General features: G+C 43.5%; 4 protein-coding genes across 4 annotated transcripts; 1 reads left to right on the plus strand and 3 right to left on the minus strand.

Annotated features, from left to right (window-relative positions):
• The first annotated feature begins 286 nt into the window (after window positions 1-286).
• On the plus strand, window positions 287-3,488 carry LOC102716187 (protein mago nashi homolog 2). The gene is made up of 3 exons (XM_006664962.2): window positions 287-629; window positions 746-922; window positions 3,098-3,488. Exons 1-3 carry the CDS (start codon window positions 396-398, stop codon window positions 3,161-3,163), a joined length of 477 nt encoding a protein of 158 aa, XP_006665025.1. The 5' UTR covers window positions 287-395; the 3' UTR covers window positions 3,164-3,488.
• An 18,029-nt stretch (window positions 3,489-21,517) lies between these two features.
• LOC121056029 (cysteine desulfurase 1, chloroplastic) lies at window positions 21,518-29,369 on the minus strand. The gene is made up of 10 exons (XM_040529728.1): window positions 29,001-29,369; window positions 27,569-27,702; window positions 27,052-27,211; window positions 26,547-26,733; window positions 23,602-23,747; window positions 23,433-23,505; window positions 23,206-23,269; window positions 22,698-22,797; window positions 22,395-22,553; window positions 21,518-22,049 (listed from the first exon to the last, which is right to left on the minus strand). Exons 1-10 carry the CDS (start codon window positions 29,214-29,216, stop codon window positions 21,879-21,881), a joined length of 1,410 nt encoding a protein of 469 aa, XP_040385662.1. The 5' UTR covers window positions 29,217-29,369; the 3' UTR covers window positions 21,518-21,878.
• Window positions 29,370-37,040: 7,671 nt separating this feature from the next.
• Window positions 37,041-42,632, minus strand: LOC102715813 (E3 ubiquitin-protein ligase RGLG2-like). Its single transcript, XM_015842784.2, has 12 exons — window positions 42,423-42,632; window positions 41,763-42,302; window positions 40,504-40,588; window positions 40,273-40,413; window positions 40,066-40,179; window positions 39,883-39,980; window positions 39,689-39,768; window positions 38,941-39,046; window positions 38,727-38,854; window positions 38,422-38,626; window positions 37,406-37,462; window positions 37,041-37,316 (listed from the first exon to the last, which is right to left on the minus strand). The coding sequence occupies exons 1-12, from the start codon at window positions 42,435-42,437 to the stop codon at window positions 37,236-37,238; spliced, it is 1,650 nt and encodes a 549-aa protein (XP_015698270.2). The 5' UTR covers window positions 42,438-42,632; the 3' UTR covers window positions 37,041-37,235.
• Window positions 42,633-49,519: 6,887 nt separating this feature from the next.
• On the minus strand, window positions 49,520-60,400 carry LOC102720657 (coilin). The gene is made up of 13 exons (XM_006663889.3): window positions 60,066-60,400; window positions 59,762-59,826; window positions 59,406-59,675; window positions 58,952-59,134; window positions 56,957-57,026; window positions 56,112-56,183; window positions 55,439-55,640; window positions 54,041-54,078; window positions 52,927-53,232; window positions 51,065-51,136; window positions 50,737-50,889; window positions 50,313-50,514; window positions 49,520-50,230 (listed from the first exon to the last, which is right to left on the minus strand). Exons 1-13 carry the CDS (start codon window positions 60,267-60,269, stop codon window positions 50,013-50,015), a joined length of 2,055 nt encoding a protein of 684 aa, XP_006663952.3. The 5' UTR covers window positions 60,270-60,400; the 3' UTR covers window positions 49,520-50,012.
• Between the last annotated feature and the right edge of the window lie 10,703 nt (window positions 60,401-71,103).

The following is a 71,103-nucleotide window of genomic DNA, read 5'->3' on the forward strand; positions in this document are numbered from 1 at the left end:
CTAACCAAACAAAAAATTAGATCATCCCATCCATCTAACCAAACATAAAACTGGATTACCATATCCCTAAAAATATAAATGGCCATATCCCATCACCAACCAAACGCACCCTAAATCGTAGAGACAGAGCCCTGCCAAACGGGCCCACGGTCCACACAAGGTGAGGGACGCAAAATTGACCTTTTCCGCGACCCAATCTGTACGTACTCGATTTATTCATCTATAGCTGTCCAGCCGGCCCATTTGGGCCCAATTCGAGGAACGAAACGAAGAGAAGGGAGAAAAGCCCACCCATCTGCATCCTACTAGCTGTGCGGCGACGACGAGGCAACCACAAACAGAGGCGGCGCTGCAACCTCGCGACCACCAGGCGGCGGCGGAGTCGGAGGCGACCGATGGCGACGGGCGGCGCCGGCGAGGACGGCGCCAGCGGCGAGTTCTACCTGCGGTACTACGTGGGGCACAAGGGCAAGTTCGGCCACGAGTTCCTCGAGTTCGAGTTCCGCCCCGACGGCAAGCTCCGCTACGCCAACAACTCCAACTACAAGAACGACACCATGATCCGCAAGGAGGTCTTCGTCTCCCCCTCCGTCCTCCGCGAGGCCAGGAGGATCATCCAGGAGTCCGAGGTTTTCCCCTCTTCTTCTTCGTCTCCTCCCTCCCCATCTGTATCTAGGGTTAGGGTTTATCTCCAGCACAGGGGGATCGAATGGATGATTCCCTTTTGGTTTCCTTCTCGTCGTAGATCATGAAGGAGGACGACAACAACTGGCCGGAGCCCGACCGCGTGGGCAGGCAGGAGCTCGAGATCGTCATGGGCAACGAGCACATCTCCTTCACCACCTCCAAGATCGGCTCCCTCGTCGACGTCCAGACCAGCAAGGACCCGGAGGGCCTCCGCATCTTCTACTACCTCGTCCAGGTATACCCCACTTCCACCCCTGCCTCTGGTTATTGCACTCATTGATCCATTGCTTGCTTCGTTGCTGTGCTCTGCGTGACTTGGATTGGTTCATGCATATGAATGTTAAAATAGGTGACGCGCCTGATGAATATCACCTCCGTTTCATGCCAGTGGCATGTAATGCGGATCATATATTTGTATACCAGCGATTGGGATTGGGATTGGGATTTGAGTTTTTACTGGCTCCATGTTATAATACTACTCACAACTACTATGTTCTTTATGTTAGAACTAAGCTTAATTGGGAGGATTGGGTGCACTCTTATTGTATAGTGTTAACCTCTTATCTCATCCAAGTGATATTCTTTCAGTTAAGTTATGATCTATAGGGGAATAACCATAGCAACTCTATCTGTTGTGGTGCTGATTTGACCTGCTGAAATCATGTGCGATGCAACAAATATCTATTTGATAATGAAATTAGGATGGTTGATAGTAACACAAACATTTTAATTATTTATGTTATCAAACTAATCAATCTGAGCAAGTGAAAAGGCAGATCTTACCTGCCATTTTATCTTTTTGAAAGTTGAATGTTCATAAGGTCACTGATGCTAAATTTCTTCTGGGGCATTAATGAAAAGGATGACCATGTTCATAAAAACCTTCTGACATCAATCACTGAAGCTTAACACTTGAAGTAACTAGCCTATATGTGTGTGTCTTCAGGAGTGAAAACAATGTGTACCAGATCTTATCCACATTTAGTTGTTGTCTGAACACACCAAAAATATGGGCAGAAAATCAGATGTCAACTGAAAACACATAATGGTAGTCTGATATCTATCATCATCCTTTTTCCTTCGGTCATTACTCTGCTTTTTGGTGAGCAAAATCTGTAGGGAAGAGAAGAACGAAATAATTTAAGTGGGCACAAGAAAAAGAAAACAAGAGAACTATTCCCCCAAATATCAGTTTGTTTCTGGGCAGCCATGCAACTCAGATTTTTTTGGTAGCTTCAGAGAAGATTTTTGTTGTGAATGCAAAATCCATTAGTCTCCATTAATATCAGTCAAATGATATCAATCCATGCTCCTATTATACCATATATAGCATTCTGGTTCATCCTTTATATTCTTGTGGTTAACTTTTGTGAGAACTAAACAACACAATTTGTCAAAGCATACTGGTGGAATGATCTGATAATTGCAAAACAGTCTTAGTGGTTTTTAAGAAAAGCTGTAGGTAATGTTTTCAAGTCATCTGACTAATCTAGATTAGTTATGGTTAGTTGTCCTAGTCAGTACTAAGGCGACTTGATTCTAACCACAATTAATCGGAAAGTTGCCTGATTAGTTGTGATTAGTCCTTATTAGTCATCCTAATCGGTATTGAGGCAACTAGACTAGACTTTCCGATTTGAAACATTAATGCTGTATTTAAGAAGCCATTTATCTGTAGTATTCGTTCTGTCTGAATTAATCAACATTGATACAGTTCAAGTGTTACTCTCAAATATAGCTACATCAGATCATGCAACTAGATGTTGGAAAAGCAGGAAAACGGTGTTCAGTTTAAGACCAACAGAAAACACCTTCTTCAATGGAGCTAATTTTTTGGTATCACTAGCCTTACATATGATTTGGATGCCAGCACCACATTACTCTATTGTTGTAAACCAATAGAATTGTCGATGCACTGGAAAGCTGTGGAAATCTTGTGGATGCTCTGGTGGTTAAGCCAGATTCCATTGACTTGTGTGATCAGCAGGATCCCAATGCTCATGACACCTGCATATATCCTTAGCATGTTCTGTTACTTATTTTAGTAAACAGTTTTGTTTGATAGGGTTGTTACATCTGAAGTTTTAGCAAGAGGTGTAAAATTCATTTTTTCCTGACTTTACTAATATTTTCTGCAACAATTACTCACATGATTTACCTCTTAACTGAAAAATGACCAAAATCGCACGATTACTTCCTGAAATCTTCTGTCCGGTTTGCTAGACATCTTATAATTTGCAGTTGAGTTCATTAGTAGACAATTATAAGGTCATACTATAAACTGTATGTCACAGTTAAGGAACTGCAAGTTGTGTACATTCTAAATTTGAAATGGTTGTGCAAAAGCGTGTTGTGAATTGGATCTGCTAATGCTGCTATGCCTAACGACTTCTATCATTTCTGTGTGCAGGATCTGAAGTGTTTTGTGTTTTCACTCATCAATCTCCACTTTAAGATCAAGCCTATTCAATCTTGAGCTCCTTCCTGCCTCTTTTGTTACGTTCAGTGTTAGAGAATTCTGTACTATTATGTATGATCCAGTGAGTTAAACATGATGAAGGTGGGTGTTTGTGGAACACTGAGCGTGGAATCTTAAGACTTCGATGCCAGGGATTGTTGGATTGCGCAAGCTTTGGGTGCTCGTTCAAGGAGTGATATTAATGCTTGTATTTCTTTTTCTATTCCCAGGAGGCTTTCCCCAGAAGTAGCATTATTATTTACATCCTTTCGGTTGTTTAAGCTGAGCTTACGGACCACTGCTGTCAGTATCTGTTACTGCTAATAGTAACTGTTCTGCTATACGTACGATTCAATTGTACGACCTACGTATAACTGAAACACTGCAACCATTGAGTAAGCAAAGGGGATCAAGTGAGTTGTATTGTAGCTGTTAGATGGTTGAGTTGTACGTGGGTTGGATGATTAGGTCATATGCATAGTAATTTTCTAGTAGTAATTTTTGGTCCATAAGGTTTAACGGTGCTTATTTTAATCTGGCCTAACTGCATTGTTGGGAACTCGAGGTCTTGCGGCCACGAGGTTGGCTGTATTCAAGATAGAAACTGCACTAGTCCGTCCGTCTCAAAAATGTTGATAGTTATAGGGTTTACAATCCCGTTAGAACTGTACTTGCCGGTGTGGATCTATATATCTTTCTAACATAAAACTAGCCTATAATGTCATGCATCTGCGCAACTCTAACTTTCCAATATGTAAATTGTAGAACATGGTATATGTCTATTATGTAAATCGTAGAACATGGTATCTTATTACATAAATTGTAGAACATGATATATGTCACACCCGGAGTTTCGTCCTAAGCCTAAATCGTAAAAAGAAATCCGTAAATAACAATTGGCTTAATTAACTCAGAAAAAATCCCTCTAAAAGGAATTAATTCACTTAAACCGAGGCTCGCAAATCGACTAACAGGATTTAAATTTAAATTGCAGAAGTATAAAATTTGGCCAAACAAATTAATTTAAAACTCGGCAAAAGTGGGGTTTTCCTTTTTTCCTCCTTTTTCCTCTCTTTTTCCCTTCCTTCTCAAATTGGGCCGAAGTCCAATTTTCCTCCCTCTCTCTTTTTCCTTTTTCTTTTTCTTTTTCTTTTCCTTCCCGGGCCGGCCCAGCCGAGCCGGCCCATCCTCCTCCTCGGCCGGCCCAGCCGACCGGCCTCCCTCCGCCCGCCAGCGCGCGCCCCCGCCTGGGCCGCGGCCTCGGCCCAGCTCGCGCGACGCCCGCGGCGCGAGTCCGCGCCGCCTCCCTCCTCCCTCCCGCGCCACCGACAGGTGGGGCCCACCTGTCAGTGACTGCTTCGCCCGCTCGCCCGCGCCGCGCCGCGTCCGAGCCGGACTCCGCGCCGTCGCCGCAACCGCCGCCGCCGCATCCGCCGCCGCCGAGACCGCATCGTCGCCGACTCGGTCTCCAACCTCCGCCCGCCCTAGCCGGTCGCCGCCACCCTATAAATCCCGAGTCGCCACGTGCCGTCGCTCGTTTTCCATCGTCGCTCGAGTCGCCGCCGCGCTGCCGCATTCGCCGCCGCCGCGCAATCTCGCCACCAGTCGCCGGTCGCCGCCGCTTTGTTGCGTCACCACCTCCATCCCGCTGTCGCCGACCGGTTGCCACCCTCGTCGTCGCCAGTGAGCGTCCCCGCGCCGCGCTTTCCTCCGCCGGTCGTCGCCGTCGCGCTCGGTCGCCTCGCCGCCGCCGAGCGATCTCCGCCGCCACCGCCGATCTCCCGCACCCGCCCGCGTCGCCACCTTCGCCTCGGCCTCGCCGACCCGTCCGCGCCCTCGCCGCCGCCGGTGAGCCTCCGCACCCACCTCCCCTCTTTCTCCCCTTTCCGGCCGACCGCCGTCGAGTCGCGTGCCGTCGCCGGACGAGGCCGAAGCCCACCGCTCCCATCGGCCACCGTGGTCGTCGTCGCCTCCGCGTCGCCGACGTCTGGCAGCCGTCTCTTGCGCCCCCGCGCGTGCCGCGCCGTCGCCGCTCGCCAGTCGCCGTCGCCGCTGTTCTGCCGGGTTGCGCCCGTGCGTCGCCGCCCCGGCCGTCGTCGCCGTCGCGCCGTCGTCGTTCGCCGGTCGTCGCCGTCGCGCCGTCGCCGTCGCGTCGCCGTCGCCGTGCGCCGCCGCCGCCGCGTCGCCCGCCGCTCCCGCCGGTCGCCGCCGTCCGCCCGAGCCGCGCTCCTCTCTGTCCTCTCTCGCTGACGAGTGGGGCCCACCCGTCAGTCACCCCGCGCCCTCCATCCTCTCTCCTCCCGGGCCCAGCTGTCAGCGCCTCTTTCCCTCTCTCTCTCACCGACAGGTGGTCCCCACCTGTCAGCCGTCAGCCTCCTCTCTCCTCGCTGACGTCAGCAGCCCCATTAATTGCGCAATAATTGATTTAGGACTTTTCTGTTTAGTTAAAAAACCCAGAAAACTTCTAAAATTCATAAGTAATTCATCTAGTCTCTGTTTAGGTCCATTCAAATTTCATTAAATTCATAAAATTATCAAGAATCCATTAAAAATAGTTTCTTTTGCTGTTTCAGTAGAGTTTGTGCCTGTTTTATTTATTTTTGTGCTTTGTCGCTTAGATTCGGACCCCGCCGAAGAGCCGGTTTACTTCGAGATCGTCGCCGAAGTTCCCCAAGGGCCAGAGCAAGGCAAGTGACACTCATCCTTGAACATATTGAACCCATTATTGCAAATTCCCCGTTTTTTGATTTCAAATATGCATTGCTTTAATTAAAGTACTGCATGGTGTTGAGAGTCGCACCTGTCACACCCGGAGTTTCGTCCTAAGCCTAAATCGTAAAAAAAAAATCCGTAAATAACAATTGGCTTAATTGACTCAGGAAAAATCCCTCTAAAAGGAATTAACTCAATTAAATCGTGGCTCGCAAATCGACTAACAGGATTTAAATTCAAATTGCAGAAGTATAAAATTCGACCAAACAAATTAATTTAAAACTCGGCAAAAGTGGGGTTTTCCTTTTTCTCTCCTTTTTCCTTTCTTTTTCCCTTCCTTCTCAAATTGGGCCGAAGTCCAATTTTCCTCCCTCTCTTTTTCCTTTTTCTTTTTCTTTTTCTTTTCCTTCCCGGGCCGGCCCAGCCGAGCCGGCCCGTCTTCCCGCTCGGCCGGCCCAGCCGAGCCGGCCTCCTTCCGCCCGCCGCGCGCGCCCCCGCCTGGGCCGCGGCTTCGGCCCAGCTCGCCGCGTCGCCCGCGCCGCGAGTCCGCGCCGCCTCCCTCCTCTCTCCCGCGCCACTGACAGGTGGGGCCCACCTGTCAGTGACTGCTTCGCCGCTCGCCCGCGCCGCGTCCGAGCCGAACTCCGCGCCGCCGCCGCAACCGCCGCCGCCGCATCCGCCGCCGCCGAGACCGCGTCGTCGCCGACTCGGTCTCCAACCTCCGCCCGCCCTAGCCGGTCGCCGCCACCCTATAAATCCCCTCCGCCGCCGCGCCGTCGCTCGCTTTCCATCGTCGCTCGAGTCGCCGCCGCGCTGCCGCCGTTCGCCGCCACCGCGCAATCTCGTCGCCCGTCGCCGGTCGTCGCCGCTCTGTTGCGTCACCACCTCCGTCCCTCTGTCGCCGACTTGTTGCCGCCCTCGCCGTCACCAGGGAGCCTCCTCGGCGCCGCGCGTTCCCTCGTCGCCCGGCCGCCGCCGCGTCTCGCCCGTCGCTGCCGCCGATCGATCTCCACCACCACCACCGATCTCCCGCACCCGCCCGCGTCGCCACCTTCGCCTCGGTCTCGCCGACCCGTCCGCACCCTCGCCGCCGCCGGTGAGCCTCCGCACCCACCTCCCCTCTTTCTCCCCCTTTCCGGCCGACCGCCGCCGAGTCGCGTGCCGTCGCCGGACGAGGCCGAAGCCCGCCGCTCCCGTCGGTCACCGTGGTCGTCGTCGCCTCCGCGTCGCCGACGTCTGGCCGCCGTCTCTTGCGCCCACGTGTGCCGCGCTGCCGCCGCTCGCCAGTCGCCGTCGCCGCTGTTCTGCCGGGTTGCGCCCGTGCGTCGCCGCCCCGGTCGTCGTCGCCGTCGCGCCGTCGCCGCTCGCCGGTCGTCGCCGTCGCGCCGTCGCCGTCGCGTCGCCGTCGCCGTGCGCCGCCGCCGCCGCGTCGCCCGCCGCTCCCGCCGGTCGCCGCCGTCCGCCGAGCCGCGTGTTCGGTCCCCAGCTCTCTGTTCCCTCTCGCTGACGAGTGGGTCCCACCCGTCAGTCGCTCCTCGCGCCCGCCTCCTCTCTCCTCCCGTGGGTCCCGCATGTCAGTCTCTGTTTCCCTCTCTCTCTCACCGACAGGTGGTCCCCACCTGTCAGCCGTCAGTACCCTCTCTCCTCGCTGACGTCAGCAGCCCCATTAATTGCGCAATAATTGATTTAGGACTTTTCTGTTTAGTTAAAAAACCCAGAAAACTTCTAAAATTCATAAGTAATTCATCTAGTCTCCGTTTAGGTCCATTCAAATTTCATTAAATTCATAAAAATATCAAGAATCCATTAAAAATAGTTTCTTTTGCTGTTTCAGTAGAGTTTGTGCCTGTTTTATTTATTTTTGTGCTTTGTCGCTTAGATTCGGACCCCGCCGAAGAGCCGGTTTACTTCGAGATCGTCGCCGAAGTCCCCCAAGGGCCAGAGCAAGGCAAGTGACACTCATCCTTGAACATATGGAACCCATTATTGCAAATTCCCCGCTTTATTATTTCAAATATGCATTGTTTTAATTAAAGTACTTACTTTATGCTATTTTCGGGTAAACCTTATTATTATGCCGTTGTTTATCCAACTTTGTTCATTGCTGGACCAGGGGTAACTTGATTAGAGTCAGGCCTAGGTTAATGCTTAGCCATGCTTAGAACAAATAGCTCATGGGATCACATATAATTATGCTTAATTCTGGATAGCCGAGATAATGATTCACTACCCGGTTCGGGTTAATGTCAACTAAAATATTGATAATGGTGGGCTGTGGGTGCATGGTTTTGAGAGTCGCACCCATGGCGATTAAGGACCGGTTCACGGGAAACCCTGGAAGTAAATAAGTGCTAACCACATGCCGAAATAGGTAAGGTGGGATTTGAAGCATGACTTCGAACTATTTGACGTACCCAGGCAAGGGTAGGCGTGATGGAGTATAGACGGGCAATCGTGGTGTAACGAAAGCTTCTCCTGCTTCCGGATCTACTGAGGCACAAGAGGGGACTGCCCGACTTGGTGTAAAGGAGGGGGTGAAACCTGAAGTGTGGTACGATTAAATAGGGAGGGTTGTGTAACGGGTCCTATCACAGTCTCCTTTCCGGTATGCCGTGGTGGTATGTCGGCGCACGTTCAAGTGTAGTGGAGTCGTGTCTTGTGGGTACAGTAGTACACCTCTGATCAGAGTATAAACTATTCGAATAGCCGTGCCCACGGTTACGGGCGAACTCCCAGCTTCACTGTGATTAGTGAACCCTAATAACTTGAGTAAAATCTGGTATCACTTGGGACTACTGCAACGTGGTGTAACGTTGAGTAGTGGTTGGGCCTGTCGCAACGTGGTGTAACGTTGGACAGTGTTGTGGTATTTTACAACTGTTTACCTATTTATGCTTCACTGTATTTAATTACCTTTATTCTTTAAGCTCTGTTATTTATTTAAATTGCTGCTTTATCGCAACTAACCCGAGCCTGTCCTTGTTAATCCCTATGCATCATTTGTTTTCCCCTTGTCCGTGTTACTTGTTGAGTACGGTGGTTTGTACTCAGCCTTGCTTAACTTTCCCAACCCAGAGCTAGAAGCAGAGTCCGATGGAGGTGCCTCTCAGGAGTGAGCTGTTCCGCCGTCGAAGTGTTGCCTGTGGACTGGAGCCGTACCCGCTGGAGCTAGTCTACCCCTTTGTTTTTCTTTCCGCTGCATTTCCGCTAGAATAAGTGTAATTTTCAGTTGTTTCTAAGAACGATGGTTATGTAATCAACATTGTCTTTTTGTGTACCCTGGCTGGTCCTGGACAGGGATTTAATACACAATTAAGTTCAGAAATTCGTGTGAGGAATTTCTGGGCGTGACAAGTTGGTATCAGAGCCTCCTTTGACCGTAGGATCAGCCCAATGGAAACCCTAAGAGCCCTCTGCTTTTCATGTTTGTGCATAGTTTGCGAAAGTGGGAGTGTTTTGAAAATGGGTTAGTGCTTTTCAAAAGCGTGAGTGATTTAAAAAGACAAAACCCCTTTTGTTGAAAAGCGTGAGTAAATCGATTTACGGGTAAAACTTTATTTACTTTCTTTCTTTTATGATTTATTTATCTTGAAATAAAATTTTGCATCTATTGATTCCAAATCCTTGTGTTCTTTAGATGGCTGACCACCCTTTGTACCATCGTGGAAACGGGATGACCGGATTCGTGGCAGAGTTGGCAAGAGTCTCGTTCACCGCAGGATACCCCTATGAGCCGGAGTACACCACGATCCATCCTCTTGAAGGCGAGTTTCCCCACCGAGTAAGATTGGAGCTACATGGAATCCCCGGTTTTCTCCCTAACTTGGAAGCAGAAGGAGCTGGAGGATCACATGAGCATGCCTGCCAGGAAGCTGCCTACAGTCTGATGACAACGCTCAGGGCCAGGCATGACCTGACGTTTCGGCATTCGGCTTACCGGTATCACCCTGGTCGTGGACCCAATTCCATGGTCAGTAGGTTTCGGTCTGCCCGAAGTGAGCAAGACCCTACCTTCGGTAGGATGTGCACGGTGCTGCAGGGTCTCGACCAGATGCATCACGACCTCCACGAAGCGTCCAAGGCTCTGAACGACGCCAAGCTCACCCAGATCGTTCGTCTGCAAGATGAGGTCGACCACTTGAAGAAGGAGAACGCCAGGCTCAAAGGACTCCCAGAGCCCGGAGGTGCAAGGTGTCGCACGACGGCAAGGAAGCGAACCCGTGGACCGCCGAGAGTTCAGTCCTACCCCAGTGCCCCGGATGGATCAGGACCCCTGATGCAGATAGTGCCAACCTCTCCGACCCCAGTGCCCGAGGAAGGTGTCTTCCCGTTCAACGCAGCAAGGAACCGCAACAGGGTCGTCGCGGTCTCTAGCAGCAGTGAGTCCGCTTCTGGTGAAGACGAAGATGGTCTCCCTAGCAACTCAAGAAGCCGCTCTGAAGACGAGGAAGAAGATCCGTCCCCTGTCGTCGATCGTCGCTCTCCTTCCGTGCCCTAGACGCCGCCCTTAGCTTCGTTTTAGTCGTTGTGTGCTAGTTTTGGTGTGTTTGTTTTGCTTCGCTTGGGGCTAGTGGTGAACCATAGCAGTAGTGGGGTTATGGTTGTACCGCCAGGAGTTGTGTGGTTTTTAAGTGTGTTTCTTAAGCAAGACAATTACAGTTCACTAATTAAATAAAGCCCCTGTTTGCTTAGTCGTTCCTTTTTCTTCTTTCTCTCTCTGTTCCTCCCGCCCCGCAGATGGTGAACACCCGCCATGGCAACCGCGACACCGACCAGTCCAGCACCGGAGGACCACCCCCGCCGCCCCCGCCGCCCCCACCAGAGAACCCGTCGCTTGCCCAGGTTCTTGCTAACCAGACGCAGATGCTCTCTTGGATGATGCAGCAGATGCAACAGCAACAGCAGCAGCACCAACAACTGCTACAGCAGCTTCTAAATCAAAGTCAGAATAACCAGCAACAGCAGGGACCACCCCCACTGCAGTCCAAGTTACCGGAGTTCCTCCGTGTTCGTCCCCCAACTTTCTCAAGCACCACCAACCCCATGGAGGCAAGTGATTGGCTCCATGCTATCGAGAAGAAGCTCAACTTATTGCAGTGCACTGACCAAGAGAAGGTTTCCTTCGCCGCACATCAACTGATGGGTCCCGCCTCTGCTTGGTGGGATAATTTCCTGGCTACCCGCACTGCTACCACAGAAGTGACTTGGGCGGAGTTCTGTCTTAACTTCCGCAAGGCCCATATTCCCGACGGGATAGTCACCTAGAGGAAGCGTGAGTTCCGCGCTTTGCAGCAAGGTACCAAGACGGTGACTGAGTACCTTCATGAGTTCAATCGCCTAGCGCGATACGCTCCTGAGGATGTCCGCACCGACGCCAAAAGGCAAGAAAAGTTCCTCGGAGGCTTGGATGATGAACTGAAGAAGCAGTTGCTTTCGGGCGACTATGCTGATTTTGAGAAACTAGTGGACAAGGCCATCCGCCAAGAGGACCAGCACCTCCAGATGGACAAGAAGAGGAAGGCTTCGCAGTTCAGGTCTAACCAGCCGCCTCCTCAGAAGCCCCGATTCCACACCGGCCCCTATCCTCAGAATCAACAACACGGGCAATCAACCTTCATTGTCCGCCAACATCGTCCTTACAATCCCAACAACTTCTCCAGTGGTTCGTCCCAGCGTGCTCCTACTCAGCGTACTCTTCCTGCACCAGCTCCCCGGCAACAAAATGCTCCTCCACCGACAGCTCAACCTCCTCCAGCCAGGAAGGATGCAGGTGCAAAGCCTGGGGTGTGCTACAACTGTGGCGACCCAGGTCACTTTGCGGACAAGTGCCCGAAGCCGAAGCGCAGTGGGCAAAGGTTTGTGCAAGCTCGCGTGAATCACGTCACCGCCGAAGAAGCACAGGCTGCGCCAGAAGTAATACTGGGTACGTTTCCTGTCAACTCCGTACCTGCTACAGTACTTTTTGATTCTGGTGCTACACACTCTTTTATTTCAAGGAAGTTTGTGGGAATGCTTGGGTTAAAAAGGGAAAAGTTAAGAGACCCGATGCGGGTTAATACTCCAGGGCATAGTATGTTTTCGGACCTTTATAGCCCTGTTGTGCCCATAGAAATCCAAGGGACACCCTTTCTAGCCAATCTCATCCTTCTCGAATCTAAAGACCTAGATGTCATTTTGGGAATGGACTGGCTTACCAAGCATCAAGGAGTGATTGATTGTGCCAAGCGTACAATCACCTTGACCAGTGAAGAGGGTAAAGTGGTGACTTATCAGTCGCTGGAGTCAGTGTCAACCAGGACTTGTTTAAATCAGATGGAAGCCGAAGAACAACCCTCGGAAAAAGACAAAGACCCAAAGAAGTTGGAAGACATACCAGTGGTTTGTGAGTATCCAGAGGTGTTTCCAGATGATCTCACAACGATGCCGCCAGAAAGAGAGATCGAGTTCCGTATCGACTTGGTACCCGGAACCGCTCCGATCTATAAGAGACCCTATAGAATGGCCGCCAATGAGATGGCAGAAGTGAAGAAGCAAGTGGATGAACAGCTTCAGAAAGGTTACATCCGACCGAGTACCTCGCCTTGGGGTGCCCCGGTTATTTTTGTTGAGAAGAAGGACAAAACTAAGAGAATGTGTGTGGACTATCGTGCTTTGAACGATGTCACTATCAAGAATAAGTATCCTCTGCCAAGGATTGATGACCTATTTGATCAGTTGAAGGGAGCCAGAGTTTTCTCCAAGATCGATTTGAGATCAGGGTATCACCAGCTGAGAATTCGGGAAGAAGATATCCCTAAGACGGCATTCACTACTCGCTATGGCTTGTATGAGTGTACGGTAATGTCGTTTGGACTTACTAATGCCCCGGCATTCTTCATGAATCTCATGAATAAGGTGTTCATGGAATACCTGGATAAGTTTGTGGTTGTCTTCATCGACGACATTCTTATCTACTCCAAGTCAGAAGAAGAGCACGAGCAACATTTGCGGATTGTGCTAGAAAAGCTAAGGGAACACCAGTTGTATGCCAAGTTCAGCAAGTGTGATTTTTGGCTGCATGAAGTGAAGTTCCTTGGCCATGTGATCAATGCCCAAGGTGTAGCCGTAGACCCCAGTAATGTGGAGTCAGTGATCAAGTGGACCCCGCCTAAGACGGTTTCCCAAATCAGGAGTTTCTTAGGACTTGCGGGCTATTACCGCCGGTTCATTGAGAATTTCTCAAAGATAGCCAAGCCAATGACACAGTTGTTGAAAAAGGAAGAGAAGTTCAAGTGGTCAAATGAGTGCGATAGGAGTTTTGAAGAGCTCAAGCAAAGGTTGGTTTCGGCTCCCGTGTTGGTTTTGCCGGATCAAACGAAGGACTTCCAGGTTTACTGTGACGCATCCAGATCAGGACTGGGATGTGTGCTAATGCAAGAAGGAAAGGTGGTTGCTTACGCCTCTCGTCAGTTGAGACCACATGAGGGTAACTACCCGACTCACGACTTGGAATTAGCAGCTGTAGTGCATGCCCTAAAGATTTGGCGACACTACTTGATCGGTAACAAGTGTGAAGTGTATACGGATCATAAGAGTTTGAAGTATATCTTTACACAACCGGATTTGAAACTCCGTCAGCGAAGATGGTTGGAATTGATCAAGGATTATGATCTAAGTATCCACTACCATCCAGGCAAAGCGAATGTGGTTGCAGATGCCTTGAGCCGGAAGAATTACTGCAACGCTGCGATGTCAACAGAAGTTTGTGAGCAGTTGCAACAGGAGTTTGAACGACTAAATTTGGGTTTAGTCGAAGAAGGTTTTGTGGCAGCCCTAGAAGTGCAGCCCACTTTGGTGGATCAAGTACGCCAATCCCAAGCAAATGACCCGGAGATAGCCGAACTAAAGAAAAATATGCGAGTTGGTAAGGCTCGAGATTTTTCAGAAGATGAACATGGAACAATCTGGATGGGAAACAGGTTGTGCGTACCAGATAACAAGGAGTTGAAGGAGTTGATACTCCAAGAAGCTCATCAAACCCAGTACTCTATTCACCCTGGGAGTACTAAGATGTATCAGGACCTCAAAGAAAAGTTTTGGTGGGTTAGTATGAAGAGAGAGATTGCAGAATACGTCGCCTTGTGCGATGTTTGTCAACGAGTCAAAGCAGAACACCAAAGGCCAGCAGGACTATTGCAACCTCTCCAGATTCCAGAATGGAAATGGGAAGAAATCGGGATGGATTTCATCACTGGTTTACCAAGAACTGCCGCTGGTCATGACTCGATTTGGGTAATTGTTGATCGATTGACAAAGGTTGCTCATTTCATACCAGTTCACACTACCTACTCAGGGAAAAGGTTAGCCGAGATTTACTTGGCTAGGATCATGTGTTTACATGGAGTACCGAAGAAGATCGTTTCTGACCGTGGGAGTCAGTTTACTTCAAAGTTTTGGCAGAAGCTACAGGAAGAATTGGGAACCCGACTGAACTTTAGTACAGCTTATCATCCCCAGACAGATGGTCAGACAGAGAGGGTAAACCAGATTCTTGAAGATATGCTCAGAGCTTGCGCTCTCGACTTTGGTGGAACGTGGGATAAGAATCTACCGTATGCAGAGTTCTCATATAACAACAGTTATCAAGCCAGTCTGCAGATGGCACCTTTTGAAGCATTGTATGGGCGAAAGTGTCGTACACCCCTCTTCTGGGATCAAACAGGAGAACGTCAAGTTTTTGGGACTGAAGTTTTAAGCCAAGCGGAAGAAAAGGTCAGAATAATCCGTGAAAGGTTGAAAACGGCCCAAACCAGACAGAAGAGTTATGCGGATAATCGTCGAAGGGACTTAGCCTTCGAAGCAGGAGACTATGTGTACCTCCGCGTCACACCTTTGCGAGGAGTGCACCGGTTTCAGACCAAAGGAAAATTGGCACCACGTTTCGTGGGACCATACCGGATAGTGGAACGCAGGGGAGAGGTTGCGTATCAGTTGGAACTCCCCGCTAACATGGCCGGAATCCATGACGTGTTCCATGTGTCGCAGCTCAAGAAGTGTCTCCGTGTGCCTGAGGAACAGGCCAACTCCGAGCACATCGATCTGCAGGAAGATCTAACTTATGTGGAGAAGCCAGCACGGATTCTAGAAACTAGTGAAAGGAAGACTCGGAACCGTGTGATCAGATTCTGCAGAGTTCAGTGGAGTCACCACTCAGAAGAAGAAGCAACATGGGAAAGAGAAGATGAGCTCAAGGCCGCCCATCCGCACCTCTTCGCCAGTGCCTCCGAATCTCGGGGTCGAGATTCCGTTTAAGGGGGGGTAGGTTTGTCACACCCGGAGTTTCGTCCTAAGCCTAAATCGTAAAAAAAAAATCCGTAAATAACAATTGGCTTAATTGACTCAGGAAAAATCCCTCTAAAAGGAATTAACTCAATTAAATCGTGGCTCGCAAATCGACTAACAGGATTTAAATTCAAATTGCAGAAGTATAAAATTCGGCCAAACAAATTAATTTAAAACTCGGCAAAAGTGGGGTTTTCCTTTTTCTCTCCTTTTTCCTTTCTTTTTCCCTTCCTTCTCAAATTGGGCCGAAGTCCAATTTTCCTCCCTCTCTTTTTCCTTTTTCTTTTTCTTTTTCTTTTCCTTCCCGGGCCGGCCCAGCCGAGCCGGCCCGTCTTCCCGCTCGGCCGGCCCAGCCGAGCCGGCCTCCTTCCGCCCGCCGCGCGCGCCCCCGCCTGGGCCGCGGCTTCGGCCCAGCTCGCCGCGTCGCCCGCGCCGCGAGTCCGCGCCGCCTCCCTCCTCTCTCCCGCGCCACTGACAGGTGGGGCCCACCTGTCAGTGACTGCTTCGCCGCTCGCCCGCGCCGCGTCCGAGCCGAACTCCGCGCCGCCGCCGCAACCGCCGCCGCCGCATCCGCCGCCGCCGAGACCGCGTCGTCGCCGACTCGGTCTCCAACCTCCGCCCGCCCTAGCCGGTCGCCGCCACCCTATAAATCCCCTCCGCCGCCGCGCCGTCGCTCGCTTTCCATCGTCGCTCGAGTCGCCGCCGCGCTGCCGCCGTTCGCCGCCACCGCGCAATCTCGTCGCCCGTCGCCGGTCGTCGCCGCTCTGTTGCGTCACCACCTCCGTCCCTCTGTCGCCGACTTATTGCCGCCCTCGCCGTCACCAGGGAGCCTCCTCGGCGCCGCGCGTTCCCTCGTCGCCCGGCCGCCGCCGCGTCTCGCCCGTCGCTGCCGCCGATCGATCTCCACCACCACCACCGATCTCCCGCACCCGCCCGCGTCGCCACCTTCGCCTCGGTCTCGCCGACCCGTCCGCACCCTCGCCGCCGCCGGTGAGCCTCCGCACCCACCTCCCCTCTTTCTCCCCCTTTCCGGCCGACCGCCGCCGAGTCGCGTGCCGTCGCCGGACGAGGCCGAAGCCCGCCGCTCCCGTCGGTCACCGTGGTCGTCGTCGCCTCCGCGTCGCCGACGTCTGGCCGCCGTCTCTTGCGCCCACGTGTGCCGCGCTGCCGCCGCTCGCCAGTCGCCGTCACCGCTGTTCTGCCGGGTTGCGCCCGTGCGTCGCCGCCCCGGTCGTCGTCGCCGTCGCGCCGTCGCCGCTCGCCGGTCGTCGCCGTCGCGCCGTCGCCGTGCGCCGCCGCCGCCGCGTCGCCCGCCGCTCCCGCCGGTCGCCGCCGTCCGCCGAGCCGCGCGTTCGGTCCCCAGCTCTCTGTTCCCTCTCGCTGACGAGTGGGTCCCACCCGTCAGTCGCTCCTCGTGCCCGCCTCCTCTCTCCTCCCGTGGGTCCCGCGTGTCAGTCTCTGTTTCCCTCTCTCTCTCACCGACAGGTGGTCCCCACCTGTCAGCCGTCAGTACCCTCTCTCCTCGCTGACGTCAGCAGCCCCATTAATTGCGCAATAATTGATTTAGGACTTTTCTGTTTAGTTAAAAAACCCAGAAAACTTCTAAAATTCATAAGTAATTCATCTAGTCTCCGTTTAGGTCCATTCAAATTTCATTAAATTCATAAAAATATCAAGAATCCATTAAAAATAGTTTCTTTTGCTGTTTCAGTAGAGTTTGTGCCTGTTTTATTTATTTTTGTGCTTTGTCGCTTAGATTCGGACCCCGCCGAAGAGCCGGTTTACTTCGAGATCGTCGCCGAAGTCCCCCAAGGGCCAGAGCAAGGCAAGTGACACTCATCCTTGAACATATGGAACCCATTATTGCAAATTCCCCGCTTTATTATTTCAAATATGCATTGTTTTAATTAAAGTACTTACTTTATGCTATTTTCGGGTAAACCTTATTATTATGCCGTTGTTTATCCAACTTTGTTCATTGCTGGACCAGGGGTAACTTGATTAGAGTCAGGCCTAGGTTAATGCTTAGCCATGCTTAGAACAAATAGCTCATGGGATCACATATAATTATGCTTAATTCTGGATAGCCGAGATAATGATTCACTACCCGGTTCGGGTTAATGTCAACTAAAATATTGATAATGGTGGGCTGTGGGTGCATGGTTTTGAGAGTCGCACCCATGGCGATTAAGGACCGGTTCACGGGAAACCCTGGAAGTAAATAAGTGCTAACCACATGCCGAAATGGGTAAGGTGGGATTTGGAGCATGACTTCGAACTATTTGACGTACCCAGGCAAGGGTAGGCGTGATGGAGTATAGACGGGCAATCGTGGTGTAACGAAAGCTTCTCCTGCTTCCGGATCTACCAAGGCACAAGAGGGGACTGCCCGACTTGGTGTAAAGGAGGGGGTGAAACCTGAAGTGTGGTACGATTAAATAGGGAGGGTTGTGTAACGGGTCCTATCCCGGTCTGCTTTCCGGTATGCCGTGGTGGTATGTCGGCGCACGTTCAAGTGTAGTGGAGTCGTGTCTTGTGGGTACAGTAGTACACCTCTGATCAGAGTATAAACTATTCGAATAGCCGTGCCCACGGTTACGGGCGAACTCCCAGCTTCACTGTGATTAGTGAACCCTAATAACTTGAGTAAAATCTGGTATCACTTGGGACTACTGCAACGTGGTGTAACGTTGAGTAGTGGTTGGGCCTGTCGCAACGTGGTGTAACGTTGGACAGTGTTGTGGTATTTTACAACTGTTTACCTATTTATGCTTCACTGTATTTAATTACCTTTATTCTTTAAGCTCTGTTATTTATTTAAATTGCTGCTTTATCGCAACTAACCCGAGCCTGTCCTTGTTAATCCCTATGCATCATTTGTTTTCCCCTTGTCCGTGTTACTTGTTGAGTACGGTGGTTTGTACTCAGCCTTGCTTAACTTTCCCAACCCAGAGCTAGAAGCAGAGTCCGATGGAGGTGCCTCTCAGGAGTGAGCTGTTCCGCCGTCGAAGTGTTGCCTGTGGACTGGAGCCGTACCCGCTGGAGCTAGTCTACCCCTTTGTTTTTCTTTCCGCTGTATTTCCGCTAGAATAAGTGTAATTTTCAGTTGTTTCTAAGAACGATGGTTATGTAATCAACATTGTCTTTTTGTGTACCCTGGCTGGTCCTGGACAGGGATTTAATACACAATTAAGTTCAGAAATTCGTGTGAGGAATTTCTGGGCGTGACAGCACCCATGGCGATTAAGGACCGGTTTACGGGAAACCCTGGAAGTCGTTAAGTGCTAACCACATGCCGAAATGGGTAAGGTGGGATTTGGAGCATGACTTCGAACTATTTGACGTACCCAGGCAAGGGTAGGCGTGATGGAGTATGGACGGGCAATCGTGGTGTAACGAAAGCTTCTCCTGCTTCCGGATCTACCGAGGCACAAGAGGGGACTGCCCGACTTGGTGTAAAGGAGGGGGTGAAACCTGAAGTGTAGTACGATTAAATAGGGAGGGTTGTGTAACGGGTCCTATCACAGTCTCCTTTCCGGTATGCCGTGGTGGCATGTCGGCGCACGTTCAAGTGTAGTGGAGTCGTGTCTTGTGGGTACAGTAGTACACCTCTGATCAGAGTATAAACTATTCGAATAGCCGTGCCCACGGTTACGGGCGAACTCCCAGCTTCACTGTGATTAGTGAACCCTAATAACTGGAGTAAAATCTGTTATCACTTGGGACTACTGCAACGTGGTGTAACGTTGAGTAGTGGTTGGGCCTGTTGCAACGTGGTGTAACGTTGGACAGTGTCGTGGTATTTTACATCTGTTTACCTATTTATGCTTTACTGTATTTAAATTACCTTTATTCTTTCAGTCTCTGTTATTTATTTAAACTGCTGCTTTGTCGCAACTAACCCTAGCCTGTCCTTGTTAATCCCTATGCATCATTTGTTTCCCCCTTGTCCGTGTTACTTGTTGAGTATGGTGGTTTGTACTCAGCCTTGCTTAACTTTCCCAACCCAGAGCTAGAAGCAGAGTCCGATGGAGGTGCCTCTCAGGAGTGAGCTGTTCCGCCGTCGAAGTGTTGCCTGTGGACTGGAGCCGTACCCGCTGGAGCTAGTCTACCCCTTTGTTTTTTTTTCCGCTGCATTTCCGCTAGAATAAGTGTAATTTTCAGTTGTTTCTAAGAACGATGGTTATGTAATCAACATTGTCTTTTTGTGTACCCTGGCTGGTCCTGGACAGGGATTTAATACACAATTAAGTTCAGAAATTCGTGTGAGGAATTTCTGGGCGTGACAATATATGTCTAAAACGTAGAACATGGTATATGGTACATAGGAGGGAAAGTCTCTCTCGTAAGCTTTTTGTTGCTTGTGATGTACTACCTCCGTTCTTAAATGTTGACTTTTTTTATGCACGTTTGACCATTCGTCTTATTTAAAATATATATATAATTATTTTTATTTTTATTTCATTTTATTTATTGTCATGTATACTTTTATGTATATATAGCTTTACATATTTTTTAAAAAAATGAATAAGATGAATGGTTAAATATGTATAAAAAATCAATTGCGTCAAACATAAAGGACGGAAGGAGCATGTGTTATTGTGCTGCTAACAATAAATGACTTAAAATTTATCACAAGCTATACACAAGTATAGTTGTTGTCCCGAAGACTCGAACTGTCTTCGTGGCCGCATGAACCTGTTCTTTTTCACTTATCACAACTGTCTCGAACTTGTATTCGTGGTTGTATGAACCTCTCGTTTTTCCCATATTTTTCATTAGTGTGCACAGTTTAGTCTACACACATATATTTTGTTGTTTTTAAGGAATTAATTTTGTTTTTTTAAATCCACGTAGAAAACATTAAGACTATTGAAAAATGTTATGTTACGAAACTATCTTTAAAAAAAATCATGCGACCATGACCCTGTCAAAGGAATATGCATATTATTTTAGTATTTTTTCTCAAACATATTAACAACATATTGCTAGATCTTCTCTCTAAGGTTTAGGGTTTGATCTTCTCTCTAAGGTTGTATAACCGCTGCATTTCCGTTATCATAAAACGCCCGAAGATCACATTGTTGTCGTAGTATGCTATATGAACTCATTTTTATATAAACATACCACTGTGTAAATATATATTTTGAATGTTTTCAAGCTCTCTATAAAACTTTACTAAATGATAAGATTTATTTGCAAAATGGTTTTTTTTACTAAAGGAGCAAATCATAAAATTATATGCGCACACACCGTAGAGTAAGTCATGCTCACATAAGTATACATATTGTGTAAATATATATTTCAAATGTTTTGAAGCTCCCTTTAAATATTTACTAAAGGATAATGATTTTTAATAAAATAGTTTTTACTTAAGGGGTAAATCACAAAATGATTTTTTTTAACCATATGATCTTATAGTTAAGATTAATTCACCCTCTTTTCGTCTATAGTGTATTCAACAACTAAAACTATCAAATGATGTGGCACATTGTATTTGCATTTTGGGGAGGAACTTTCACTTGCCAAACTCAAATTTTGATTTATGGAACTTCTTAAAATAAAAATCCCATGAATACTATGATGTTTGTGGAACGTAATGACATAATTGAGTTTTCAAAAAATAATTAATATTCGTCTTAAACTACAAAGTACAAAATAATAGAAAAGATATAAAAAAGAAAAGGGATTATCGGCGAAAGTACCATGGGCGCCTCCAATACTAAGTGCTTGGAAGGTGCTTAAAAGCATTGTTAGCTCAGCACTATACTTAAAAACATATTTAAGCACATCTGTTTAGCACTACATTCGAGGTGGCCTAATACTACTGCATAAATTCCATGTCATGTTGTTAGCCTCCAACTTCATATATTGGGCCTACAAACTACGTACCGTGCATCCACTTTATATGAACGGATCCAAATCCAACCATGTGCACAGCCGGCCAGATCTTTGACATCGGAATACTGCATCCATCGGAAGTTTTTTTATTAAATAAAACTTTTTAGTAAGTAATTTTATTATAAAACCAATGGACAAAATTTTTCCAAAACTAAACTTTTTGATCACGTTACTGTTGTCATCTTGCCACGCAGCCTGGTCAGCATGATATGATGTGACAGTCTAAAATGACGTGTCAAGCTGTTTTCCCATGTCAATATTAGTGGCGTGGCCAAAAGGTTTATACGGTAAAAAAAATTTTCCCAAAGGTTTAGTAATAAAATTATTTATTAAAAAGGTTTAAAAAATAAAAAAATTTTCCATCCAGCGATATGAATGCGGGATCATTCATAATTTACCGGTAAGTTAATTCAAGCAGGAAACAGTGAAAGCATCAAGTATTCCAAGCGTTTATTATAACCTGCAATCAAGAGGATGTACATATAATTGTTTTAAACCAAGAGTACATGCCGGTACACATAGTTCACAAAATAAACCTTCAGGACATGAGTCATGACTCATGAGCATTCGTAAGAGCTTGCTGCATTCAAGGATAAACATGCAAGTAATCTCTGTTGTACCAATTCAGCTTCTGCAAAAATTCAGGGATGGGGAAAAATAGAAGATAAAAAAAAGACTTGATTTACAAGAAAGGCCAAAGGAAAGAAAAGTAGCGAGTTTAATACATGTGTATGACCGCTCGGTTAGACAGACAAGCCAAAACTAGTATAAAGGGCGGGATGGAAATCAAACAGTGGTTCTAGTGCTCAGAAGTAAGGAAATCAATTGTATCTTTCAGCGCATGGACAAATACATCCACCTCCTCTTTGGTATTGTAGAAGTGAAGACTAGCGCGAGCACTTGCATTGATACCAAGAGTTCGATGCAAAATCTGTGCACAATGATGGCCTGACCGAATTGCTACGCCATGCTGAAACAAAATAGTTATCAATATTACATTGCAATTGCTAGAAACATAAATTGCAGAAGGCACAATAACAAATAATTTTATCCAACAAGCTGTTAGCAATGTTCAGTGAAGGTAATTGAAAATATAACCCTTAAAGCAGATGAAACAATTACGTTTTTTTAACAAGAAAATATTTATGCTTTGGATACTGGAAATCAATTTCTGCTTATAACATGATGTAAAATTTCTAAATATGTTCTCAGACTGCAGTAGAAACTAGGCAAAACATAGCTGAATAAACTAATACTTCTACCAATAAATGAATAAAACATGCATCTAAGACTTGTGATTGAAGAAACAGCATACCTGGAGATCAAGAATTTCTGCAATATCTGTCGGATGAACGTTCTCAACATTAAAAGAACATAGTGGGGCACGGTGATCAGTTTGGCATGGAGCTGGACCATAGATCCGAACATTTGGAACAGAAATAAGGCTCTCATAAAGATATGTCGCCAGCTCTTTCTGGATGGAAAAAAACATAGCACTAGTGAGAATGCTAAAACAACCCAAACCTTTCTAAGGAGATGAATAAGCACGATATGATGAACAGTAAACCAATATTTGAAAATGATTATATGAGGTAAAACAAAGACAACTTATTCTGACCTCATACTCATGGATCTTCTGCATGCCAATTTGTGATAAATAATCAATTGCTGCTCCCAATCCTATAGCTTCTCCAATTGCAGGTGTTCCAGCCTCAAATCTTTTCAGTACTATAATTAGAATCTCTATAGAAAAAATGACAAAAAATGGTACAAACAATTGCTAGCAATTATATTTCAGTCCCATGACATTCTAAAAGGGATTCTTTCCAATTTTACTGACATAATATGGATCAGAGACAAACTTGGAAGAAATGTTGATACTTGACAAGTTAATTACTGATGACAATTATTCAAGATGGAAAGTTAATTACTGATGACAATTCAAGACGATCACATGATTTTGCTGTATTATGTAGTACTACATTTATCACTTTAGGTATTGTATTTCCTCATCAGCTTTCCTCCAAATGATATGATATAATTGATGAAAGATCTAGAGTAATAGCGTAGATTGTGCTGATGACAGATCTAGAATGATCTAAGAAAGCAGTTATAATATGATTCACCTAGAAGGAGGCTCAGCATATGTTGATTTGTCTTGGAACACATCTGCAATCATTTCACCACCACCTGCAAGGAAATTGGTATTTAAAGGATAAGTAAAAAAGCAATAGCTTCCTGTCAAACAGGCCCAGGACTTAGTAATGGCCATGCTTCATCAATCAATGTCAACTACCCAACTTATCTTCTGATAATAGAATAAGCGAATTTCTAGTGTCTTACAATATCTTACCTAAGAAAGGCTCCATAGATGACAAGAGGTCAATTTTTCCATGCAAAAATCCAACGCCTGTAGGGCCACACATCTGAGAAGTTTAGCCCGTAACTTGTCAAAGTCAATTACTATGCAGTTCTGAAATGGTTACAGACTTATTTAGTAACAAAGAATTTATAATAAAAACCTTATGTGAGGATGCAACAAGAAAATCTGCACCAAGCCTTTGAACATCGACTGGCATATGAGGAACACTTTGGCAAGCATCAACAAGAACTTTAGCACCAACTTTGTTTGACCATGCTACAATATCCTCAATAGGAAGCATTGAACCTGGAAAGGGTGAAGATCCATATCACCAAATGTGCTGTCTAGGCAGACATCACATGGAATGAAAATTGAATAGTAGACCCAATCAGCAAAAATTCCCGAAAATTCAACATGCACCATAATTGATGATACTGTAAGAAATTGACCAAGTCAGATTACCATGAACGTTATTTCAGTTTGTTACATGATAAGGAAACTAATTTTTATCATATATAAAGGCTCTAATGCAAAGGTCCTTGGTATCCTTGTAGAGTTACCATCATCTAAATGGCACCACAGGCTGCACTTGAACCACGGAGAAAAATAGTTGCAGAAGACCTTGCTGAAGAATTTGGCCTGCGTGACTTAACGGCAGAATATGGGTTCTGCTTTTGTTTGCATACCACAACTATGTGTCCAACCTTGCTGCACACACCCTACAAAATTAAAAAACCACAATCTGCAGAATGGAGGTTCTGACCACACTTGAAGCAAATCAAAACTTTCTCTGGTGTTGGGCAAAGCGAGATTTTGCAGTGCATAGTGTTGGATGAGATGGAGCACCTGACTCGGGCTTGAAAGACTGATGTGGGTGTTGATTCTGCTTATATTTCTTGAATGGGAATCATGGGATTCCTCCCCTCCCTGCTAGTGGACCATTTTCTAGTTGCTGGTAAGGCTAAAAAGTCCTTCAGGTCCAAGCAGTCAGGGCCAATCTTATTCAGCACCACACCCTGTAGAATCTCATTTTTTCGCTTAGCACAAGGGCAAGTTTTGATTAACTTCAAACGTGGAAAGAACCACCATTATGTAAGGTGCACTTTTTTTTTTGGAGACCACATCTGCTGCAAGGTTGGAAGCATGATTGTGGAATGAAGACAGCTCCCATATTCTGGGTAAGTGGTAAAGGATAATTTTTCTTTTGTAGAGTATTCTACAGCTAGTTCTCTCCAAGGTTCAGGTTCAACCCCTAGTGTTTTCCAATGTACCATCAGATTATGATAGCTCTCTAGGTATGTGAATACCTAGGGGCGTTACAATAAACAGTTGTTTTAAACTGTCATGAACTATAATACCTTTTCACAGGAACTAAGAGCTACTGTTACCCATTTTCAGTTTTCTTTTGTTAAGTGTAAATATCAATTTATTTCCTCAATCATTGCCTAAGATAACAACATATCATATGTTAGTTCTAAGGACTTGTTTGTTCTGCTACAATACCAAAATTTTGGTAAGCTAGCAAACCAAACAATTCATATAAAGATCACCTTACTAAAATTTCAGCATCATCCATAAATGTATCTCACATTGACACAACATTGGTATCAAACTGAACAAATCAACTCCATCCCTACCCAGCCAAAATTTGGAATTTCAGGCCATGCCACTATCTATTATGGGCTAGGGTTCATAGGGGGTAAACACCACCGGGAGGATAGCCGGGCGGCGACAGCTGCTAGGGATGAGAGAGGGACTTAGATTGGGAAAGACTAACTCTAATTCATTCCTTGATTAGAATGACGATACAATCCCATCCTTATATAGATGGTGAGACTTAATCCCTAGGTAACTAACTTGATCTAATCTAACTTTATCTTTTAATCCTATCCTATTTGTGCTGCTACAGTACCGGTTGCTACAGTACCACATACTGTTCGCCCGCCAGGGGGTTGGGCCCATGGGCCTCGATCCCTCAGCCCCTACCTATGACACTACATCCCTTCTTTCGAGCAGCTCGCCCTCGAGCTACAGTACTACTAGATTGACTCATACACTCTCTAAATAAAACCTAACATAACTTAAGCCTTTTACATCTCGGTTGGTGACACAATTATAACTAAAAAAATCGGGTGTTGGTGCCAGCTCGCTTCTTTGTGGCAGCCGAAATCGCCGCCTTTGCCTCCGATGACCCCAGCAGCGGCGGCGTCAGCACCATAGCCAACCGCATGGGTGAGGGCTACCCAACAATGGCCCCTGCCAGCAAGGATCCCCCGGCTGTCTTGCTTCATGGAAGGGCGTCCTAGAGGAAGCAGGTGCGGCTGCCCTCGGCCGCGCACCACGCCGCGCGCTATGGCTTGCTCTGCACGCTGACGACCTGCCTAAATTACGCCTCTTGAATACATGTTGTGGGCGCATGGATGATGGATGATGGCACAACACAATAGCCTCCATTGGGGAAGGCTGAGAGGATGGTGCCGCGGCCAGCGACGACATTGCCATGCCCACCACCGCCGTCTGCAGATTGCACTTCTCTTCCTTGCGCATGCTTCATCCTCATTGAGGCTGCAAGTACCGCTAGGTCAGCCTGCATCCTTTTGAGGAGTCGGGTGCACATGTCTCTAGGATCTTCGATTATGTCTTCAACAACCATGGCTCTGATACCAAGTTGTTATGGGCTAGGGTTCATAGGGGGTAAACACCGCCGGGAGGATAGCCAGGCGACGACGACTGCTAGGGACGAGAGAGGGACTTAGATTGAGGAAGACTAACTCTAATTCATTGCTTGATTAGAATAACGATACAATCCCATCCTTATATAGATGGTGAGACTTAATCCCTAGGTAACTAACTTGATCTAATCTAACTTTATCTCTTAATCCTATCCTATCCGCGCTGCTACAGTACCTCATACTGTTCACCCACCAGGGGGTTGGGCCCATGGGCCTCGATCCCTCCGCCCCTACCTATGACACTATCAAACCAAACCAACCAAACCCTAAGATTCTTTCGTTAAAAAAGGCATCTCACTTACAGTTGTCAAGGATCAACATAATGTTCCAAACCCTCAACAAGATTTTCTTTAAAGAAAAAACATCACCTTACCTAGCACATTTGCGACATGATGGACAACAACAATCTTTGTCTTATTTGACAGAAGGCCTTTCAACTGTTCAATGTCTGGAACTTCTTCTTTAGTTAGCCCAACATACTTTAAGGTAGCACCAGTCTTCTGGGAAACAAATTGCCATGGAACAATAGCACTATGATGCTCTGCAACTGTAAGAACAATCTGGCCAACAAAATAGGAGACAAAGTTCTTATCAGGAGGGTAAACAAAGAGTACAAACTTCAGATAATATATACCAAATAATGATGATTGGTGAAATTTGGATGGGGTAACCACAATGGTCAGATGTGTTTAATTAGATGAAGACTTTGGTAACTCCAGAGCCCAGATTAAACAAAATAAGGAAAAATGATTTCAAATGAACACTTGAAAGAAAAACTTAACATTAATAGAAGCACAGTTTTGTACAATGACATGCATTAATATAAAACTATCAGCTCACAACACATATTAATCAGCTGGCAAAAATATAGGACTCACCTCATCTCCTTGTTTCAAGTTGGACAGGCCCCATGAATATGCTACTAAATTGATAGCTTCAGTAGCATTACGAGTGAAAACAATCTCCCTACTGTCAGTTGCATTGACAAAATTTGCAACTTTTGTTCTTGCACTCTCATATGCATCGGTAGCCTTTGCACTGATGCCAATGAAATAAGCATATCAGTAGGGGTACAAGATGTCTATAGATATGTTAATATAAGCACAAACACGAAAACGTTCTCCCTCCGTTTTATATTATAAGTAACCTTGGGTTGTCCTAAGTCAAACCTCTTCAAACTTGACAAATATAGGAACATTTCCAACACAACATAAATATACTATAAATATACATATTATGGCGGATTTAATGAAACCGATTTGGTGTTATGGATGTTAATACATTTTCTTTATAAACTTAGTTAAATTTGAAGAGGTTTGACTTAGGAAAATTCAAAGTGACTTATAATATGAAATGGAAGGAGTACAAGGCACAGTATATAAATGTAAAAACTACCTGAGAACATGAATTCCACGATGAACATTCGAATTGTAAGACCGGTAATACTCATCTAAAGTTTTCATTACACAAGAAGGTTTCTGTGAAGTTGCACCATTGTCGAAGTAAACTAATTTGGAACCATCAAATTCCTGCAAGTTTCAATTGTAAGATAAAATTTAAATTTCATACCTTGAATATAATAATTGCAACCTAGCAACTCTAAGGATAATGTTTGTTTTACAAGAATGATATAATCCAATATGCCAACAAAAAAAAAAAGAGCATCACAACTCCTCAAGCCACATTGACTACAACAATCATATCAATGAGCTACTTTGAAAGCAGCCATTAAAACATGGAGCTTTCAAATGCCTCAGTGAATGAATAAGAATTGAAGTGAAGTAATACAAATGTAAATCAGCTTAAAAATTACACCAATCTGGTAGAAACCCACACATTCATAATGACAATCACACCAGAACTAACAAAAGTTTAAATCAGCTTACAAAGTACATGAGTCCGGTGTCAACCCACACACTTTCAGTGATATGCGTACCAGAGATGGAAATATGCTATAATGCCCATATCTTAACAAGAAACTAATAATTGCACCCATGAAGGTCACAGAAGATACAACAGCCACAACGATTCAAGGTAAAGCTCCAATATAGGGAAAGAACAACAGTGTGTCTCATCATGCCCAGGTAATATCATGTAATTAAATCAACAGGAAATCAAATACAGATAACGCTAAAAGTTGCAACTTGGCGCAGTGACCAACATATGAAAAAGGTCAGCTGAATGACAAAACAAAGTTGATTTTTCCATAGTGATTATTACCATCAGACTAAGTATTGGTATATAAGGGGAGTTTAAGCATCCCATATTTCTCCACAAATGAGTTCAGTTAATTAGTCTAATCAAACAAGACTAAGTATTGGTATATAAGGAAAGTTTACAGGCAACAATATAAATCCAACTATGCATTTGTTTCCAACGCAGTAGATATATGAAGTGAAATTCCACCATTTCAGCACACTTGCACCAAGCCACCAATCATTTCTTCCCTTATGATGGCATTTCATTCAGAGCAGGCAAGGCATGAATTTAACTAGGAAATGGCGCATTGGCGATCAGTTAGAAGCACTCCATAAGTAATTTCTGAATCAACATCCAGAAAACCAGACCTAAGATAGTGTAAAATGCTAATGGCTGCAATCATGAACCCTACTCGATTTCCAGAACCCAACATGGTAAAAAGGATTGCTGAGTTTTATCACTGAAGGACACCTGAACACAAGTGATCATCATTGATATGCAACTGCGACATACTTTGAGTTGAAAACACCATTGAGAAAAAAAAAAGGGGGGGAATGAATCGAGTTGAACTAAGTTTGCATGTATCAGATAGATGGAGGAAACAGAATATACAAGCGAAGCGACCGACCTGGTGAAGGATAGGGAAGTCGACGCGGGTGAGGTCCCCCAGCGAGGCGGCCGACTCCGCCTCCCGCGACGGCGCCGCCACGCCGGCCGCGAAGGGGGCCCGCCGCGAGGAGAGCCTGACGAGGCCACCGCGTGCGGGTGCAGCCCCGGCGGCGGGGCTACGGCTCCTGAGGGAGGAAGGGAAATAGCGGAGCGACGCCGCCGCGGTCGCCGCCATGCGCGCGCCTACTCCCCCCAGGCGGTGGTCGCACGCACGCACGCACGCGAGGAGAGGCACGAGTCCAGGACGCAGGCGGCAGGGAGTAGGTGCGGTCGCCGGCGGGCGGGGAAGGGAGGGGGACGTAGGAGAAGAGTGGCGGCTGGAGCGGACGAACACGGATGGGGGTTTCTAGATTTTTTTAAAAATATATATATATTTTATTAATTTTTAACAGAAATATAATTTTGGGTGAAAAGTTTGGAATTGAGAAAATTTCATGTTTACTCCCTCAAACTATTTCATTGGATCGCCCTAAGTTTTTTTTTTCTTAGTTGAACCCAAGACTATTAAAAATTAATTTTACTCTTTCTAGTGCTATTTCCTCTTTTTTTTCCCCTCTTATGTAATGTGTATTTTGAATTTATTTAAAGTTTCTCATGATTACTTTTTTAGTCAGTTATAGGTGTTTCCAACCTAGGTAACCAGTGATAAAAAAAATTTAAAATACTACCTACATGTAAGTTGTAATATATATATATTATCATGATATCAAATATTGGTGTAAAATATGAATTTTATAGATTTATAATGATGAGCGCATCACTCCTTTCGGATATACACAACAATCCTTCACTGGTGAGCTTGTTTCTAAGTTCTTTTTTTACGATTTTGGAAATAAATTGCTACCTAATGGTTATATTATGATCAGAAACAATAGAGAGGGCAAGGAGACATTTAAAGAGAGACTTAGGACCAGCAAGGATGTCCAAATCAAGATGAAGGCCCAAACCAAATCGACTTCGAGTACGATTCGGAGTTCAGGACTAGTCTGCACTAAAATGGATGACTAGGTCGCATATGAGCTTGGATTGAGACATTCTTTATATGGATGAAAAACTAAGAAATAAACATTTCCAATGGTTCTGGTCCCATGTCAAAATTCATTATGAGTCATTAGGAATTGACCGAACAAGTTGATGCCCATAATCTATTCTGGTGTTACATCGTTGAATTTTTGGCCTTTGGGTCGTGTATCGTGTTGATGCTCATTAGTATTGCGTCAAGGGGTTGGGGTGTTTGCATGACCCTGAACTCCATATATGAGTAGCCTTTGCCATAGTTTTTTTTTTTTTGAGACCAAAGAAGAAAATCTTCTATTCATTTAAAACACACAGGTTGGAATCCTGGTTTACACACGCCTGTAAACACACAGAAAGTTTAGAATTACATACCCAAACAAGATTGTTCTTATCAACTAGCTTAGCACAACAATGTGCTGCTTGATTAGCATGCCGACCTATCCATTTAATCTGAAACGATATGAATGGCTTACCCAGCTCCCGGATTTCACTCCAAAGTAGGCTAAAAACGGAGCGGATAGTTTCCGTCCGCTCCGGAAAAAACGGATACGGAGACAGCTCGGAGCGAATATTTTCCGGATAATTCAGATACGGATACGAATACAGATAATTTTCTTCGGATACAAATACGAATACGGTACGGCAGTTTCCGACGGATACGGATATTCCGACGGATATCCGAAGATTGTAATGAGCGGATATCCGCGAACACCTGAAACCAGTTCAGCCCACTTAATTTTAGGTCTGGCCCATCAACCAATTTACTACAAATTGCTTTTGTGCTATTGGACTATCAGTATTTGTTAAACTCATTGTGTGCTATATGGTAGACTTATGTCACTTATCTGTTACCCGTGAAATTAAATGTAACTTGTTTAATCTATGATGAGACCAAAAATAACAGCTATCTCTATTAAGTTAGCTATATGTATGTGCTATTTGTCTCTACGAACGGTTTGAGTGGTTTGTATGTTTCGAGAAATATTTGTTTTCGTATTCGTGTTCGACTACGTCCAATCCTTATTCGTATTCGAGATAATTCGTGTTTGTTTCCGTATCCGAGATATTCGTATCCGTTTTCATATCCACCTAAAAATATGAAAACAAATACGGTACATGTATTATCCGTCCGTATTCGCTCCGTTTTCAGCCCTACTCCAAAGCCCCGCAATTGCACTTCTTTTTCCATCTTCAGAGCACAGCAAAGATACAAGCACCTGGTTGTCCACCTCAACAACCAATCTTGAGCAACCATGCGCTATATCCAGCCGCAAGCCGTCCCGCGCCGCCACTGCTTCTGCTGTTAGCACATCCTGCAGCTCCGAATACCATTTAGCCTTACAACCCTGCACAACCCCGTCATGACCCCGCAGAATTGCCCCGGTTGAGCCAGCATGTTCAGTTACTGAAAACGACGCGTCTGTATTGACTTTGCACCATCCTTGTTCAGGTTTCTTCCATCTTTCCTGAATTTTCTTCGTCGGTGGTACTTTTGGGACCTCCAAGCAAACAAGCTCTTCGACCAAACGAGCTACATACGTTGCCGCTGCTCCAGGTTCCCAACTTATTTTGCCACGTCGTCTCGCGTTCCTGCCAGTCCACAGAACCCAACAGCCGCAAACAATGATGCCAGCATGCATCGGATCACCTGTCTCGATGGAGAGGATATCGGTCACCCAAGTTTTGGGGTTCAGACGAGGTAGTTTATACCCCGTAATATTCTTAATTGCTTCCCAAAAGGCCTTGGCACACAAACATGTAACCGCAATATGAAAGAAATCTTCCACCTCATCCCCACACACCTCGCAGAGATCATCTTTCTCAACGTGTCTCCTCTTCAACTCAGATTTTGTTGGCAGGAACCCATGCATGACTCGCCACCAAAACACTCTCACTTTAGGTGGCACCATTAGCTTCCAAATTAAATTCCACCATTTGCTATTATTCGATGAGCCAGCCGCCAGGTTGCTTTGTGGGTTATGTTCCTTCAATAGATGATAAGCCGATCTAACCGCGTATAGCAACCATGCTTCTCCCTGGACCAAGCCAACACATCTTCATCTAACCTTGTCCCAGGGATTATTTTCAGAATATCAATAGCATCTATAGGGCTGAACTTCTCTCGAACAAGCTGTTCATCCCAGTTCCTCGTCCCCGGCTGAAACAAATCTTCGACTGCTCTAATAGTTCCTTCTTCTAGTCGGACATAAGGCTTGAGCGAGGCTCTTCCCGGTATCCAATTGTCTGTCCATATATTTACCGAGGAACCTGGTCCTATTCGTTTGATGATTCCCAACTTCAAGACCTCCTTCCCAAACATAATTGCTCTCCAAGTCTCTGAGCAATTCGTCTTCCTAGAAGCTGTCAATTGAAATCACCTCCTGGGAAGTCTTTTCCTTTCAACACCTTGGCACATAAGCCCTCCGGCCGAGTTGGTAATCTCCACCCTTGCTTCCCCAACATTGCTTTATTAAATAAAGCCATATCCCGAAAACCCATTCCACCAGCATGTTTTGAGTTGGTTAGCAGCTCCCACCGTTGCCTGTGGATCTTATGGTTGTCCACCGAGCTACCCCACCAGTAGTTCGATATACAGGTTCTCAACCTCTTGTTGATCGGTGCTGGTATTTTAAAGCAACTCATAGGATAGGTAGGGACAGCTTGTGCATTTGCCTTGATGAGGACTTCTCTCCCTGCCCAGCTCGCTAGACCACGCCCCCACCCATTTATAAAGCTACGGACTCGATCCGGAATATAATTGAAAACCCCATCTGAAACCCTGCCAACAGAGGTCGGTAGGCCTAGATACCGCTCCCCCAAAGCTTCATTCACAATGTTCAAAATCTGGTGCACCTCCCTCTTGACATTGTCATCTGAATTTCTAGAGAGAAAGATTGCCGACTTCTGTCTATTCACCAACTGGCCTGATCCCTTATGGTAATTACCAAGAATGTTTGCAACCCTCTCAGCACTTTCTTTAGAAGCTGGCATGAAGATAGTACTGTCGTCTGCAAACAAAAGATGCGAGATCCATGGCGAGAAACGAGCCACTCTAACACCCCTAGATATATATTGCGGCCCCGGAGAGCGTAACATACATGACAAACCTTCCGCGCAGATCACAAATAAATACGGAGATATAGGGTCCCCTTGGCTTGAAAACAGGAGAAAGCTGCCCGTTAACTTTCACCGAAAAAGACACAGACGAGACGCATTTCATCACCAATTCCCTCCATTTAGCAGAAAAACCTAGAGCCGACATTATTGCATCGAGGAATCCCCAATCCACCCGATCATAGGCTTTTGTCATGTCAATCTTCACAGCACATGCACCCTCCTTCCCTTTCTTCCTCCTTAGGTAGTGGATACACTCATAAGCTATTAGGACATTATCAGTAATTAACCTCCCTGGAACAAAACCACTTTGCTCCTCGGAAATCACTTCATCCAGTATCAACCTCAATCTGTTAGCCATTACTTTCGAACAAATCTTGTAAATAACGCTGCACAAAGATATTGGCCTGTATTGGGTAAAATCCTTTGGGTTCGGCACCTTGGGAATTAACACCAAGACAGTCTTATTCACTTCCTCCGGCATGGATCCCCCATTCAAAAAACCAAGCACTGACTCGATCACATTGTGTTTCACCAAAGCCCAATTCTTCTGGAAGAAACCCGCGTTAAAACCGTCAGCACCCGGTGCTTTCCCTGGTGCCATCTGAAACAAAGCCCTCTCAACTTCTAGGGCAGTGAAAGGATTATCTAAGGCCTCATTCATTTGATCGGACACCTTCACAGGAACCCATTGTGTAACAATAGTAGGGCTAACATCCTCCTGTGCAGAAAACAACTTTTGATAGAATCCAGCTGCCAACTGTTCGATCCCCCGCTGATCTGAAACCACCATTCCAAGTGAATTATGGATCGAGGTGATCCTGTTTGATTTTGCCCTTGCTTTAGCTCTGGCCTGGAAGAAAGCAGTGTTTCTATCACCAGATTTAAGCCAGCTCACCCGTGACCGTTGCCACTCCATTTCTTCTTCCCGGGATAGTTCCTCCGACAATTGCTTCATAAGTTGTACCTCTTTCGTTGTTGGCCCCGTGTACAGAGTCCCCTTTCTTTCATCTTCAACTCAGCCTGTAAGCCGGTAATTTTCTTCCGGATAGACCCAAAAATCTCCCTATCCCATAACTTGAGCGATTCTTGAAGTCGCCCTAAAGTTGCAGTTATTGATGACAGATTGCAGCGCCCTACACCCGGATCCCAGCTCCTGTTTACAAAATCTGCCAAGTCCGGGTGCCTGTGCCACATACATATTCTCAAATCTAAACAACCTCTTCCGCTTACCCCTCCCTATGGACGACGATTGGCCACCCTTCGCCACAGTGATCAAAAGAGCACAATGATCTGATTCTGTAGCTGGTATATGATCTACCTTTGTATCTCCATGTAAGTTCATAAACCTCGAATCTCCAAGTGCACGATCTAACCGGGCCTTGACATTTCGATCACCAGATTGCCTGTTATCCCAGGTGTAGGGCAGTCCGGAGTAACCAATGTCCAGCAGATCACACTTGGACACTATCTCTTGGAATCCCGCCATTTGCCACCGCGGTCTATCATGCTGCCCAATTTGTTCGGACGCTGCAAGAATTTCATTAAAATCCCCAGCACACAGCCTTCGCCATAGTTAAGGTTTTGATTTTGCTTAGATTAATATGTCAAGAATAGTTTCGTTGATACTTCGGTTTGTGATACCCGCAACTTGTGAGTTTAATCATTTATATGTAATTCAGTTGCAATCTTTATTGTTCTTCTTTGTGTTCTTTGATCGGCAAGTAGAGATTAGCCTTCTCGGTGAGGTCAACCGTGTTTTGATACGGTTGATAACCAGAGTAGACGTGGTGATGCGATTGTACGGCTGAAGAACGTGTTCATTCAGAAGCCGGATCGAATTGTATCGTGACTTCATCAAATCGATCGTTTGTTAGCTCCAACGGGCTTGAGCCGGTGACGAGTGTTTGTTTTGTATGAGCACATGCAACGCGGGGGCAGCGTCACTGCACCTACTCAGCCTGGCCATGGAGTGAAGCTCCCCTCTCGTGTTTCTTCTCAGCCTGGCCCGAACGTCAAATTTGCACGTATTCAACTAGGCTTGTGAGCCGGTGTAGTTAACCAAATAAACTAAAGTTGTACGTGGGATGTAATATTTGACTGGTGCGAGCAACCAAACACTGTTATTAGTCACCGCTGCACAATTACATTAACACTGTGTGCACAGTGGTATACAACTGTATATGTTGCCTTCTCAACTGCAAAAGCAAAACACGTCCACGGACGAACATGATAATCTACCCACCCGTTGGAGCGGTAATTGCTACTAGAATAAAATGAATATCTTTGGTGGTTGGTGATGATCTTATAAGACAAAGGTGGCGATCGGCAAATGTTGTATTTCCAAATAAAAATAATTTATAAATAAAATATTTATACATTATCGATTTAAAAGTCAAGGCTAAAAATTAAACTACAATGAAAAAATAAAAATCAACTCTAAATTTAGACCAAAATTTAAATTTTATCTTATAAGCATAAACAACAATGAAAACATGGGATGAAACGGTGTTTTTTTAAAGGGGCACATAATTGTAAATATCTCTACTTGTTGGTGCCATCCTAGTAAGTATTCGCTTCTTATTTTAACAAATAAATCTGATAAATTTTAGTTACATGTTTGACTATTTGTTTTATTAAAAAATATACAAATATATAAAAATTTAATTAAAACAAAAATATGTTTAGGAATAAATCTAATGCAACAAACTAGTTGATAATTATACAAGTTATTTACATGAGACAAATGGTGAAAAAAAACGGCGGTCTCTATTTTCCTTTTTTTTCGGAGGGAGTACTTGGCTCCTGTAGCTGAAGTTGCATGTGCCAATTCCTAGCAACCTGCGCACATTCTTTTCTTTTGAAGGAAAAAGGGGAACATGCACGCTTACTCAGCTAGGAGCATCCTAAGCAGTTTATCTATCTCATCCTTCATTTTAAAATAGAGAATAAAAGCTAAAAATTGAGCTTCAGCAGAATATTCATCCTATCGTTTATTTTTAAATGTTATCCATTCTATGAGAGAAACTTAGATGTTCTCTCCTAGGGATGACAATTGGACCCACGGGTCCGAGGCCCAACGGGTTTTGTACCCAATGGGTGCAGGTATGAGTGAAGATTTATATTCATCGGTTCGTGGGGATGAATACCCGTGAAGCTATGGATTGGGTATAGGTTTTAGATTTAACCCGTGGATACCCATTGGGCCCTAAAAATCTAGCGACACCTTGAAATATTTGATATGAAGTATGCTTATTGTTCAGTTTTATAAGGCGAGAGCATGAGAATATTGTTAATGCACGATTAGTCGTTTGTGTCGATATGATTGGATGACTGAACGTTAGAATTCGTCGAGCTTAGTTTTACTTGCTTACTATTGTACCTTTTTCATTTTTCTTGTTGCTATATTAATCAGTCGACTATGTTTATTTGCCTATTTCTGCATTTAAATATTGAAAAACCTTAATATACTCGTGAAGATGTCTTGATTAAGATGTTTTTTGTTTGACATGGTTTCACCCGTGAGTACCTATTGGGTTTCGGATACCCAGCGGGTATGGATACGGGTTTAGTTTTGCGCCATGAAGATTTACGAGTATGAGTTTACCTTATACTCACGGGTTTTGTGACGGGTGGTTTTTAAAACCCGTCTTAAACCCGACTCATTGCCATCCCTATTCTCTCCTCCAAAGAGATATAGATGATATCGTATATGGATAATTTGATGGAGTACAAAGAGAGATGAAGAATCAAACTATTTTAAATGATCATTTAAATAAAGATATGGATAACCAAATTTAGGATCCAAAAACCTTTACATTCACGTCACCTACACCTACATCACGTTAACAAGATGCAGCATAGCAATAATATAACAATCGACCCAATACACCTACATCAGAAAAGGAGACAGTTTTTATTATGCTTATTTGAGCGCTATCTTTTATCAACAATAACACTACTACACTACTAATTAAACAGATTATTAGAGTTCAGCATGGATTCTACATTCAGCATGCGGCCTTCGGTGAAAACCTTTCTATGCATGAGAGATTCGATGGAATTAGTACAATTTTACTCTTGTATCAATTGGCCTTCGACAAATAGGGCAATGCTCGACTTGCGGTCCACATTCAGCACATGTCTGCAAGTAAAGAAAAACAAAAGCTCAGTTGAAAAAACAACGGGAAAATGCATGACAAAGCTGATAATAGCTATCATAGTGCTCCTCACCTGGTGTCCGCAACCAAAAGCCATGTCCCGGGGTTTAGAGAGGCAAACTGGGCAGAGCTGAACATTACAAAAAATGATTGCCTGAGTACATGTTGGTTGAATTTCAATAAACAAAAAAAAATTGCAAGATTGCTTAGAAGAATCAGGACACTTAATTTAAATATAAGCACAAAAGGCAGGTAAATTTTAGCTGATGTTGTATTTATTTTTAAAGAAAAAAAGGTCAATAAATTAGTAGCATAGTATCAGTGCTCTGACTAGGGAATTCCATCCGATATTAATCATGGTTGTTGTAGGGAAAGGCATGATTTATCTTTATGCAATTTTCCCAACATAGCACTGCAATATATATATAATTGTTCGATTGCTACATATGTACTAGAATAGAATGATCCCTTGTTGCTACTACTGCTAAAGAAAGAAGTCCCTGGCATCTACTTGCGTATTGCCTCTGTTGCAACAGGATTTTAATTAAAGAAAATAATCGTTAACCCACAATTACTATCATTTTATGTATATATCATCTCATATTTTTTTCCATAGTCATTTTTCCTTCCCACAAAAAGTAAAGAATGATGGGGAATAGCTGACATCCGGGCCTCTAGTCCCACAATCCATTTTTCTTTTGAAAAAGCAAGGAATTGTTGGTGGAGAGGTGGGTGGCAGTTTCACCATCCACCACCACCACTTCTGTAGGAGTAGATATTCTTCTAAAGGAAGGTCAATTGTAAATTTTACAAACTAACCCTTAAACTTCATAGTATTAAAAGCAATCAAATCTAAATGGATAGCCATAGATAAAATCAAATTAAGGTGAATATTCCCTATAGAAAATAGTGGGTAAATTTTTATTTATTTATTTAGACAATATTATAATATTTTCTTTTATTCGTAGCAAAGTACGGGCATTCAACTAGTAAGTAGTAAAAGACATATCTTGCTCATGGTACACAAATGCACATTAATTTTGTAACCTACAGGAACTCAGGAAGGTAGCAGGACAGAAATTGTCGTACTTGGGGTTCTGATGCTCTAGCATCTGTGGATGGTGGGGATGTAACTGATGCAGTGATTGCTGAGTCTACAGGTGCCTCCTCCCTAGGATGAGAAGGCATACTCCGGAAGCTATTTGCTCGAGATGGTGCTGCTCTCGAGATTGTATTATAGCTTGCAAAGGGAGGGGGCAGTGGAACTCGCTCAGGTGACTTTGCAAACCGACGCCTAGTTAGTAGAAACAAGAATAACAAAAGGGAGGGGATTACATAAATTTAAAATCAGTAAAAAAAATTATATGTATAACTGGTATTCAGCATTTCCATACCCTAAAATTCCAAGCTCTAATGTTGCCTTATACTGCAAAGGGATCTCCATAAGCGCCGAAAGTGCAAATTCTGTCTCCTTCTTGCTCTGACTGATTTTCTTTGACATGATTGAAGTGAAGTTGACAAACTAGGAGGGAAAATGTCCACATTATTCTGTTTAGAAAGCTGATAAAACTATAAAAGTAACTGGTACAGTTTTTGTTTAAAGCAAACCTGGAAATTGTCAAACGCCCTAGCGGGTATGTTGTCATCAAATTCCTTCATCATATCCCATGGACCATCTCCAACTCCAACCAAAATTATAGACAAGGGAAACTCACTGCAACAATGAGGATAAACATTAGCAATGTCCTTTTCTTTGACCGGCGCGCTCATAATGACCTGTTGCTGCAAACTGCAATTTATTATGTGGTTCTTGTAGTATCAAAAATTATATATATATATATATATATATAGAGAGAGAGAGAGAGAGAGAGAGAGAGAGTAAAAGGCAGCAATCTGCAACTCTCAATGCTGACAAGTTCAATTTTAGTGAAAATTCCCTTAAAATCATTCAAAACAATGCAGGAAGAAGGGTGGCAGAACTCAGGAAGACCTCTGATATAGCAAGCAATCCTCCACATGTTTTGAAATATTTTGAGAGGAATAGTTGCATATTTTAATCAACATAACTTTCTTGTCTGCATAGGTTTTATTGGCCTCAAATTAGTCTGATGCTGCTAATATTCTTGAATCTATGTTCCTCATTAATCTTTCTAAGTCAACATGACACTTTCTTGTGTCCTACTAGAGATCAGTATATCTTCTGTTTCGAACAGTTATGCAGAAATTGACAAAGAACACATATCTATCTTGATTCAGGAGTTTGTTCCCATTTAAACAAATATATGTAGAAAATAGCCAAATTTTCACTGCACATGTTTAAAGCCAATATTTAATGCCAACTAACATAAACCATTACCTGGCTTGTACAATAGCATCAACGGTCATCTGCTCCTGGGTACTTAACTGGCCAAATTCAGTATTTACACTTCGTGTGACCTATTTTATGATAGCATAAGAAACAGGCATAAGAAAAAAGTCATTTTCCTCAGTCAAAATAAGGAAAAAATAATAACTTGAAGTAAAAAATATACAGATGAATAGACAATATACCTGTCCATCAGCAATTATAACTAAAACATGGTACTGGCCACCACTTTGTTCAACAATGGTTGTGGCCATTTCAATTATTGGAGAGAATGATGTAGGACCTAAAGAAACACAACAAATTGCATATTGAAACATTCATGATATTCATCTGTTCCAAAAGATAACAAAGCCTGTCAATGTTCCTACCGGAAAGACGCAGATGAGGAACAATTTCTCTATATCGGGCCAAAGCCTCCTGAAAACCATTGCATGGTCTTTCATCAGGATAGAAGGCAAACACATCTTGATCATGCGTAGATGCTGCACAATTTGGAAAATGGAAACAGAGGTGGGATATTAGTTTCTCATAATTTTATGATATACTTCATTAAATAAAATAATTGCAGACATTACCATCACCAAAACCATAGCAAGGAATTAAATTATCCTCATCAAAAGCTGACAAGGTCTGCCCGATAATTGAGATTGCCTGCTCATAAGGATTTGGGGAATTTCCAATATGATGTAGGCTCATACCATTGAATGAATTCTTCCCTGAATACAGACATAGCTAAGCATTGGCCAAATGCTTTCTTTCATAAAAAAATATTACTGCAATAAACACTTATCTTGCCTAAATAATACCTGTCCATTCATTACTCTTTGTGAAATCAATTCCAATTATTAAATTAGAAGACTCGAGACCAGCTTGCGCTAGTGCCTCAATAACCTGCACAACCAGTATAGTTTTCAGCTAGGTGTCCTATACATCTTCGTGAAAAAAAAAGGCACGTGCAGATGAAAGAGTAAATTCTGTTTGTAGTAGATGATTTTGTATGCATCATTTCGCTCATAACGAATTAAGTTGGTTTCACAATAGTAACATACTAAGTATGGTCATGGACTAGGCCAAATTTTTCAAAAAGACAAAACGAATAAACATATAAAAACTATATATGCCAGTTTCCACGACTGTTTTGTATATTAGTGTGCCAAACCTTTTTTTTCTTGTAACACCTGTACTTGGGCGGAAAAGTTATTGTAACATTTTTCTGGTGTGTACTGCGCTGTGCAGATTTGGAGGATGGGGTGTTACAGTTATGTCAATGAAAGTGCCTATGGCCAAGCCCTAGTTATAGCATTAACGCACAAATAACTAAGAAAATGGTGGGCCCTATGCCAAAGCCAACATCATGCTTTGCCATTCATTTGATACATGTGAAGACACTTTCTGATGGAGACTTTGTGCATTCTGTTTCACTACAAAAGGGGTACGGTTAACTACAATATTCAACCTTGGTTGCTTAGAATGGTGCATGCAAGTGCAGGTAAAAGGTTCTGAGTTGTATCTTGCAATTAATCCACATGGTGTACAGTAAAAACCAGCTAATTATGTGGGTTCTAAAAACTAGACAGAGTAATGAGCGTTAGGCAGAGTTGGTGAAAAAAATTCAACATGTCCCGTTCTTCTTGTTGAAAGTGCAAGGCATGAATCCTTGTTACGGTTATGTACGATGGTTGGGCTAGGATATGATACATGGTCCAACCAGTGACCTGACACCTTGAGCAGGTCGACGCCCAGGGCGCGCTCGATAAAAAGTATCAACATGAATCAACCTATCCGATCACTACATCAGTAAGTTGTATGGCTTGTGCCAATTGTTCTCATATGGTGGTAAGATCAGCACTACCACAAGAGAACACCTCTCTCTTCATCCAGGTCAAAAACATGGTATATGATTCAAAGCTTGTCACCGTTTGCCAAGAGGATGTAGTGAATGACTGAATGGCATGCAAAATATGTTCCTGAATTTGGAATTTTAACCGTGGCATTGTTATTGTAGATTTGAGAATTACCAGAGCCCATATACTGAATTTCTGATAAGACTCGTATGCAAACATACCTCATCCAGGGAGCGGTACTGGTCGACAATCTTGGAGTACTTCCTCTCCAGCCTCGGCCGCTTACCCCTAACCACAGCCGCCCTGGACGGTGGCGGCGACCGGGACTCGACCGCCCTCAGCGGAGGCGCCGACGACACGGAACGAGCCTGGGCCGCCGGCGCCACGGCCGCGGCGGCTGGGCGCGAGTAGCTGGTAGAGGACAACACCAGGTCCTCTTCCCGCGGCGCGCTCGCCCCGCGCCGCCGGTAGCTCGAGGACGAGGAGTACTCGTCCGCCGCGGTGCCAGCCGAGTACGGCGGCGGCGGGGGGTCCCACAGCGGCGGAGGCTGGTAGGGGTCCGTGGCGCCGCCCCCGCGGTGCGGCGACGCGGGCGGCGACAGGCGCCGCGCCGCCGCGGCCTCATGGAGCTGGCCTTCCTGCGGCTCCGCCGCCGCTGGCCCCGCGCCGGCGGCGAGGAGGCTGCCGACGACCTTGGTGGCCGTCTGCAGCACGAGGAAGACCACCCAGAGCAGGAACGTCCCGAGCTTCCCCACCACCGCCTAGCCATCGACAACAATCGCAGCAAGTCAACAACCAAATCCACACAGCTCAGAACCCAAACCGAATCGATCGACCTCGTCCCCCACTCGCGCGGCGGGCGCGCTTTGCCCCGTGCTTACCAAGAACCCGCTCATGCTGGCGGCGGCGGCGGCGGCGGCGAGCGCTCCGGCGAGGCCAAGCTGCTCCTGCTGCAGAGGAGGAGCGCGGCGTGGCCCCACCAGTCAGTAGGGGTGGGGCGGGGTGGTGTGAGGAGACCGAGGAGGAGGACGACGACTTGTCTGTGCGTGCGTGAGTGAAGGTGGTTGCTTTCCAATGCAACTACTCTTTCGTGACTGCGTGCTGAGGTCGCTTGTACTCAACGTGCGTTAAGACGGCGATTTTTTTTAATTTTTAGTGAAGGATGTTTTTTATTGAGCAAAACTTAAACTTATGGCTACGGCGTGTGGTACCATTTATATCCATAAATTTAAAAATACATGTTTAGATCTATAAACTCGTTTTAATGTACCATCCAGATCCATGAACTCGCTTTAGTGTATCATCCAGGTCTATAGACTCGTTTTAATATACCATACAGGTTCATGATTTTAGACGTTAAAATGGGTTCATGGACCTAAACGTGTATTTTCTAAGTTTATGGACCTAAGTGATACCACGTCCAAGTTTAAAGACCTACTTTGCTCTTTTTTATTTACCCTCTATGTCCCACAAGATTTATACCGCCTTTTTAAATTAAGAAGCAAGTGGTTATTTGGATGCAGAGATTTTTTTAGTTTGTCAAATCAAATGTTTTAAATATAGATTGATAACAAAACTAATTGAATAAATAAAGGCTATTTCATTAAACAAACTTTTTAAGCTTAATTAAGCCATGATTAACAAATGTTTACTGTAGCATCGTATTTGTTAATCATGGACTAATTAGACTTAATAGATTTGTCTCATGAAATAGTACAGAGTATGGGATGAGTTTTATTAATAGTCTATATTTAATACTTTTAATTAGTGTCTAAACATTCGATCCGATATTGACTTAAAAAAAGTCCGTGGAAAACAAACAGGGCCTTACTCTCTCAAACTAATCTAAAATTTACTCGTGTGTTAATTTAAACTCAGAATATTATCGTGCTAATTAGGTTACTACAACTAATATAGCTACACGTCCTTTCACAAGATGCACGTGATGAGGTTGAGATCCTCTATTACAGGGAGACACTGTTTATGTGAGGGTACTAGTAAAATAATGCCGTAAATAGTACTTAGGTACGATAGTGTTTATTAATTATTAATGTAGCGATAAGTTTCTTCCGTCTATTTCTGATCGAACAGCGAAGAAATATCTCGCATGCATCATACTCCCACAACTGCAGATAATCCCATTCTCAAATTACGACATATTTGTTAATATGTTTTTTTCTCTTTTTTTTTCTTCCTTCCTTTTGGCTGTTGCCTGCTGGTGGAGTATATACGTGACGATGTTAACAGTGGGACACTGGATGCTTCCGCGAAGAAGAAGGAAAATCGGTTTTAATGGGTTATGGGTGCAAATTCTGAGCAACGATATTGCGGTCATGCTCATCTCAGAAAATTTATTTTTTTCCACTCTTATGTGTGACTCTTCTCTCACAGTTATTGTGAGATGGATTAAACGCTTCTTTAAGAGTGGCAAAAAAATTAAAAACCCTTGCTCATATTCGTGAGAAAAACTAACTAAATCACGATTGTTTTTTTATAATAAATATTTCAAAAAAACAAAATTATATTTGACCCCTGAGTATATAGATATAAAAACGAAAAGAGATCTTTTGGCGAGATACTTAAAGGTTTTTGAAAGGTTGATCATCAGTTCATCACGTACTGCTTGATCTAGAGAGAGATTAGAGGTTTTTATAGGTGGAATGCGCGTGACAGTGAACAACTTTATTCTGAATTATTTGGTTGTCAAGTAGTTTCGTTTCCAGTTAGATATCTTGGTATTCCAATGCATTTTAGGAAACTAGGTAATAAAGACTGGAAACATATTAAGGAAATAATTGAGAGAAAACTAAGTAGCTGGAAAGGAAAGCATCTATCAGCAGGATCAGTAGGAGGTAGATTGGTTCTATTATATCAGTAGGGGGTAGATTAATTCTATACTTTCAAGCCTGGTAATGTTTATGGCTTCGTTTTTTGAAATTCCAAAAAGAATTCTTCAAAAATACGACTATTATAGATCAAGGTTTTTCTGGCAAAGTGATAGTCATAGAAAAAAATAGATTGACGCGATGGGATATTATTTGCCAACCAAAAGACCAGGGTGGGCCTGGTATTCACAATTTGGAAATACATAATCAATGTTTGTTAAGTAAATGGTTGTTTAAATTAATTAATGAAGATGGTGTTTGGCAAAAACTACTTTGGAAGAAATGTTTGAATATTCAAACGATAACAGGAGTTACTAAAAAACCTGAAGATTCTCGCTTTTGGTCAAGTCTCATGAAAGTCAAAGAAAGATTTCTCAATTTTGGAAATTTCCAAGTAAATGATGGGATACAAATAAGATTTTGGGAGGATAAATGGGTTGGAAATCGTCCTTTCAAAGATCAATATCCATCTTTATATAATATTGTTCGTTGGAAAGGGGCTTCTGTAGCAACTGTTATGAGTTCTATTCCGTTAAATGTTTCGTTTAGAAGATCTTTAATCGGACATAATTTAGCCAATTGGTATAACTTAGTTGCTAAAATTGTACATATTCGTCTGAATGATAAAAAAGATATGTTTAAATGGGGTCTCCATCAAAATAGACAATTTTCCGTCCATTCTATGTATTTAGCACTTATTAATAATGGTATTAGAGATACAAATAAACATATTTGGAATTTAAAGTTGCCCCTAAAGATTAAGATCTTTTTGTGATATCTTTATAAGGGGGTGGTCTTAACAAAGGATAATTTAGCAAGACGGAATTAGGTAAGTAATAAGAAGTGTTGTTATTGTTCTAACGAAAAAGCTATACAGCATCTTTTTTTTCGATTGTCATTTTGCTAAATTCCTATGGAGAATCGTTAACGTATCTTTTGGGTTGAATATACCAACGAGTTTTACTCATATGGGTGGAGGATGGTTGAATGGAGTTCAATCAAAGATTGCAAAAACAATTCGAGTAGGAGCATCTGCTTTATGTTGGGCTCTATGATTGAGTAGAAATGATATGGTTTTTGATAAATCTCAATCTAAAACATATATGCAGGTATTATTCAGGACAACATATTGGTGCCTGTTTTGAGCGCAACTACAAAAGTTTGACGATACCAAGGAGTTGATCTACGATGCATGCCGGAAGCTTGAATCTACCATCATGCAAATCTTTGTGAACTTTGGCTGGAGATTTAGCAACAGATTTCTTCTTGATTTGTTATTCTCTGGTTTGTTTATGTTTAGAGTCCATTATCTAGAGATTTGATCAATCTGGTGTTGCTCTAATGTGTGAACCTCGGACTGTAATAAGTGGCTATAGCTTCTTTTGAAGTCAAAGCCGGATTATCCATTACCTTAAAAAAAAAGGTGGAACACTACACACCGTTGATCTAAAGAGGAGCAAGGTACATAATAAAATTATTATATCTAATAATAGTGGGGTAATTAGAATAAAATTATTATTAATATTAGAGTAATTAATTAGGTACATTATGGGTATTTGTGGTTAATTTCGTTCCATTTATCGAGTCACTTGATTCGATGGGTACTCTAAAACAAAGAGCAACGTTCCTCTCTTGTCCCTCATCATTCTTATGTGGTTTAAATTGGTTGTACCACCATCAGGGGTGAAGGTTGAAGAGTAGACGAAATCGTCCAGTCAACTAGGGTTGTGTTCGGTAGTATTGTTATTAATCAGTGTGGAAAATACAGTAATAGATTAGTACATGATTAGTTAATTATCGAGTATAAGAAATTAGAAAAATATATTAATCTAAATTCTTAAAGCAACTTTCCTATAGAAAATTTTCATAAAAAATACACTGTTTAACAGTTCGGAATGCGTGCGCGTGAAAAACAAGAGAATTTGTTGTTAAAAAGGGGGAACGAACTCTAGAAGGTATAAGTGCATTGGGTAAGATAATAATGTTGGTCAGTTAGGTTAAAAAAAGTATGTAGTTGCAAATTGTTTCACATGAGGGCCTGAAACAAAATATGAAACTATATACTCCCTCTAGAGTTTGAATAGGTTCATCCGGAACTAGAAGATTAAGGAGAAGCTTTAGCATGGTTGAGCTTTTTTGAACACGAGACAATAACTAATGTCTAATGAAGACGTACCCAAAAGTGCATAAAGAAGATGTCCCATACATATTTACATAGTTGGTGTATTTTTTTTTACAGAGTATGCATATCCCTTATCAAGTGACATTGGTGTTATTGGACTTATTGGGAACAAAAATCTAAATATAAAAAAAAACTGAAAATGATGACATCACTACCACACAAATAACTTGCCGTAACAATTAGTATTGACGTGTGGTACCACTTTTAGTTTTAAGGATAATTTTGCCATTTTCTCTCTATTAGCAATTTTTTTGCCCTTTCCACCTAATTACTTATACAAATACTTAAATATCGTTTACTCAGTACCTCTCATTGAGGACCATTACCCTTCTTTTAAATGCAAATACCATAGAAGTTTTCAAAAGGGAAAACCTACACAAACATGAGCATGTCATATTGTATTGCACCAACTTGCTCATGTATAGTCCTCATCACAGCACAATGGTTATGATACAATCTCTAGAACAAGCAAGAACCGCCATACATGACATCCGTTGATATTGTCAAACTAAGCCATACTGATCTAGCACACTTTCCTATTTTCAAAAGAAATCTTCTTATTTACTTTGATAAATTTGAATAAAAAGATGAGGAACCTACCGGTAACGGTAGCACACTTTCCCTCCACATCCTATGAATAGGCTTGTTGCCTACTCAATCTAGGATGAGTTTGTTGTTGTCGTACTCGTGACAATTGAGGTAATGAGAGTGGCAAAAGAGAAGGACGGTGTAGTGATGACTTAGCGCTTTTTTTTTCCTAGAGGTACCCTACGGGGATAGCCCAAGGGGTTCACGCAGGTAGCTAGCTATCTTTTTATTGGGATGTCCAAGGTATTGTTGAACCTAATTAGAAAACGCATAGATGTGAGAATCATAATATGTATAACACCATATTCATAAGTGGTGCTTTCTCTTTGTGTGTATATATAATATTACTTTATAAATGAATATAGAGAAAGTAAAAATATTTTATAAACTAAAATGAATTTAATACTTTATATCCTCTAATACCATAAAATACACCTACGTTGTTAATATGTTATTTCATCTTAATGAATTTGTTCCGAATAATATTTGCGTGTATAGTTTGTTTTATCCATAGAAAAACAAACACGTATTTAGCTAGTAGAACGTAAGATAATCAAGATACTCTTCTTGCTGAGAGTTTAAATTTAATCATTCATATTCTCCTTATAGGGCTTGAATTCAAGCTAGCGCACATACCGATCACTTGATTTCGTTCTTCTAGAATAATGATAAATAAAACAGCACAAAAACACTTACTTTTGCTTGTTTATGTCTTCATGGAGCCAGAGAAAAGAAGACTTTTTAGGTGTGGAAATGGTAAAAGCTTAGTAGTTAAGCGACTTTATTTGTCTCTTGCTGTTGGTTGGATTAGTATCCATACTAATTAACTAATTAGCACTAGATATGTAACCTGCAGATAAGCATAGCTCACTGGAAATATTAGAATTGACTTTGTCTGGTGGCGCTTCGTTGACTCGAGCCATATCAGGTTAGCGCTACGGCCAGTGAGCTGGCATGCGTAACCGGGTTTTGAAAGCGATGCACAAATATTATTATGAACACACCGGTAGCTAGTAGACCGGCCTGTCAAAAGGATGGACCTTTTCTCATCTAATCTTTTCCGAGTGCCACTGCTGCTTGCTTCCCCGGCAGTAGCAGCTTGTGCATATTATACGATTTAGTCGTTATCAAAAACTTTATTTATAAATGCATTCCCGCTAAGCATTTTTCAAAATCCCTCCAATCCATGTCCAAATTACCAAATATATGATGTTGGCTAATTAAAAAAAAGGGCGGGGGGGGGGGGGGGGGGGGGGCGGGGATGTTTTGTTGATTTTGAGAAGCTCCATGGTCTATGTCATGTCTAGGTATCTAACCAGTAACCACACCACTTTTCGACGGTCAACCTACACGGCTACACAACAAGCAACACTTAAATCGTACTGCCTCATATTATACCAGCTGATTTTAATTATTCTATATCTCTCATTTACCATTCTTTAAATCTGATTACTAAAGTCATCGTTATAATATCAGAAGGTTAGGATGGACACCCCATCTCCTTACAGACTTTTTATATATTAGAGATTTTCTAAATTAGAAATTATCTAAGCAATTATAGTTTTTTATGCTATCAATTATCTTTTCAATTAAAAACAAGACAAACATTTTTTTGCATAACATACCTTTAGAATCAAAATTTAATCACAACATCAGTGCGAGATGCGCAGTACCACAAGCCAACACGAGACGTCGTTAGAACACCGACAAGACGACATTCAACACCATACCACAGTTATGGTAATCATAAGATCGATCAAGTCTCTAAACCACTTGGTTAGATACTCAAATAGTCCAATAACTAACTATAACATCAAAGCTAAATCTCTGATAAACAGAATGAGTTATTGGGGTTCTAGAAATGTTACTGTATGACGTTTGGAAAGGTCCTATGCAAGATCTCCTTTGGAACGAAATATTGTTAGAGAATAAACTAATTCATATAAAAATCATATAAATTTCCTACTTTGCTAAAGAGCCCTAAAATATTTAGGTACGTGTTTCTTTATACTAAAATAAACCAAGAGCACTAACAGGTTCTAGTAAAAAATAATATCCTATAGAACGTGTCAATATCCTACAAAATTTCTATTGTTTACCTTGAAATCAAGGGGACCTCGGCTTTAGCAACACATACCCTTAAGGGCACTTCCTTGGTGGTGCATTAGTTGAGATGTCACCCAGATTTTCTTCTGGTCTTGTTTCTTGGACCTTCTAATGACTTGTGGTATCATAATATTGTTATCCTTCGTGGCATTTGGCGTGAAATTCTCTATAGTATTAGTCATGCCATAGAAATCTTACATTTGCATAATACTTTTTCTGATTAAAAGGGCATATAATAGCTACATTTTGCGCTCTTCATATCATCTGAGCTAACACGCTGGCCGAAAGTAGATGACCAAAAGATTATTTTGTCTGCAGTTAAAGGCAGCAATCTACAAGCAAGATGGTTAGTATAAGTTCCCTTCGGCCGTAGCTTGTAAGCAAAGTATGATGCAATGTATTTGCCGCTAACAAGCCCATTGGCGCCTCTAGTTCTTCTAGTGTCATTTGCCCAACCAAGTGCCTAATGGCACTTATCTTTAACAGACTTGTTGAACTCTATTTTCACACAAATGTCAAGAGCCCAACAGCTTAAGAAATCATTTCTACGGCCTAAGGGCTAAGGTGCCTAGGTTCAGGTCCCACATCGCCATGAACAGCAGTAAAAATGGTCATCCTAGTTTAGCCCAACATTACACCACATGGTTGGCTACAAAAGAACAGGCCAGCTACAACACAACTGCTTACACTTTCTCAGTCGTACACCTACCTCACTTACCATACTTTCGATTGTAAGGTCTACCCCTCTTAGTATTGTTCCCTCTCAAAAATGCAACTGTTGGACCAATGGCACTGCTCCTTAGTGCTCTATATGACCAAGCGGATGTACTGGCATTTGGTGTCCAAGCTCCCCAGCCATTTTCCTGAACAGCAGGCTCGTCATTTGAGGCCTCGCCATTTTCCTCCCAGATCGTCTTTCGTGTTTTCTCTGCATATAAAGATTGTTTACAGTTCACCCAACCAAAAGTTAGGTACAATGGTGAAATGCTTGTGAACGCCTAGGACAATACCTTGTATTGCTTCTGGATCTTTGCTGTAATTTGGCAAGTTTTGGCTGTGAATTTTACCTTTAGAATTATCTACATTATTAGCTGGCTTTTGGACAAGGGATCCACCTTTAGTGCTTGTTTCTTTCAGGGGAGTAGTAACAGCTGACTGTACTGAATCGGTGTCCTTGAGTAGTCTTACATCAAGAAGGGAAGCGTACTCTATCTGCAATATCAAGATTCAAGAGTGATATCAACCCTGTTTGACAAACTTGTACTTGCTCTGTTTTATATTATAACATGTTTTGCTCTACCTAAATTAATCCATCAATCAATGAATGTGTTTTATGTATCCAGATTCATTAGCATCTATATGAATCTAGGGAGTGCAAAAGCATCTTATAAAATGAAATAGAGGTAATAGATTAAAAGCAACATGAATGGATACCTCCAATGAACCATCTTCATTGTAAGGCGACATGTCCTCCAGCATCTCTGACTTGTCTTCACCAATTTTTTCTCCAGCAGTGAACGGATACTCAGTAACAGGTAGGAGAATGATCCTCAAAGATATGTGATCATATATAAGAACTTTACCAACCTGAAATAATAGGTGAAAATGAATCACGGTTTACCTAAATTCAATACTGCCAAGCTAGTCAAATATTAACAACACTTTATTCCGCCATGCAAAAGATGGCTAATTGGATTGGTTTCCCTTCTCAAACAAAAATAAGCTACACGTGAATGAAATAGTATTAGAAACTATGTCATACACGGTATGAAGAAAGCTCTGGACACCATGTGGAAGACAGTTCAACCAACCGATAAACAATCAGATCTCCCTCCTGTAAGGCACAAAGGAAGGTGAAATCATATAAGAGAATTAAACTGCACAAAGAGCTTCCAAGAAAAAAAAAGGAAAAAATATAGCAACAGAATGAGCAACTGGCCATTAAGCTAGTGATGGCATTTTTGTAACTGCAGCTGAAATGCATATTTTCATCATAAAAACAATGTGAATACTTGATCTAATTGTTTGCCTTTTCAAAGTTACATATGGATTAAACTGGAATCCATATCAACATATGGCAGTGTCCATAGAACTTGCGATGAACTTTGACTTTGTAAGCAAACATGGAATTAGCGAAATGTAGACTGAGAGAAAATTGGGCGTGTATCACCCATATTACTGGTTCAAAGATTTAGAACTTATATAGGTTCAGATAAATACGACCCTTGGTTTTCAAGCACTGATGTACCCAGAACTTAGTTCAACAGCTGTACTATTTACCCTGCATGCATAGCCTCCACTGTACTATTTACCCTGTTTCCCCCCTCCAACTGGTTGCGTCTATGCATTCGCTGCTCCATTGCTTGGAATGAATCCCTCAATTTGTTAGCCTTCATGGAAAGAAATTTTGCTATAATCTACTAATTGTTTTCTTGTGACCTCAGTTCTGGGAACAAAACTATGTGGCATTGCACTACAACATAAGTTTCAACAGTACAATTGCAAAACTCAAGTTGAACACCTCTTTAACAGACTATCATCTGGAGATGTCCCAGATAACCGTTGACTTTGTTAACTCTTAGCTCAGAAGTTATTATAGACAAAGAGGTTGTTTGACAAGTAATCTATACTCCTTTAAAGCAACTGAACTCACTGGTAGTGGTGGCAGTGAATCTCACCCCCAACAAACCTTTCACCGCATTTGTACTGAGCCCTTGAAGTCCTTCAATATTGCATATTAAAGTAACACAACTTTCCTTTCTTATTTATTTATATGATAAAAACTAACACAGAAAGGTCTGAGATGACCTAAATATGTAACTAAATTTTAAGGATAGAATTGGGTAAAATTGTTAAGTGTTCCATATAACAAAATATGAAGGGCCTATGCAATAAAAAGACATGCATTCATTTGTTGTTAGCAATGTATATGCCCAATTATCTTTATCCATAACTAAACCATAGGCATTTAGTTAGTCAATAAAAATGTATTCAATTTTCTTTACATATCTAGGGCGGAACCAGAAGCTCATCATAGATAAAAGCTCCCTGGGTAGACATGACAAGTCCAAAGTATAGTCAACCTTTTTTTATTTGAACCAAATTGTCAGCCAGCAGGTACAGATCTAAACCCAATAAAAGTTATAGACATTAACAACTAATAATTTATTAGGTGAATTAATCAGGAATAGATAAAAACTCCATGAACATTCATATTTGTATTCCATATAATAGTTGATCAAGGGTTCAAACTAACATTGTTTGGAACCTTGCGATGTTTTCACATACATGGGGAAAAATACCTTCTTCTGAAACTGCAGAAATAGTGGCTATAGACATATAGCTGATCGAGTGTTCAAATTTACATGGTTCCTGCCATGCTTTGGTGCACAGATTTTGCTTTGTTTTTATGCTTATTTAAATTGTATGTTACTAGAGTCTCAACAAACTGCACATGGCATAGAAGTTGAAGGGTTTGAATTGAGGGGTTGTTATCATGGATGCAGAACTGAATGTCATAATATTTCTACCTAAACTGTAGCTATATTCATGTTTCTTTTACAATATAGCTAATCTGGTATAACCATCTTCCATCATCCATATTCTAACAGGAAATAAAAATACCTTTGGAAGTCGTGTTAAGGGGTACAGGCTCTCAAAATCTAAAGGTTCACTGCTAGACTTCCCTTTCTCAGCAACAGTTTTTTCACTTGCTGATCCAGCATGACTGCTCTCACCAACCTTTTGATTATTGGTCACACCAAAATCATTATCATTAGTCTTATTGACAGCCGCATGGAAATTAACTTCAGTTTCAGTTCCAGTTATCCTGCCATGATAGTTGGCATCAGAGTTTTTCTTGTTTGAGTTGTTCATTCCCCACTTCTGACCCTTCTTTTTGCTTGTAGTTCCGCTCCACTGAAAAGTTGTCTGGAATAAGAAAATCAAAACAATTACGTACAAACTTGCACCATTTTACTAGTATTTAAGTTATTTATTCAACGCAAATAAATTGTCACTTCTATTTCACAAATGACTAATTATTTTAATCAGATCTCTTTAATTTCAGCAATATGCCTTACATATTCCTTTGAAATACTGCTTCCATTCAAAATTAGATGTCGATTTAGCCCAAGGTGGCTTTTAACTTTTTTACTTTGGACATGTTAACCATATCAAATGTGGTTTACATTTGAATAATGGCACTCCATATTACTACACAAGTTTACCAGCAATGATTTATCCAATCCTAGGGCAGGAGCACACTAAAGTGTGGCTTTGCCCTTAAAAAGTTGTATCCAATTTTTTGGATGATGATTTATCCAAAGGGCAGGAGCACACTAAAGAGTTCAACTGGATAAGCAACAGTAACACCTGTTGCATTTTATACAGGCTATTTATGAAAATGAAACCTAGGGAACATAAAAAATTGACATCCAACAATGATAACAGGGACTAGACCCCAAATATTTTCTAGGACCCATCAAGATACAACCACCCTCATCACCAAGGTTATCACTACCTTTAAAGATTTTCAAAACATAAATTCACAAAAATGGAAGTCACATCAAATTTTATTATTGGCATGTTAATGCACATTTGAGCAGAGAGCAAATCTAACAGGATGGAAAATAAAATAGTCTTGATAATTATACGTATGGGTCTAACTTAAAAACCACCTCATTTAAATCAATTATTATACAACTAAGAATAAAAGGGCAAGAGGAACATCATAAACCTGCACTTCCTTGACCGGCGACTTATCTGGTCCCGTACCTAAAAAAAGAAAAATATTTTATATTAAGCTACCTTAAATACAATAAATAAATATTCAAGTTCCAACCAATGTTATTTGATCGTCCGATTAATCGCGATTAATCGGGCTGATCGGTCCCCTGACCTCGATTAGGCCATTCGAAACGATCAGGCCAATCAGAAACCTGATCGTCCGATTAGCCGACGATTAGGTCCAATTAATCGAGCGATCAGAAGAGGTGGCGATCAACCGATCAGCATGTGACTTTGGAGTTTTGAGTTGGGCTGGGCAGTCTTTAGTCTCGTCGAATTTTAGTAGAGTATGGGACTAGAATTTTAGTCTCTTAGAAATATATGGAGTATAGGACTAGAATCTGGAGTTATGGGCACCTCAAACAACAAAGCTCAAAGTTAATTACCATCTAACCGTCAAATAATTCCTCTATTATTGTATTTTATATTGCACACTAATACACTGCATAGATTGTAGTACTGTACCAATCAAACTCGATTAATCGGTCTGATCGATGATTAATCGGTCTGATCGACCTGATCGGTGCCATGGTGATCAGGTTCGATCAGCCGATCAGACAACATTGGTTCCAACCGAAGCTGCATATGATGTGTATAACATGACAGTCATGATTCAATAACAAAACAAAAGCCAAAAACATAAATTAGCAAAATACGCAAGCCTGACATAAATATACATTGAAGATAAACATGCTTATCCTTCATCAAGAACATAAATCGGCTTTGGTGGGCAATGCCCTTTTCAATATCGTTACTGCTTAACTCCCTAACACAATACCAGGCCCATTTATATACTAGGTGCCAATCTAATAAATAGGAAATCAAAGACAAACTAGGAATAGGAAACAGAATCGTAAACCAACTAGAATTAGACATATGTACTAATTACTTCCTGTGTCTATGGTATTTGATCTCACAGCCTGACAGCCGGTCCATAACAATTGTGACTATTAACATACCAAATATATGTGTTATCTTGATATGGAAATGATACATGTTTACAAACAAATTCTTACACTCTTCACAAAAACTGATGTGGTGAACTATGAATGCCTCTTGACTTTCAATAACTACCAATTGACTACATCAAATGGCTGAGATCTTTGTTTGTAAGAGTTCTGTAAAAAAAAAAATTCAAATAGCATTACTATTTTGATACATACAAATGTGCTAATGCTTGCATCAGTCTATTTGGACAGCATAAATCAACATGGTACCCAAGATAACTCTAATTTATCCCTTTTTTTTTCTGAACAGGGCAATGATAGGCTACCTGTCTGTGATAAACAATGGATTGCAGTGCAGAAAATCATATTAAAGAAATCAGCTTCTTGTTGGTTGAACATACCTGGTGACTCAAAGCGAATGTGACCAGGCCTAACCACAACTGGAACAATATCATCCGATGTATCAGATTCTTCCTCATCTGCTTCTTGTCTTACAAATGGCAAACTCGAGTTGTTTTGATTTCTTGATGGGGACAGCGAGACATCTCGTTTGTTTGATGACGGACAATCAGCCACAATTTGTTGCTCTTGACACTGCACTTTCTGCAAAAGTATTCATTGAAGATAAACATATTTGTTTAACACTATTTATCCCTACTATGGAGACAAGACTGTCAGGTAGCAACTCTGTTCTGAGCTGGAGGAAGAGAAGTAGATTGATAACAGTGGAAGATTTAGTTTCAGAGGAAACAGGAAATTGGAAAGCTTTCCTGACAGACATACCAACAAAGAAGGCAATGCCACAGTAGTGGAGGTTTATAAAAGCTGTACTATTACGATCTAAGAAAACAATAGAGTTTTATTGAAAAAGGAAGAAAGAAAGGATGCCCACATCAGATTGCAACTTGAAAGTTTATGGAACCATATTATATGTTCTAATTTTTGCAATCAATCCAGATGTTCTTCCCTCTAAAATCCAAAGCATTAACAGATACAATACCATGCATGCCTTGTAGTAGGGATATGAAGATATCCTATAAATCCAGAAAGGATACAGATCCAGCAATAATTTACCTCTTTCAATTGTTCTTTAGCTTTCTGTCTAAGTTGTCTTTTGAATTTCTTACGCCGAGCACTTCTGGATACCTGATAAAACAAAGGACAGCAAGGAGAAATTTAGGCATGTGATAAATAAAATTAAATGTAGATGCTGAAAAGCATGGCATCAGAAACTTCTATTTCTTAATTCAGTCTTAGGTTTCATAATATTGCAGGTAAATCTGCAGTTGCTACACTGCACTGGAAAATCTGAAATGCTCTAAATACCATTGAGATTGAATCAAACCCCAAACAGATGGGCTCCCCCCCCCCCCTAATATCAATTTGCCTTAAAAGATTTTAAACGTGTACAAAGTTAAAACAACACAACAAATATTGTTCTTGTGCATTATTGATAGGGTATTTGCATGCAAACATAACTTATGGCAGTTGCAAACTATTGCAAAAGAAAATGATACATGAGAGGCATCTGAAGGTCAGGTAAACATGTGGATTACAATTTTTCCCCATAAAAAACATCCTTTGGCCGAAGCAGATACTTAGCTAACTGGGTTCAGCACCATGGAACAATGAAAAACAGGCCCTAATAAAAAAATGGATCTGGTAATGGCCATTAATCACTATGATAAGAAATAAAACCAAGCAAAAATAAAGAGAGAGTTGATAAATAGATTTTATTTATTTTTTAAAATAAGCACTCTCTTTTTTGTTTACATACAACAGGATTCATCATCCATAGAGAAAATTAATAAAAGCCCAAAAAACTTCAGATTTAAAAATAGTACTCATGCGCTGAATGTAGGCCTGTCGCAAAAGAAAAAGAACAAACCAATAGCAGTAATTATGAATCAAGCAGAAACCTTTTTAGTATCACCCTGAGTGTTACATTCAGCCTCCTTTGTTTCATTATTCAACTTGCTTTGGTTGTCCCTACAAAATTTCACACATAATATCAGTTACATAGGATAAAAAGGATAAAAAATATCAATGCTTTAACCTGAATAATGAATGATACAAGATTTGAATGCTTTCATGCAATGCAATAATACATCAAACCCAAATTTTTGGATATACTCAATTACTGTCAGAATTATGTTGGATTGCATATAATGAATAAACAACATATCACGTTAAAACTGTTTGAAGGAGGGCTCAAATATAATGAGATGGTTGCTATTGGCTACAACAATGTACAAGAAACCTCTCACCATATATGAAAATATCGTAACAAAAGTTATCACTTATCGGTTACATGGACACAGAGTTTGCTAAACAAATTCACACATCTTAAATGCAAAGAAAACAAGCAGAAATGCTATAATTTATATTTCTAGACCTTTACTAGAAGATTCGTTAACTTCATAAGACATGTTACTACATGAAATGATTAGAAGAAATATTTTAACAAGAGCAGTGCAACTTTACATATGTAAACATGGTTTGATTTTGCCATGTCTCAGTGGTAATCACCCATTAAGAATATATAAACTGGCATGGAATGTATGTCGTCAACCTTTTGTAGATTTGACAATTATTTTAGTCATAACCAATAATATCACTTGATAACAAGAACTCAACAAGTATATTAGTCGTCCTGAAAAATATTTTCAAAAGTACATTTCACAATGTTTTACACGTAGATTATTGTGAAAATCAAAGTTTTGCAATGAAGACAAGTAATATGTTTAGTGATTAAGGGAGTAGCATCATTAGAAAATTGCCAAGATTTACGACCACTAGCATAACACCCATACTATGATTAGATGCCAAATAAATATACTATAAGATCAAAAGCTGAACAATGGGGAAAACAGTATCCTCAAATCTAAAAATTCTACTCCCCCATTCCAAAATATAAGTACTTCTAGGATTCAAATTTTGTACCACAATATAGGCATTGTTGCGTTGATTCCCATGATTCCAATGATGCCAGAACCAACAGATGTTTAGAAAGAGAATCTAATCAATTCAAAATTCAAAAATTGACCATTGAGGTGACTATAAGGGAATCTTTTGATATCTCCTTAGTCTATGCTAAACAACATATAAATGCTTACATTTTGGAATGGTGGTAACTATGAGATAGCAAACAGATGCCTACACATGTGCATTGCATGCAACAGCTTTTTTAAATTAAAAAACTACTAATAGACAACATACAAATGCCACAAAAGATTTAGGAGTGAAAGATAGCGCAGGGGTAGAGCACAAAATCACACCCAATTATTCCAATTAAAAGATTAATGATACTTTATGCATCCTTTGTTATTTCGTTAACTGTCTATAGTTTGCAATAGTGAAGCGTTTAGATATCTTTGTACGCATTTCTAATTTCTTATATTAAATATTAGCATTTAGCAATATGCTAAACAACCACATTTCACATCAAGGAAATTGATACAAAGTTGAAAGAACTGAACTATAAAAACACTGATTGTCTTGTTTGGACTATGAACGTAAGAAAACTATTGAAGATATATTTTCTTTCTTAAAGTGACAGAGTTGATAACCAACGAAACATCATATATAAGAAAATATCATGCTAAAGGTAAGAGTCAATATGGATGAGATTTAAATATATTAATTAAACCATGATTTCTCATTAGTCATAAATCATGGTCATATTAAATCTATCTGAATTGAAGTACAATCAAAATTGCTCAATATCTACAGTTGCAGAATTATTACACTGCAAGTGTCAATCCTGGTATGCTAGATGCATTAGAACGTGAAACATTTACAGCCAACTGCAGACAGTAGTTTCATTAGCTTGTATTGATACTTTGTTGGCCAGTATTCATATTGTTCAAAGATAAAACAGCTGTTTACCAGATTGAAGTGGATAAGAAAGATACCTCTCTGGTTTCTGCTCTTTCTCCAAGGTAACAGTGGCTTCAGCTTGCATCACCTTGTTGGCATCATCGGTAGATGGCGACTTCAACTTTTTGGAACCACAACGATCCTGATCTTGGTGAGCTTTATCCTCATTACTGCAACCTGTGTGCTTTCCAGTGTTTGTCACCTTGAGTTTCTTCTTTCTGTGTCAAAAGATGGTTAACAGGATGAACAGAAAGAACATACTCAACTCATCAAAAAAAAAAAATCAACGGGGAACACAGTCACCCAAATGGAAAGTTTAATGATTTGGGACTCTTAACAGAACATAAATGCATTATGCCTCGACAGGAAAATAAATCAGCTATTTAGATGACCAAAGGAAGCTTTGCTGTTTTGAAACTTGGAAGTAGATACTAAATAGCCTTCTTGTGAAACTAGGATGAAACAATTTTCTTGGGAAAGGGAGGATACCTTGAGGTCCCAGGTGTTTCTCTTTCTCCATCTTGACATTTCCTCTTCAAAATTTTATTGCCATTTTGTGTATTGAAGTGAGAGGTTGTGTTGTCTCCATTCTGATGATTATATTGAACATCTTGTTGATTGCTATCATCATCCTTCTCATATTCAATTGTGAGCATTTCATCATCGATTCGAAGTGGCTGCTTTTCTACTACCTCAGGATCTTCAATACAGTGCCCATCATTATGTTGTGCTATCTTCTTGGAAATCTTCTGTTTTACCCTGATAATACAAAAAAAGAGTGATTGTTGTAATTTTGATGCTCCATATGCTGCAGTTAGTTTCAATTAAGAAACAGAAACAATTACCTTACGATATCATTGTTTCTGAAGATACAAGTGGACTCAAACGGTGGTAAGGTAAATCCATCCATCTGCACAAAGAGATCGTACTTATCCGCTGAATCAATACAAAATAGTTCTCATATGCACAGTCGAATGAACAAACACGACAAATCTAGTAGAAACCCTCAACCAATGGCGTGCGAATCCAACACACATTTCAGGTGTCCAATCAAAACCTCCCCGAGCATAAACGGGGATAGGGGAAGGGGAGGTAGAGAAGGGAAGCTGGGAGGGAATCCGGGAGGGAGGAGAGGGGCGTGGCCCGCACCGAGAGGATTACGCAACGGGAACAGGAGCGGCGGAGGCGGAACCGGGTCGCGATGTGTGCGGCGAGGTCAGCCATGGTGGCCAGCTCCGTGGGGAGGAGGAGCCAGCAGCGGCGGAGGCCGCTCTCCCTCTGCGACCGCCGGAGGAGGCGCCGGTTGTCGAACACCAGCCGGAGCCTCACCGCCTGCGCCGGCGGAGCGGCCATTGGCGGCGGCGGCGGCGGCGAATCCGGTGATGGTGCGAGACTGGTGAGAGCCTGAGAGAAGGGTTTATGCTTTTTCTTCTTTTTTTTTTTCACTCCCGTTGTTTCGAGACTTCACGAGAGGGTTTGGGCCTTCCATATTTCTCTCAGCCGCGTTCGTTTAGAGAGGCATGTGAGTTAACTTATATGATATGGAAACGTAAAAGTAGTAAATTAGTACATGATTAATTAATTATTAATTATTAAAAAAATATAAAATAGATTAATATGATTTTTTAAAATAACTTTTTTATAGAAATTTTTTGTAAAAAATATACTGTTTAGTAGTTTGGGAATCGTGCGCGTGGAAAATAAGGGGCTTGAGTTAACTTATAGCCCTCGCCGAACGCGGCCTTAGAACGGTCGTAAACGGTTTTCTTTTTGAAAACGACAATTTTTCATGGTTATAAATTTAAATATTCAGCGGCAATTTAATATAGCATGGACGGTTTTCAGAAAAAGTACTCTCTCTATGTTCTTTATATGACGTCATTGACTTTTATATTTATATTTGACCATTCATCTTATTCAGGGCTTTTTCATATGACAGGAATTTAAGAGGAAATAGTTCGATTGCTCCAAAATTTCTGTAAAATTTCTTCAAACCGAAGAGAGCCTCAGTCTCAATGAGTATGGTAGGCCCATCGCCAGCATTGTTGGAACCTCTTTCACCCTCTAAGGACAGTGGTCTATGCCGCTGCCAAGTGGTGACCTAGGTCGACAACATCTACTGCCGAGTGGTGGTCTTGTTCACACATCGGTCATATCCACTGCAACCATTGAGCTTTGTCATCTCCATGGATAGTCGTCTTCGACATGTTGCCGTCAAGTGTTGTTCTCGTCCCCACACCTGCCACATTCGTTTTCACCATGTCAGCCACAAGTGGTGATTTCTTCCCCACGTCAGCCGCATCCGCCACCACCACCAAGCTTCGTCATTTCCATGGGCGGTTGTCTTCGTCTTCACCTCTGTTGTAGCCAAGTTGTGATCTTGTCCCCACGGATAGGTGCATGTGCCGTCGTACGGTGTCTTCTCCCATGTTTGTCGCATCTGCCATCCTTATCAAGTTTCATCGTCTCCATGAACATAGTCTTCATCTTCTCCTACACTGCCACACGCGAAGGCATGGGAGTCTCTTCTTAGATCGCTCCAGTGTAGGACCTAAGTTATTAGAATGTGCAGACGTGCCAGTCAGTTTTGTCACACCCGGAGTTTTGTCCTAAGCCTAAGTTCGTAAAAGGAAATCCGTAAATAACAATTGGCTTAATTAACTCAGAAAAAATCCCTCTAAAAGAACTTAATTTAATTAAACCGAGGTTCGCAAATCAATTAACTAGATTTAAACTCAAATTGTAGAGGTATAAAATTTTGGCCAAACAAACTAATTTAAAACTCGGCAAAAGTGGGGTTTTCCTTTTTCCCTCCCTTTTCTTTTCTTTTTCCCTTCCTTCTCAAATTGGGCCGAAGTCCAATTTTCCTCCTCACCCTTTTTCTTTTTTCTCCTTTTTCTTTTTCCCTTCCCGGGCCGGCCCGACCGAGCCGGCCCATCTCCCCCTCTAGGCCGGCCCAGCCGAGCCGCCCCCTCTCCCGCGCGCGCCCCTTTCCCCCCTGGGCCACCGCCGGCCCAGCTCGCCCGCACCGCGCCCGCGAAGTCTGTTGTCGCGTCCCTCCTCCCTCGCGCCACTGACAGGTGGGGCCCACCTATCAACGACCACGCTCGCGCCGGCCGAGTCCGAGCCCGCGCCGCGCCGCCGCCGCGTCGCAACCGCCGTGCCGCAACCGCCGCCGCCCTGTCCTCGCCGCGCCCGACTCGGTCTCCCACCACCGCCCCGCCCTAGCCGGCCTCCCCGCGCTATAAATCCCCACCGCCGCCGTGCCGTCGCCTACTTTTCCCTCTCCGCCCGAAGCTCCCGCAGCCGCCGCTCCTCGCCGCCGCCGTTCGATCTCGCTGCCGGACACCCGTCGCCGCCGTCCAGCCGTGTCACCACCTCCGCCCCGCCGTCGCTGACTAGTTGCCGCCCCTGTCATCGCCGGTGAGCATCCCCAGCGCCGCGCATCCTCTTGCCACCCGGTCGCCGCCGCGCCCGACCTCCTCACCGCCGCCGATCGATCTCCGCCGCCATCGTCGATCGACCGCGCCTACCCGCGTCACCACCTCCGCCTCGACCTTGCAGACTCACCCGCAAGGTCGCCGCCGCAGGTGAGCGTCTCCTTCCTCCTCCCCTCTCTCTTTTCCTTCCCAGCCGACCGCCACCGAGCCGCACGCCGTCACTGGACGTGTGTGGAGCTCGTCGTCGCCGCCGCCCGCTGCTGTCGTCGTCGCCTTCGCGACGCCGTTGTCAAACCGCCGCCACCGCACCCATACGCGCCCGCGCTCGTCGCTCGGTCGTGCGCCGCGCGACGTCGCCGGACGCCGGTCGTCGCCGTGCCTCGCGCCGTCGCCGTGCGCCGGCACTGTCGCCACCCGCCGGCTGCTGCCGTCGGCCAAGCCGGTTTACCCGCTCCCCTGCTCTCTCTCTCCCTCTGACCGACGGGTCCCACCCGTTAGCCGCCGCCGCGCCCCTCCTCCCTCTCTCCTCCCGTGGGGCCCAACGGTCAGCCTCTCCTCTCCCCTCTCTCCCACCGACAGGTGGCCCCCAGCCGTCAGCCCCTCCTCTCTCCTCGCTGACGTCAGCAGCCCCATTAATTGCGCAATAATTGGTTTAGGACTTTTCTGTTTACTTAAAAAACACAGATAAACTTCTAAAATTCATAAGTAATTCGTCTAGTCTCCGTTTAGGTCCATTCAAATTTCATTAAATTCATAAAATTGCCAAGAATCCATTAAAAATACTTTCTTTTGCTGTTTCAGTAGAGTTTGTGCCTGTTTTATTTATTTTTATGCTTTGTCGCTTAGATTCGGACCCCGCCGAAGAGCCGGTTTACTTCGAGATCGTCGCCGAAGTTCCCCAGGGGCCAGAGCAAGGCAAGTGGCACTCATCTCTCATCATATTGAACCCATTATTGCAAATTCCCCGCTTTCTTTATTCAAATATGCATTGTTTTAGTTAAAGTATTTACTGTATTTATTTTCTTCGGGTAAGCCTTATTGTTATGCCGTTGATTATCCAACTTTATTCATTGCTAGACCAGGGGTAACTTGATTAGTGTTAGGCCTGGGTTAATGCTTAGCCGTGCTTAGAACAAGTAGCTCATGGGATCACATTTAATCATGCTTAGTTCCGAATAGCTGTAATATTGATTCATCACCCGGTTCGGGTTAATGTCAACTAAAATATTGATAATGGTGGGCTGTGGGTGCATGGTTTTGAGAGTCGCACCCATGGCAATTAAGGACCAGTTCACAGGAAACCCTGGAAGTAATTAAGTGCTAACCACATGCCGAAATGGGTAAGGTGGGATTTGAAGCATGGCTTCGAACTATTTGACGTACCGAGGCAAGGGTAGGCGTGATGGAGTATGGACGGGCAATCGTGGTGTAACGAAAGCCTCTGCTGCTTCCGGATCTACCAAGGCACAAGAGGGGACTGCCCGACTTGGTGTAAAGGAGGGGGTGAAACCTGAAGTGTGGTGCGATTAAATAGGGAGGGTTATGTGACGGGTCCCATCACGGTCTCCTTTCCGGTATACCATGGTGGTATGTCGGCGCACGTTCAAGTGTAGTGGAGTCGTGTCTTGTGGGTACAGTAGTACACCTCTGATCAGAGTATAGTCTATTCGAATAGCCGTGCCCACGGTTACGGGCGAGCTCCTAGCTTCACTGTGATTAGTGAACCTTTAGTAACTTGAGTAAACTGGTTTTCACTCGGAACTACTGCAACGTGGTGTAACGTTGGACAGTGTTGTGGTATTTTACAACTGTTATTTACTTATCCTTTACTGTATTCAATTATCTTTATTCTTTTTAATCTCTGTTAATTGTTTAACTGCTGCTTTATTGCAACTAACCCGAACCTGCCCTTGACGATCCCCTTGCATCATTTATTGCCCCCTTTTCCATGTTACTTGTTGAGTACGGTGGTTTGTACTCAGCCTTGCTTAATTTCTCCTTCAGAGTTCGAAGTTGAGTCTGGTGGAGAGGATTCTCAGGAGTGAGCTGGTCTATCGTCGAAGCTTTGCCTATGGACTGGAGCCGTACCCGCTGGAGCTAGTTTACCTTTTCTTTCCGCTGCATTTTCGTTAGAATAAGTGTTATTTTCAGGGTTATGTAATCAACATTGTCTTTTTGTGTACCCTGGCTGGTCCTGGGCAGGGATTTTAATGCACAATTAAGTTCAGAAATTCGTGTGAGAAATTTCTGGGCGTGACAAGTTGGTATCAAAGCCACCTTTGACCGTAGGATCTGCCCAATGGAAACCCTAAGAGCCCTCTGCTTTTCATGTTTGTGCATCGTTTGCGAAAGTTAGAGTGTTTTGAAAATGGGTTCGTGCTTTTCAAAAGCGTGAGTCATTTAAAAAGACCAAAACCCCTTTGGTTGAAAAGCGTGAGTAAACCGATTTACTGGTAAAACTTTATTTACTTTATTTCTTTTATGATTTATTTATCTTGAAACAAAATTTTGCATCTATTGATTCCAAATCCTTGTGTTCTTTAGATAGCTGACCACCCCTTATATCATCGTGGAAACGGAATGGCTGGATTCGTGGCAGAGTTGGCAAGAGTCTCATTTACGGTAGGATACCCTATGAGCCGGAGTACACCACAATCCACCCTCTTGAAGGCGAGTTCCCCACCGAGTCAGATTGGAGCTACATGGAATCCCCGGCTTTCTCCCTAACTTGGAAGCAGAAAGAGCCGGAGGCTCGCATGAGCATGCCTGCCAGGAGGCTGCTTACAGTTTGATGACAACGCTCAGGGCTAGGCACGACCTGACGTTTCGGCATTCGGCGTACCGGTATCACCCTGGTCGTGGACCCAATTCCATGGTCAGTAGGTTTCGGTCTGCCCGAAGTGAGCAAGACTCTACCTTTGGTAGGATGTGCACGGTGCTGCAGGGCCTCGACCAGATGCATCACGACCTCCATGAAGCGTCCAAGGCCTTGAACGACGCCAAGCTCTCTCAGATCGTCCGGCAGCAGGATGAGATCGATCGTTTGAAGAAGGAGAACGCCAGGCTTAAAGGACTCCAAGAGCCCGGTGGTGTAAGGTTTCGCACCACGGCAAGGAAGCGAACCCGTGGGCCGCCAAGAGTTCAGTCTTACCCCGGTGCCCCGGATGAACCAAGACCACTGATGCAGATGGTACCAACCTCTCCGACCCCAGTGCCTGAGGAAGGTGTCTCCCCTTTCAACGCTGCAAGAAGCCGCAACGGGACCGTCACCGTCTCTAGCAGCAGTGAGTCCGCTCCTGGTGAAGATGAAGATGGTCTCCCCAGCAACTCTAGGAGCCATTCCGAAGACGAGGAAAAAGATCCGTCCCCTGTCGTCGATCGTCTCTCTCCTTCCGCGCCCTAGACGTCACCTGTAGCTTCGTTCTTAGTCGTTGTGTGCTAGTTTTGGTGTGTTAGGTTTGCTTCGCTTGGGGGCTAGTGGTGAACCATAGCAGTAGTGGGTTATGGTTGTACCGCCAGGAGTTGTGTGGTTTTTAAGTGTGTTTCTTAAGCAAGACAATTACAGTTCATTAATTAAATAAAGCCCCTGTTTGCTTAGCCGTTTCTTTTTCTACTTTCTCTTTTTGTTCCCTCCTGCTCCTGCAGATGGTGAACACTCGCAACGGCAACCGTGACACTGACCAGTCCAGCACCGGAGGACCGCCCCCACCGCCTCCACTAGAGAACCCGTCACTCGCTTAGATTCTTGCTAGCCAGATCCAAATGCTCGCTTGCATGATGCAGCAGATGCAACAACAGCAGTAGCAACACCAGCAAGTGCTACAGCGGCTCTTAAACCAGAACCAGAACAACCAACAACAGCATGGACCACCCCCAGTGCAGTCCAAGTTGCCAGAGTTTCTCCGTGTTCGTCCCCCGACCTTCTCAAGCACCACCAACCCCATGGAGGCAAATGATTGGCTCCATGCCATCGAAAAGAAGCTCAACTTACTGCAGTGCACTGACCAAGAGAAAGTCTCCTTCGCCACACATCAACTGATGGGTCCCGCCTCTGCTTGGTGGGATAATTTCCTGGTTACCCGCACCGCTACCACGGAAGTAAGTTGGGCGGAGTTTTGCCTTAACTTCCGTAAGGCCCATATCCCTGATGGGATAGTCACCCAGAAGAAGCGTGAGTTCCGCGCTTTGCAGCAAGTTACCAAGACGGTGACAGAGTACCTTCATGAGTTTAATCGCCTAGCACGATATGCCCCCGAGGATGTTCGCACTGATGCCGAAAGACAAGAAAAGTTCCTCGGAGGTTTGGATGATGAGTTGAAGAAGCAGTTGCTTTCGGGCGACTATGCTGACTTTGAGAGGCTGGTCGACAAGGCCATCCGTCAAGAGGACAGCACCTCCAGATGGATAAGAAGAGGAAGGCCTCCCAGTTCAGGTCCAACCAACCGCCTCCTCAGAAGCCCCGGTTTCACACCGGCCCCCATCCTCAGAATCAGCAGCACGGGCAATCGACCTTTATTGTCCGCCAACACCGTCCCTACAACCCCAACAACTTCTACAGTGGTGGCTCGTCCCAGCGTGCTCCACCTCAACGCGCTCTTCCAGCACCAGCTCCCCGACAACAGAACGCTCCTCCACCAATAGCTCAACCTCCACCAGCTAGGAGGGATGCAGGTGCAAAGCCTGCAGTGTGCTACAACTGTGGCGACCCAGGTCACTTTGCCGACAAGTGCCCGAAGCCGAAGCGTAGCGGGCAGAGGTTCGTGCAAGCTCGCGTGAACCATGTCACCGCAGAAGAAGCACAGGCTGCGCCAGAAGTAATACTGGGTACGTTTCCTGTCAACTCCGTACCTGCTACAGTACTTTTTGATTCTGGTGCTACACACTCTTTTGTTTCAAGGAAGTTTGTGGGATTGCTTGAGTTAAGAAGGGAAAAGTTAAGAAACCCGATGCGGGTTAGTACTCCCGGGCATAGCATGTTTTCGGACCTTTATAGCCCTAATGTGCCCATAGAAATCCAAGGGATATCCTTTCTAGCCAATCTCATCCTTCTCGAATCTAAAGACCTAGATGTCATTTTGGGAATGGACTGGCTTACCAAGCATCAAGGAGTGATTGATTGTGCCAAGCGTACAGTCACCTTAACCAGTGAAGGTGGTGAAGTGGTGACATATCAGTCGCCAGAGTCAGTAACAGCTAGAACTTGTTTGAATCAGATGGAAGCCAAAGAGCAACCCTCGGAAACAGTCAAAGGTCCAAAGAAGTTAGAAGACATACTAGTGGTTTGTGAGTATCCGGAGGTGTTTCCAGATGATCTCACAACGATGCCGCCAAAAAGGGAGATTGAGTTTCGTATCGACTTGGTACCAGGAACTGCACCAATCTATAAGAGACCCTACAGGATGGCAGCTAATGAGATGACAGAAGTAAAGAAGCAAGTGGATGAACAGCTTCAGAAAGGTTACATTCGACCGAGTACCTCGCCTTGGGGTGCCCCGGTTATTTTTGTTGAGAAGAAGGACAAAACTAAGAGAATGTGTGTGGACTATCGTGCTTTGAACGATGTCACCATCAAGAATAAGTATCCTCTGCCAAGGATTGATGATTTGTTTGATCAGTTGAAGGGAGCCAAAGTTTTCTCCAAGATCGATTTGAGATCAGGGTATCACCAGTTGAGAATTCGGGAAGAAGATATTCCCAAGACGACATTCACTACTCGCTACGGCTTGTATGAATGTACGGTAATGTCGTTTGGACTTACTAATGCCCCGGCATTCTTCATGAATCTCATGAATAAGGTGTTCATGGAATACATGGATAAGTTTGTGGTTGTCTTCATTGATGACATTCTTATCTACTCTGAGTCAGAAGAAGAGCACGAGCAACATTTGCGGATTGTGCTAGAGAAACTAAGAGAACACCAGTTGTATGCCAAGTTCAGCAAGTGTGATTTCTGGCTGCGTGAAGTGAAGTTCCTTGGTCATGTGATCAATGCGCAAGGTGTAGCAGTGGACCCTAGTAATGTGGAGTCAGTAATCAAGTGGACCCCACCCAAGACGGTTTCCTAGGTCAGAAGTTTCTTATGACTTGCGGGCTATTACCGCCGGTTCATTGAGAATTTCTCGAAGATAGCCAAGCCAATGACACAGTTGTTGAAAAAGGAAGAGAAGAACAGATGGTCTGTTGAATGCGATAAGAGTTTTGAAGAGCTCAAGCAAAGGTTGGTGTCAGCACCCGTCTTGATTTTGCCAGATCAGATGAAAGACTTCCAGGTTTACTGTGATGCATCCAGATCAGGACTTGGATGTGTGCTAATGCAAGAAGGAAAGGTGGTTGCTTATGCCTCTCGTCAGTTGAGACCACATGAGGGTAACTACCCGACTCACGATATGGAACTAGCAGTTGTAGTGCATGCCTTAAAAATCTGGTGACACTACTTAATTGGTAACAAGTGTGAAGTGTATACGGATCATAAGAGTTTAAAGTATATCTTTACACAACCGGATTTGAACCTCCGCCAGCGAAGATGGTTGGAATTGATCAAGGATTATGATTTAAGTATCCATTACCATCCAGGCAAAGCAAATGTAGTTGCAGATGCTTTGAGCCGAAGAATTACTGCAATGCTGCGGTATCAACGGAAGTTTGTGAGCAGTTACAACAGGAGTTTGAACGACTAAATTTGGGGTTAGTCGAAGAAGGTGTCGTGGTAGCTCTGGAAGCGCAGCCCACTTTGGTGGATCAAGTTCGCCAATCCCAAGCGAATGATCCGGAGATAGCCGAGCTAAAGAAGAATATGCGAGTCGGTAAAGCTCGAGATTTTTCAGAAGATGAAGATGAGACAATCTGGATGGGAAACAAGTTGTGTGTACCAGATAACAAGGAGTTAAAGGAGTTGATACTCCAAGAAGCTCATCAAACCCAGTACTCTATTCACCCCGGGAGTACCAAGATGTATCATGAGCTCAAAGAAAAGTTTTGGTGGGTTAGTATGAAGAGGGAAATTGCAGAGTATGTCGCCTTGTGCGATGTTTGTCAACGAGTCAAAGTAGAACACCAAAGGCCAGCACGACTGTTGCAGCCTCTTCAGATTCCAGAATGGAAATGGGAAGAAATCGGGATGGATTTCATCACTGGTTTACCAAGGACCGCTGCCGCTCATGACTCGGTTTGGGTAATTGTTGATCGATTGACAAAGGTTGCCCACTTCATACCAGTTCACACTACCTACTCAGGGAAAAGACTAGCTGAGATTTACTTGGCTAGGATCATGTGTCTACATGGAGTACCTAAAAAGATCGTTTCTGACCGAGGAAGTCAGTTTACTTCAAAGTTTTGGCAGAAGCTGCAGGAAGAATTGGGAACCCGACTGAATTTCAGTACAGCTTATCATCCACAGACAGATGGTCAAACGGAAAGGGTAAACCAGATCCTTGAAGACATGCTCAGAGCTTGCGCTCTCGACTTTGGTGGAACTTGGGATAGGAATTTGCCGTATGCAGAGTTCTCGTACAATAACAGTTATCAAGCCAGTTTGCAGATGGCACCTTTTGAAGCATTGTATAGGCGAAAGTGTCGTACACCCCTCTTCTGGGATCAAACAGGAGAACGTCAAGTTTTTGGGACTGAAGTCTTAAGTCAGGCGGAAGAAAAAGTCAGAATAATCCGTGAAAGGTTGAAAACGGCTCAAACCAGACAGAAGAGTTATGCAGATAATCGTCGAAGGGACTTAGCCTTCGAAGCAGGAAACTATGTGTACCTCCGCGTCACACCTTTGCGAGGAGTACACTGGTTTCAAACCAAAGGAAAGTTGGCACCACGTTTCGTGGGACCATACCGGATAGTGGAACGCATGGGAGAAGTTGCGTATCAGTTAGAACTCCCTGCTAACATGGCCGGAATCCATGACGTGTTCCATGTGTCGCAGCTCAAAAAGTGTCTCCGTGTGCCTGAAGAACAGACCAACTCCGAGCACATTGATCTACAGGAAGATATGACGTATGTGGAGAAATCAGCACGGACTCTAGAAACCAGTGAAAGGAAGACTCGGAACCGTGTGATCAGATTCTGCAGAGTTCAGTGGAGTCACCACTCAGAAGAAGAAGCGACATGGGAAAGAGAAGATGAGCTCAAGGTCGCCCATCCGCATCATTCCGCAAGTACCTCCGAATCTCGGGGTCGAGATTACGTTTAGGGGGGTAGGTTTGTCACACCCGGAGTTTTGTCCTAAGCCTAAGTTCGTAAAAGGAAATCCATAAGTAACAATTGGCTTAATTAACTCACAAAAAATCCCTCTAAAAGAACTTAATTTAATTAAACCGAGGTTCGCAAATCAATTAACTGGATTTAAACTCAAATTGCAGAGGTATAAAATTTTGGCCAAACAAACTAATTTAAAACTCGGAAAAGTGGGGTTTCCCTTTTTCCCTCCATTTTCTTTTCTTTTTCCCTTCCTTCTCAAATTGGGCCGAAGTCTAATTTTCCTCCTCTCCCTTTTTCTTTTTTCTCCTTTTTCTTTTTCCCTTCCCAGGCCGGCCCGGCCGAGCCGGCCCATCTCCCCCTCCAGGCCGGCCCAGCCGAGCCGCCCCCTCTCCCGCGCGCGCCCCTTTCCCCCTAGGCTGCCGCCGGCCCAGCTCGCCCGCGCCGTGCCCGCGAAGTCTGTTGCCGCATCCCTCCTCCCTCGCGCCACTGACAGGTGGGGCCCACCTATCAGCGCCCGCGCCCGCTCCCGCGCCGGCCGAGTCCGAGCC

Source organism: Oryza brachyantha, chromosome 12 (genome assembly GCF_000231095.2).
Source record: "Oryza brachyantha chromosome 12, ObraRS2, whole genome shotgun sequence".
Taxonomy (NCBI): domain Eukaryota; kingdom Viridiplantae; phylum Streptophyta; class Magnoliopsida; order Poales; family Poaceae; genus Oryza; species Oryza brachyantha.

Bases quoted from the DNA above. Each gene is read 5' to 3' on its own strand.
- LOC102716187 (XM_006664962.2), top strand. From the start codon at position 396: ATGGCGACGGGCGGCGCCGGCGAGGACGGCGCCAGCGGCGAGTTCTAC. The intron at 630-745 runs GTTTTCCCCTCT...TTCTCGTCGTAG, and splicing joins GGATCATCCAGGAGTCCGAG to ATCATGAAGGAGGACGACAA. The intron at 923-3,097 runs GTATACCCCACT...TTCTGTGTGCAG, and splicing joins TCTTCTACTACCTCGTCCAG to GATCTGAAGTGTTTTGTGTT.
- LOC121056029 (XM_040529728.1), bottom strand. From the start codon at position 29,216: ATGGCGGCGACCGCGGCGGCGTCGCTCCGCTATTTCCCTTCCTCCCTC. The intron at 27,703-29,000 runs GTCGGTCGCTTC...TGAAACTTGCAG, and splicing joins ACTTCCCTATCCTTCACCAG to GAATTTGATGGTTCCAAATT. The intron at 23,748-26,546 runs GTAAGGTGATGT...CACCCTTTCCAG, and splicing joins TCATGTCGCAAATGTGCTAG to GTTCAATGCTTCCTATTGAG.
- LOC102715813 (XM_015842784.2), bottom strand. The intron at 39,047-39,688 runs GTAATGGTTTAT...TCATTGTTGCAG, and splicing joins GATGCTATTGTACAAGCCAG to TGAGTTTCCCTTGTCTATAA. The intron at 37,317-37,405 runs GTGAGGAGCACT...CTTTACTTGCAG, and splicing joins CTTTTGGTTGCGGACACCAG to ACATGTGCTGAATGTGGACC.
- LOC102720657 (XM_006663889.3), bottom strand. From the start codon at position 60,269: ATGGCCGCTCCGCCGGCGCAGGCGGTGAGGCTCCGGCTGGTGTTCGAC. The intron at 53,233-54,040 runs GTTTATGATGTT...TTCTTATTCCAG, and splicing joins CGCCGGTCAAGGAAGTGCAG to ACAACTTTTCAGTGGAGCGG. The intron at 51,137-52,926 runs GTATTTTTATTT...TGTGCCTTACAG, and splicing joins CCTTAACACGACTTCCAAAG to GAGGGAGATCTGATTGTTTA.